Source organism: Pinus tabuliformis, chromosome 4_2, assembly GCF_031772625.1.
Source record: "Pinus tabuliformis cultivar Carrire ecotype Pingquan chromosome 4_2, CPIR1, whole genome shotgun sequence".
Classification (NCBI taxonomy): domain Eukaryota; kingdom Viridiplantae; phylum Streptophyta; class Pinopsida; order Pinales; family Pinaceae; genus Pinus; species Pinus tabuliformis.
Window position 1 is genome coordinate 352,989,825 of NC_142304.1, and position 72,089 is coordinate 353,061,913.

Below are 72,089 nucleotides of genomic sequence, written 5' to 3' on the forward strand. Positions count from 1 at the left end.
CCAAAAAAAAAAACCCCAAACAAGGCCCAAATGGTGGGAAGGTGCACACAATGATCACTATATGGTATTCAATTATGAAGAGCTTCAGGACATGAAAAACCAGAAGACAAGAAGGAAGAAGATTTAGTCAAAGAAATTGCAGCAACGACAACAAAATACAATCAAGAAAAATCCCTTGCCAATATGGATCCTTCGGCAGCCAGTGCCCTAAATGAAACATTAACAGAAAAGAAACATTCCCTCATGGAAAATGGATTCCCTTAGGAAACCACAAGGAATCTCATTGAAAAGGAAACTTCTTGGGTAGATCAAGTGGATGAGGAAGATTTCAAGAATAATATCATGTAGTTGTCGAAGAATGATCCACCAGAATTTGCAGAAAATGCGGGTTGGATTCAAGTTGGGAAGAAAGGAAAATGTTTTTCTCCAAGAAAAACAAGAAGTCAAACTAGATCAAAATAAAATTATAGTGAAAAATGGAATGTAAATGTGTCTGTATTTTGGGGGTTTTTTGGAAAATATTTAGTTGGAAAGGGATTGAAGTTTTTGTGTCATGGGGAACTCGTTTGAGGGTTTGGATTGAGCCTTTGTGCTCAATCTCAAACCTGCAAGGAAGATTGGAATATGTAAAGGTTTTGGCCTTGTAATCCATATTTTTTAATACAAATTTAAACCTATATATATATATATATATATATATATATATATATATATATATATATATATATATATATATATATATATATATATATATATATATATATATAGTAAAAGGGAGTTAAGCGAGGATTGGGGAACCCTAGCCACCACTCTTCTCTAGTTTTGGACTTTGTTAGTCCCTGCTTCCACTATAAATTTCACCTCGTCTTGCTGGTGTTTCTCATCAACCTGTCCTTGGTTGTTTTCACCACTGTCTTCGCTCTTGGTATACTATGGTTTTTCCACCATGGCCTCTCCTTACTTTATTGGTTTTCCCCTATTGTCAGCGGTGCCTCTACTTCCTCTATCAATTTCAATGCCATCATCACCATTTGGTTGGTGTGGATTTCTTCTTATTGGGGTTTGTAGTGGTTCCTCTGTCGACTTTACCTTATTGTTTTTGTCCCAACGTCATTCATGGGTTGTTGTGTGTTATCTATAATTGGGGTTTGTAAATTTGTGCCCTGAAGTTGTTCTTTGATTCATTCATTGTGATTTTTTCATCGTCACCACTTTCTTTTCCTCTCTACTAACTCTTTTGTTGGTTGGGGCTTTGGCCTTCACTCTTTTGTTCTCGGGTTTTTTCCCTATGTTTTTGCTATATGCTCTTATTTTTATCAAATTTGATCATGATGTAGTTGTATGTCTTTTGCTAGGAGACTTAGTTATTTTTGTGGCCATTGGCCTTTTGTATGTGTTTATTCTGCATTGTTAAGGGATCTAGGTAGATCCCATTGAATACACTTTCGTCTATCTATCTGCAAAATCTAATTATGTTTATATTCATAAATATAATTACGGTATTTTTCTTGGGAAAAAAATATGTTAATATTAAAATATAAATAATTAACCCTCACTTCTTAGATATTAATTCCAGTTTTTTTAACAAAAAAATGAGTATATTGTTATTAAGTTTGTGCCTAGTCGTAACAAGTACATGGGGGTTACATCATCATTTTAAGTATTGACTAGAGAATAACAATATTACATACCCTTTACATCTTAAGTCCTAGGAGACTAACTATGGACAGAGAGAAAAGGGAAACCACCTGATAATCCCCACAGTGACTTCAAAGTCGGTTTGAGATAATTGTGAGCTTAAATGTTCCACTTCAGCTTTTCCAAGGTGTGAATTTTCAAAGGTCTCTAATGAGGAAATTAGGGTTGATTGCGTGGCAGGGAACACAAATTTACATTGCCTATATTTTTTCCCTATTTTTTTTTATATATGCTCTTATTTTTATCAGATTTGATCATGATGTAGTTATATGTCTTTTGCTATGAGACCTATTTATTTTTGTGGCCATTGGACATTTGTATTTGTTTCTTCTGTGTTGTTGAGTGATCTAGGAAGATCCCATTGAATACACTCTCGTCTATCTATCTGCAAAATCTAATTATGTTTATCTTCATTAATATAATTACGGTATTTTTCTTGGTAAAAAAATATGTTAATATTATAATATAAATAATTAAGCCTCACTTCTTAGATATTAATTCCAGTTTTTTTAACACAAAAACGAGTATATTGTTATTAAGTTTTTGTCTGGTCATAACAGGTACACGGGGGTTACATCATCATTTTAAGTATTGAATAGAGAATAACAATATTATAGACCCTTTACATCTTAAGGCCTAGGAGACTAACTATAGGCCCGATTACATTCAATTATAAAAACGAACACCAGGAGACTAACTGTAGACATGAATACATTTGATTACAAAAAAGATAAAAAGACCCTTGAAGAAGTATTCATACAGCTTATTCATTCTCCGTCGTTGGTCAATTTAGATCAATGTTCCTCTTTCTAAACCCCTCTTAATTCTGGCCAATGTTTTAGGGGTTTCGTTTCTTATTTTGAGTTCCATAATTATATTTTGGATTGCATCTACTTCATTAGTTAGGAGAGATATATAATTCTGTAGAAATAATAATTTCTTAGTTTGTTCCACTTGAGTGTGATACATTTGGCAAAATTTCACCTACAAATCATAATTTTCCCTATGGATAGCTTCATGTGCATATAGACAGTGAGAGCAGGGTTCACTGCTAAATAGTCCTTTGAGTTATAATTTGAGTTCATGATGGAACACTGACCAACGTTTCGACATAAACAGAGAGCAAAAGGAAACCACCTAATAATCCCCACAGGGACTTCAAAACTAGTTTGAGAGAATTTTGAGCTTAAATGTTCCAATTCATCTTTTTCAGGGTGTGAATTTTCAAAGGTCTCTAGTGAGGAAATTAAGGTCGATTTCATGGTAGGGAACACAAATTTACATTTCCTTCCTTGAAGCAAACATAAAAATAGATCTCTGAAGGACCACTGATTTGTTGGGTTATCATCTAATGAGGCCTTATGTATTCTTAATTGGAATGAGATACTATTTAGAACCCCAAGAGGCCATCCCAGGCTTCTCGATTTTCCATCCAAGTCAAGAAAATTTTAGGAAATTTAAATGCAAACAATAAAAAATGATGTACCTTATTGAATTAGAGCTCAAGCCAAAATGATGTTGACTAGGAGAGGAATACCAGGCTATGGTGAGGTAGTTTCTAAGCCATAGAGCCTCGACCTCTAGAATTCCCACGAACCCATAGACTTGACCCATAGAGAGGGGGTAGCAATAATCAAAAGTGGAGTTCACACAATTGTTGGAAAATTGACCATCTTAACGCCACACTTGAAACCCAATACTGCACCAAAACCGAATTCAGAAACTTTTGAGTGAATGGGGCAAACAGTAAAATGCACACAAGTATGAATGCAACTGGATCAGAGCTCAAACCCAAATTTAACATTAATTCCCCTGTCAAGTTGCATGATTCGCACCAGATTGACATTAAATTTAGCAGTACTTTTATCGAAGAGATCCATCATTATCCTTATAGGAGTGAAATTGAAAGTCTATGGAAGAGTAATGTTGTTAACCCAAGAATGCGAGAAGAATATCATTGTTATTGCATGGCAATGGTTCGTAATATTTTCCATGTCAAGAGTGATGAGAATGATAACACAAGGCCAAACATTATTGTAATTTACATAAGTTTGAAGGAAGTAAGGAACAACGTAGCAAAGGGAAAAGGAATTTTAGGGAAAGGGATATGGATTAGAATTAATTATAAGGAGAACCATATTCATATAGTGAAATGGCCAAGGTGGAAACCAAAAAATATGACCATAAAACACTTAGGGGATTGAAAAGTCTTTTAAAGTCATTTATTTCTAACATGTATTTTTCCAAGCAGGATTTATTAGATTGCTAATTATCTTTCTCATTGTTAGCTCTAAGAATATGATAAAACTTCTTGGAGTGAAAAAAGACACCCAATCTTTTGATCCTTTGGAGCACCAATCCAAGGGAATTATATTTTGAACTATTTTCATTATTAAGATATTGAAGAGTAAGTAGTGAATCTCCTAAAACTTTGATATCTTTGGCACATTTATCTTTAGCTATTCTTAATCCTTGTAGAAGTCCATACATCTCTTTCTAGTCGTTGGATTTCTTTCCCAGAACTCAAGAGAATTTTGCTTCCATTGTTCCCTATGGATTGAGTAAAATCCCTCCCCCTCCTGCCACCCCATAATTCCAGTTTGACCTTCATCTATTTTATTATTTTTAATATATAATTAACCCTTATGTCATTGGTCTTATTATTAATTTGACCAAATTCTATTATTTTATTATTTATTAACTTTATTAATATTATCTATTTTCAAGAAAGGGTAGGGAATGGTTAACTTCAGTTTCCACAATAAACTTTGTGCGGAGAAATGTGATTAAGATGGGTAAGGCATAGAATTCTGGCATACCATGGAACTAAATAAAAAATGTATTATCTCTAATTTGTATTCTATTTCAATTCTTCTATAATCCTTATTAAATTCGATTCTTATTCTCACATAATTTATTTTATTATATCTCATTAATCCATTTAATTCTTTCTTATTCTAATTCCAATTTGAAATTCCTCTTTAATCTAATTTATTTTCTTTATCCATTTTATTTATTCTTCCTTAAACTAATTCTAATTTAAATTAATTTATTTTCTTAATATAATTCTAATTTAAATTATTATACACTTCTTTAACGCTATAATTTAACTTTATTTTATTTTAATACTATTTAATAATTTAATATAAATAACACTTTAGCATTAATTTCATTATAACCAAAATCTATTATTTCGTTATTTTAATATAATAATATAAATAATTAACTCTTAATAGGTTTAATACTAGGCAGTTGTCTATAACGCGACTTTTTGAAAGCTTTTTGGGCCGGTTTTTCCGGTCGGCGGGAATTTATTGGAATCGCAAGTTTGATAGCTAGTTTCTGCACAACGAAAGCGTCCCAGGGGTTTTCCAAGGTGCTGAATCCAAATATGCAGTTAAAAAAACATTTTAACTGCAACAAATCACGATTTAGTCTCAATTTCTTCCGCCGGATTCCGTCACCGGAATCTCCAAAAAGTCGCATTATAAACAACTCCTAATATTAATATCAATTTGACCATAATATATTATTTTAATACTGTATTCTCATTATTTTATTTCATTCCATTCTTCTTTCCGTTTTACTTTTTCAATCTATTTTTTTTCTTAATCTATTTTATATATTTGTATTCTTTCTTATTTTAATTCTAATTTAATTTACTTGTATACGTGTTTAATCTTATTTCTAATATATTTCTTTATTTCATGGGTTGTTGCGGTTTGTCTCCGGTTGGGGTTTGCAAACGTGTGACCTGAAGTTGTTCTTTAACTATGATTTTTTCATCACCTCCACTTTCTTTGATACTCTTTGTTCACTCTTATGTTGGTCGAGGTTTTGGCCTTCAGTATTGCTTTCGGGTGACCTTTAATTTGGGTTTAGGGATGCTTTGTTGTTTGTTCTTGGTTTTTTGCCCTGAATTTTTGTTATATGCTCTTATTTTTATCAAATTTGTTCATGATGTAGTTGTATGTCTTCTGTTAGGAGACCTGGTTATTTTTGTGGCCACTTCTCTTTTGTATTTGTTTTTTAAGTGTCGCTGAGGGATATAGGAAGATTCCATTAAATACACTCTTTGTTTGTATATCTACAAAATGTAATTTTATTTATCTTCATCAATATAATAGTTTTTTTCCAGAAAAAATAAAATATATATATATATATATATATATATATATATATATATATATATAAAATTAACCCTCACTTCTTAGATATTAATTCCTGGCCTTCATCTATTTTATTATTTTTAATATATAATTAAACCTTATCTCATTGGTATTATTATTAATCTCGACAAATTTTATTGTTTTATTATTTATTAACTTTATTAATATAATCTATTTTCATTATTTTTTATTGATTTGAATTATTCTAATTTAGCCTAAGCCTTCCAAATTTAATAAGTATTACTAAAAATGTAAATGTGTACACTTTTTCTTTTCCTTCCCTTTTTTGTCTATGTGGTTCATAAACCTTGAACATTAGTGACCACTATGCCCATAGAATATTTGTAACAACCAAATCCACTTGATGGGATCACTTCATGTCGACTCGACCATGAAGCCTGGACCCAATATTGTCGAGAGAATTGAACTCGTGACCTCTCAAGTGCAAAGTTTCTTTCACAACAAGGAATCAACTAATTGAGGTAACCCTCTAGGCTATAAATGAGTAGACTTACCCGCGGTTACTACCCACCAAAATTTAGGGAAGTCCTTGCTCCTTAGTAGGCAATTAATTCTTTCATTTCATATAACAATTTGTAATTTCTCTCAAAATCATAATTTCCACTTCAATGACAAGGACTAAGTTGCCTTGCAATACCTATTTTTAAATTTAACATTACAGGACAAGTCTCCCTCATATTGGATTATAAAGGGGAAAATGATAAAAATTGATAATGAGGATGATTGTTGTCATTAGAGGATCTAATTTTGATTTATCATAAATTTATAAAAGGATAAATAATTCATTGGTTTTGGTTAAGATTTTATTTTTATGTTAAAAATTCTTTCAAAAATAATTTTTCATAAATCTCTATACTTTTAATAAATATAAATAAATTAGCATGTTCCATCTTAATTCCAAATCTACCAAGCATCGAGAGAGATCAAATCCAACAAGATTATATATATATATATATATATATATATATATATATATATATATATATACAGACACACACAAAGGAGTGGGAAAACCTAACATTGTTAGAATTTGACATAATACAAATCACACACTGCGATTACAACATATATATATATATATATATATATATATTGTATGAAATAAGACATTGACTTTGACACATCTAGATCATGACTCCAACTCATTACATGTGAATCAACAACTTCTAGACTAACACCGAGGGACTCACAATGACAATTACACATGACATGGAAGCATTATTTTCAATACACTCCTTTAATACTTACATGGACAATATAGAAAAACGCACATTACAACAATAGATGAATCTTTGTCTGACTGGGCTTCATCAACATTCACATCCACTCTGAAATCTTGCAAACATTGCTCTTTCTTCACCACCTCATCTTCGATATGTCACTTGACCTCCATTTAAACATAACTTCCTTTGACCATCGTTGATGAACTTTGTACAATTGGCACTTCTTGACTACACCTAATAATAGCCTAGATACTGAATATCTCCATGGACATGCTTCCATCCTAGTAGTATGCATTGAAATACATACTTCTAGTTATATAGGTAAGTTGTCTATGTACTGAGTTTATCAAGCAGTCCATCATACAATTGACTTTTTTGACATATACACTTTCATACATATGAAGAAAAATGTAACTAATGTTCTTGAAGCACCGAAGATCAACATAACCAAGTCGATGATGTGTTCTCTTGGTACCGAAAAACGTTGAGAACCATCACCTTAAAAAATGTTTTTCTGTTTATTAATTTTTCTTTAAATTTAAACTAAAAACAAACTAAGCAACTCCAAACATAAATAAAGCAAACAATCTGTGTCCATCGACTCTAATGGGCCTAGCTTCCCACTAATTCACCCACTAAACTATCAACACATCATACATCACAAATTAAAATATCATGATTGGATTCCAATTGTTGGGAGAATAGAATTCATGTGGCTAACACTGCATCGAATGTCAATTTGGCAATGCCACAGGTCAATGCCTCGTTTATGTTTCCTCAACACAACACAACATGTTTGCACATAAATCCATGTAGGCTTTTCTGTAGTCTAGAATTGTATTTTTCTGCACATTAAATGATAGGGGTATCGTGTAGCAGGGCTTTCCTCCGACGCCTGCCAATTCAATCCATCAGAGCTATCTGTGCTCATGTTTCCACTTTAAAGTGAAACTGACAGCCCTGTAATCAATTGAACATAAGGCCCTTTATAATGACTCCTATTTGATCTATGCAAATTAAAATCAAAGAAACATTGGATGTGAAAATTCCATCTTTGATTGCGGAAGAAACTTGGTGCTCCTACTTGCCATAATCAAATTCCTTCGATCGAGAATGTTGATTCTCATCTTCCGTAATATGGCCTTTGCTTTGAGATTTTGAGTTTTATGTGAGAGCCACACAACCTGTGCATATCCATAATCTGATCTCGTAGCTTGATTCCCAGCTACGCTTTCGACACAGGCCTTTGACGTTGTTCCCAACTCTTGAGAATTACGATTTGTACAACACAAAACCCTCAATTTCACCAAAATGTGACTTGCGGCAATCAAGATTACAGATAGGAGTTAAATATTGGATTTCAACACTTTGAATCAGTACACAGATCTTGAATTTCCCTTGTTCATGTTAAACTTAGCGCCTCTGAATGTCAAGCTGGAAATAAATTTCAATGACGATTATAATATTCAGAGATCAACGTGCTCCACATTGCTGGGCTTTCCAAATTCGGGAGGCAGAGAGAATAACTCTCTTCAAAGTATAACAACACTCCTCAGATTCACCCTTTCGCACTCGCCCACAGTCCCATCACAGATCTGGGTTCCGCCTTTAGCGGAATAAAACCCCAACGATGCCATGTCACTCCCCAAACAGTCAGGCTTAACTGAATTCTCCCCAAAATTCACGACTCATAAATCTGTGGAATCACATTTCGACTGGTCGCTGAAGCAAATTTTGTCATGGGAATTCCCAATAGTTGCCCTGCTCCATGCAATTTCCCCCTTTGACATTAAGACCAGTGACAGATCCGCTGCAATTCAACTTCGAGCGATGAGGTTGTTCAACATTCCAACGACGCATCTAGGCAACCAGCTCTCATATATATATATATATCCATGGGAAATCGTCGACTCTCCATGCCCTTTGTTGCCCATGTCCATTAGGTTGTTCCATATTATGAGCAGCAACCAAAAATCCCTCAACACCACGAAACTATTCAGATTTACACATAATCTCACACAAATAAACCCACACACTAAAAATAAATTCTCACACACTTATATTAATATTTACAGAAACAATAACACTCATGGTCTCTCACATCCTTCTTAGCCTCCCTTAAGGGAGTCAAGCTAGTGCCAACTCTGATACCATGATAGAATTTGAGAAATAAATAGAGAGTCAGATTTTACACAATATAAATCAAACATTGCGATATTATTCATTACAATAGTTACATATATATAAGACATAAGACACTGGCTTGGACACATCTAGATCATCAATCCAACTCATTACATAGGAATCAACAACTTCTAGATTAACACCTAGGGACTCACAACGACAACTACACATGACATGGAAGCATTAGTTCCAATAAACATAACTCAAATGTCAAACCAATAGTGAGGACATCAATCCCTAGTTCTTATTTGTGAATGTGGGCTTACTCAACCATGCCACTTGGAAAGTCCCTTTAATGCGAGCTGACTCATCGCCATTATTCAAGGAAAACCATGCCACTTGGAAGGACCCTTTAATGCGGGCTGAATCATCACCATTATTCAAGGAAAACCATGCCACTTGGAAAGACCCGTTGTGGTCTGTAAGGGGGAAAGCAAGCTTTCACTCTCTCCAAATGCCTTTGGGTATTGGGTTGTTAACCTATTTCCCTACATCTGAGGAAGACAAGTTCTTTGAAAAATCTATTTCCCTACATCTGAGGAAGACAAGTTCTTTGAAAAATCAATTTCAAGGCGCGCACACACACAAACATTGAATTATTTTTGTTATTGATATTTTTTAAAATGTTACATGTCTGCTTATCTATCTTTTACTCAATATACATATTGAAATATTTGATTTATGACCAACATTAATATATAAAAAAATGATGTTATTAATCATTTTTAAATATTATATGTGAACTCCATATTAATATTGGGATAAATTATACATCTCCCTCTCAATGATAATTGAAAATATAAGAATTTTTTTTTAATTTAAATTACTCTAAAAATTGATATGAAATTATGTCTTACATTGAAATATTTTATATATAGTTGATATTAATTTTTTGATTATAAATATATTTTGGTTTAGAATCAATTACAAATAATATAATATCAATAATATTATTTTTACGTATCATTTGTCAACTCCATGTTAAGTAGTGAAGGAATTACATATTTATCTTATACTAAAAAGTGTGTGTGTGTGTGTATATATATATATATATATAGTTGATTTACAATTAAGGTGAAAAATGAAGTATTTTATTTATGACCTACATTTATTTATTAATATCTTTTAATTTGTTAATGTAAGTATTATTTTATTACTTTTAAATGTAACTTTAAAAGGTTTCTCAATACAATAAATAATATCAATAAAAATTAAACAACATAGATTAAAATAATGTGGATGATTGTTATCATTACAGGAACTATTTTTTATTTATTAAATTTTTTGAAAAAAGTAAATAATTCATCGATTTAGGTTAAGATTTTATTTTTATGCTAAAAAGTATTTTAAAACAAATATTTCATAAATCTCTATAATTTTAATAAAATAAATAAACTAGCATAGATCCATCTTAATTCTAGATCTACCAAGCACCTAGGGCAATCAAATCTCTCAAAATGCAATCTTCCGTTTGAATGCAAAACTTGAGGAAACGTTTTCACCTTCAGAGATTAGATTCCTCTCCACTATTGGTAGATTTGAGTTATGGATTTATATTGGTTTTGAGAAAAACACTAATAAAATGTCTTAACTATAAGAAACATCTTATTTTCACTCATTATATATATATATATATATATATATATATATATATATATATATATATATATATATATATATATATAGTTGACAATGAAATATTCTAATCATGATTCTCTCTTTCTATATATATATATATATATATATATATAATACGTGTTTGTCTATCCATATTTTACTCAAAATACATATTGAAATATTTGATTTATGACCCACGTTTAAAAAATAAATAAATAAATAAAATTGGTATTAATTATTTTTAGATATTATATCAACTCCATATTAACATTGAGATAAATTACATATCTCCCTTATAATGAAAAGTAAAAATATAGGAAATATTTTAATTTAAATTGCTTTATTTTTCTATGTATAAAACTAGTATGAAATTATGTTATTTAATATGGACCATGAAAAGATGGTTTGAAATCATGTTATTTAATATGGACACTGAAAAATGATACGAAATTATGTTATTTAATATGGGAATTGAAATATTTTAATTATAGCTTACTCTAATTTTGTGTTATTAATATATTTTTGTTTTAAATATTGCATATCAAAACATAGAATGAAGATATTATTGTTAAATACTATTTATCAATTCCATGTTAAGTAGTCAAGGATTTACATTTCCCCCTCATACTAAAAAGTCCTTTTTTTTTTTAACTTTCAATTATTTTGTCTCTATATAAAGTTGATGTAAATTCAAAGTGGAAATTGATATATTTTATTTGTGGCTAACCTTAATACCATACATCTAATACAATTGGCTTATCACATTATTCCTAACTACTTTTGGTCCCTTACATTATGCAGGTTAACAACTTTATTTATTAACTATGTCTCATCACATTATTACATTATTCCTTTGGGTACCACCCTTTGTACCCCATAATATCCCCCCTATGTATACTACAGAAATTTTGATCTAGGCACTCTGCAACTCAGATTCACGCTGCAGCTATCATGTCGTCACAAAAAATTCTAAAAAAAGAGTCGATAGTAAATCAGCGATATCTCCCTCATCAGGACTCTGATTCAACTGATTTATTTATTTTTTTTTATTTTTTTTTAAATTGGGTAATTTTTCAGGAAGAGCTCATATCTGTGATCTATTTCTAAAATTATGCACAAAAACTACAAAAATTTATCGAAGATCCGCCGTCCACGAATTGTCGTCATAAAAAATTCTACAACACAACTGATTTTAAATCAACAAAACTCCCTCATTCGAACTCCGATTCAGTCGAATTTTTATTTTTAATTAATATATTTATTTTTCTAATTTGGGTATTTTCCGCAAAGAATCCAGATATGTTATTTTTTTTGCAAATTTTACACCAAAAGTTTCAGATCTGATCTGAAAATTCTCTGCCCAAAAAGTCTTGCAAAAAAATGAAAAACAAATGCTTCCCCTTTTCACCCAAGAAGGTGCTCTAATACCACTTGTAGTCGATCTGACCTACAAATATATTAAACTAGAAATATGCCCAATAACTGCAAATAATCCCAAGATAAATAAAGTATAAAGCTTCAGATATTTATTAATCAAAACCCTTGGGGTAGGGTAACACCATACAACTCCTCCTTAAGGAAGGAGAACGCTCCACAAGCGATATGCTTGTCAATAAAATAATCCTTGACATCACATAATGAAGAGTCTCTAGCCTTTATATAAGCTTGATATATACAATACCATGGGTAATTACCATGACTCTCTCAATACCATACATCTAATACAATGGGCTTATCACATTATTCCTAACTACTTGTGGTCCCTAACATTTTGCGAGTTAACCAAATTATTTATTAACTATGGTCCATAAAATTATTACATTATTCCCTTAGGTACCTCCCTCTGCACCCCATAATATCCCCCCTAGGTATACTACAATTTCAATCACATGAGAAGATGCAGAATGTTTGTTCCATTTTCGAAAATGGGCTATAATAAGGATTTTACACCATAGTGACCAAGTTGTGGCCATTTTAGATTTTGCGCATAAAATAGGTAATTTTTTTCAAAACCCTCATTATTTTTCAAGGCTTCTACTAAGAGGAAGTTTACAGGAAAATATGATGGCCCTACCATTGAAGAATTCCTAGAAGTGTAAAAGTCAATATATTTGAAAATTTGGAAAAATATATCATGGCTTAATTTTAGAGATGAGGTTGCCATATGGTGGGACTCACTTGACAAAAAGGAGTTGGTAAGCCTCCCCAATGAAGAATTTGAAAAAGTATTTTTGGACAAATGGTCTCATGCTAGAAAACAGGATAATGAGAAACATAAGGGGTTTTTTCCACTGGTATCTCCTTATTACTAGTTCATGGATCTATTCAGAAAGAGAACATCATTGTGTCTATCAATCCTAGTTGCAAGCATAATTTTATTAATGATCAATTGGCTAAGATTGCAAGTCCCAACAAAACAAATATAGCACACATGGGTTGATAATGAGGAGGTGCAAGTTTATAAAGATTTAAAGATTTCCCTGGATAAGTATGTGTTGCATTCTGATTTTTGTGCTTTAGATATGGATGATGTGGATATTATTTTGGGATACCCTTGGATGGAATCCATTAGTACTATCAATATTAATGTGCAGAAGAAATTCTTGAAGCTTTGGTATAAAAAGAAGAAAATTACATTGCAGGATATTTCCATCAGTAAACAAGTAGAGTCCAAGGAGGCCGAAGCGGAAAACGTTGTAGGTACTGACATATCAGATGAGGAGTCTGTGGTGGAAGTAATACTGGAAAACAAGAAACAACCGCAGGTGCCATAACAAGTACTAGATACAATTCGGGCTCCATCAGGTGGTGAATTAAAGAAATATATTCCATTAGTTAAAGCTTCAACATATCACCACCTGCATCACCCAACAAGCCAACAACGAACAAGGTGGCAACGAATAACAACAAGGACAACAACCCATGGGGAATAGATAGAGAGGTGTGATGATCAACCCACAACACATCAACATAGAGGAACCACCAGAACCAACTTCCATCTCAACCAAGTGAGGCATCGACTAGATCAAGTGTTCAGAAACAAGGTCCATCTCAAGCAAGCGATGCATCAACTAGATCGAGAAATCACCATTATCTTGGATGGCTAGATGCAAATGAATGGTACCAGTAGACTACTCTTTTGAGTATATCTTATTATTTGTGTTCTTCTTATGTTTCAAGGACAAAACATGTTTAAGGGGGGTGGAATGTAGTATACCTAAGGGGGATATTATGGGGTACAAAGGGTGGTACCCAAGGGAATAATATAATAATGTGATGGACCATAGTTAATAAATAAAATGGTTAACCTGCATAACGTAAGGGACCACAAGTAGTTAGGAATAATGTGATAAGCCCATTGTATTAGATGTATGGTATTGAGAGACTCATGGTAATTACCCATGGTATTGTATGTATCAAGCCTATATAGAGGCTAGAGACTCTTCATTGAGGGATGTCAAGGATTATTGTATTGACAAGCATATGGCTTGTGGAGTGTTCTCCTTCCTTAAGGAGTAGTTGTATGGTGTTACCATACCTCAAGGATTTCATTAATAAATATATGAAGATTTTATACTTTGTTTATCTTGGGATTATTTTCAGTTATTGGGTATATTTGCAATTTAATATATTTGTAGGTTAGATCTACTTGCAGGTTAGATTTGTAGTAGACTAAACTCAAAATATATTAAATTGCAAATATACCCAATAATTGCAACTATTCCCAAGAGAAACGATGTATAAAAGCTTCAGACCTTTATTAATCAAACCCTTAAGGTATGGCAACACCATACAACTACTCCTTAAGGAAGGAGAACACTCCACAAGCAATATGATTGTCAATACAATAATCCTTGACATCCCTTAATGAAGAGTCTCTAGCCACTATATACGCTTGATACATATAATACCATGGGTAATTACCATTAGCCTCTCAATACCATACATCTAATACAATGGGCTTATCACATTATTCCTAACTACTTGTTGTCCCTTACATTATGCAGGTTAACCACTTTATTTATTAACTATGGCCCATCACATTATTACATTACTCCCTTGGGTACATCCCTTTATACCCCATAATGTCCACCCTAAGTATACTACACAATGACCTTGCATTTCCTATAGTAAGTGAGCGATGGTCCATGCACTCTAAGCTATATTTTGGTCTCTATTTTGGCAGTACCCCTAATTCCACTTAGCTTTTGCATCATCAATTAGAGTATTTTTGAATTCAATAATATATATATATATATATATATATATATATATATATATATATATATATATATATATATATATATATATATATATATATATATCCAATTATTTATCTTTAGTATTTTTTTAATAAAATCTATAGTATTAAGATGATGATGTCAACCACAAGGGTAAATAGTTTTGGATGTAAAGGAAATAAAAACAGGTGTTAATCATTGTGTTTTTAAATTATCTCTTTACAAGTTTACTTCAATTTCAAGTTTAGACACTCACTTGATGCATAATTTAATTTTACATCCAACAAGTACACATATTGCATACTTTTAATAAACTCACTATGAGATAAACTTGAAATAAATTAAAACACATATTTTCATGTATTTCCATTTTATCTCACAATGGGTCTATTAAAAGTATGCAATGTAGGTACTCATCGGATATGAAATTTAATTCCATAATTAGTGAGTATCTATAGTTGAAATTTGAGTAAACATTCTAAGGAGATAAGTTGAAGATATGATATATAAAAGTAGTTTTCTTTCTTCCCCTTTAAAATTTTGTATCTATTATTTTTATTACGTTATTATTCTCCTTAGGAGGTTTTTTGATGCCTCATATTCTACTACCTTCTCCAATGTTGCATCTACACACATACCCACAAGAGAAGTATTAGTTTCACATGTCTCATATACATGAGTAAGTATACAAATCTAGATACCATCTATGCTGGTATGTAAACACAACAAAATTACCCTTAGGTCCCCACTCTTGTTATTTTGATTGAGGGATCTCTAAATCTTCCTTGCAATCCATTTCCTTATAAGGAAAATCCTCAATATGTAGTAAACTAGTACAAAGATGTGATGCGGGAGCATCCAACCACCCTTAATCAAAATTCAAAGTCAGAGCTATGGAGGAGGAGACGTGGACAATCATGTAAACCGGGAGCAATTTTCTGTTAAAAATGAGCTAATTTGATGGAATTGATAAGTCTCGAGAAGATTTAATTTAATGTAATTATCTGCCATGTATTTGTGTTGAGAGATTTAGGTGATTTGTGAGAGGAAATCGTGGATCTGAGACGATCCATGCTTATGTAATTTCCTATATAAAGAGAGTCTGTATTGTGAGATAGATAGATCATAGACAAAGAGTGAGAATACAATGTAATCAATAGAGAAATTATGACCAAGGCTAAAATGCCTTAGACTGTAATTGATTCTGTATAATATAAATATATTTTTTATGTGGATTTCATGTGTTTGGTTACCAATAGTTAGATGCCTGTGTTGAATAAGTGAAATTCCATGTTGCAGGATTGTTGATCGACCATCGATCACTATAAGGATCGATGGCGATCTAGCGTTAATACGATATATGTGTGTGAGGGCTTAAACAGAGTGTGGAAGAGTTAATTTGGGTGGAAATGTGAATTCCATCATAAGCAAACAAGCGCAGAGGGAGCCGTCGGATCATTTAGATCGACGGTGATTAGCAACTACGGGGGAAAGGAGAGTACGAATTTCCTTGATCGTGACTGAGGTCCTGCACTAAATCCTAGCCGTCGATCTCATTTTCAAACTCTTACGTCACAGTGAACTGTAGGGGTTAAGCTGTTTGGTAATCTGTGTGCTAGTTAAAGACCCGCAGGCCGTAGATTTGATGACCTCGTATATCCAATGGGTATCGGGTCATAAAGTGATCGGACGTTAATCTCAGAATGAACCTAAACATTTATAGATTAAGGATTTATAATCCTTATCGACTTTGTAAGGCCAAGTAAACATTGTGAAAGATTCCCGTGCGATATCGCTGCTGACTGTTGGGTCAAGTGGGATTTGATCAACGGTGGAGATTGAAGCTGATAAGACTTGGGCCTAAACGGACCCGAGAAGTTTATGGACACAGGTTTATTTTATTTGGGGTTCGGTCTTGTGCATTCGGAGTGGGACGGGTGTTTGTTTGTGTATTATGTGTTAGTTGTTGTTTGGTGATTGGTCGAGTTTTTCTTAAAACCACCAATGTAAACGCTTCCGATTTGTATATGTGGGCCATAACCCACAGGTTCACATAAGGATTTATGAAATGAAAGGGAAATTTCCTTTAGGCAGCTTTTCCTGCATCAAGATGTTAACTGTCATTTCCCCTTCCCCCTTAGATCATCAACTCACCTTATCATTGCATCTAGTGATCCCTTAATATTTCCTCTTGAATGGCATGACGTAGGTGGATGGTAAGAATATTATCAAAGAAAAATGCACGTAAGGGAGTCCTAAAGTGAATCTCCTATACCAACAGATCCTCCTGTAATCCCAGTAATTAGTTGAATGACTCCAATGGGAAATGGACCGATAGCACTAGTATGCTAGAAAACTTGTGCTTATGGGCCAAATTATAATAAGTTGATAAATATGTTATTAGTAACAACCAGAGGTGAACAAAATAGTTACATGTAGGCAATAGCAAGAGAACAAAGGTAGAATTTAGACTTATTTGCATGTATGTGTATGTTGATATTTCTTAGCATGTGATCTCTTGTACCAACAAATCCTCTTGTAACCCTAGTAGTTGGTTGAACAATTCCAATGGGAAATGTACCAAAGACACTAACATGCTAGAAAAATTGTGGCTATGGGACAAAAGCAAATAGGTTGATGACTATGCTGTTAGTAAGAATTAGAGATGAATTTTATTACATGTAGGCAATAGTAAGAGCACAAAGGTATAAGTTAGACTTACTTGCATGTATTTGTGTTGATATTTATAGATTCATGATCTCCTATACCAACAAATCATCTTGTAACTCTTATAGTTGGTTGAATAGCACCAATGGGAAATGGATCAAAAGAACTACAACATTAGAATAATTATGACTTTGGGCCAAAAGAAAATAGGTTGATAACTATGCTATTAGTAACAATTAGAGGTGAAAAAATTATTACATGTAGGCAATGGCAAGAGCATAAAGGTAGAAGTTAGACATACATGCATGTATGTATATGCTAATATTCCTTGGCAGATGATCTCCTATACCAAAAAATTATTACATGTACTAGGAAATAGCAAGAGCACAAAGGTGGAAGTTAGACTTAGATGCATGTATGTGTATGTTGATATTTCTTGGCATGTGATCTCTTGTACCAATGAATACTCCTATAACCCCAATAGTTGGTTGAACAACTCCAGTGGAAAATGGACGAAAAACACTAGCATGCTAGAAAAAATGTGGTTATGGGCTAAAAGACAATAGGTTTATCACTATGTTATTACTAACAATCAGAGGTAAAAAATTATTACTTGTAGGTAATAGCAAAAGCACAAAGGTAGAAGTTAGACTTACTTGCATTTATGTGTATATTGATATTTATTTTCACCTGATCTCTTGTACTAATGAATCCTCTTGTAACCCCAGTAGTTGGTTAAACATATCCTATGGGAAATGAACCAAAAGCACTAGCATTCTAGAAAACTTGTGGATATGTGCCACAATGAAATAGGTTGATAATGATGTTATTAGTAAAAAACAAAGCTGAAAAATTATTGTGGTGTATACATAAGCATCAATGGCAGGAATTGTAGTTGAACCATGATGGCATTAGATCTAGAATCTAGATGGAGAGATGTATACTATAGGTGAAATATTTACAATAGATTCAACCTACATAAAAATTTTCAAGGACAGAGTAATTGGTTGAAATTCGCAATGGGTTGAAAAAGTGAAAATTATATCCAAAGAATACCTTTCATACATAGGTTACAAAGAAAATACATGATATTGTCCCATATGCATAAATATTGTACTAAATATGCTCATATAGAATAACAATTCACACCCACAATATTCGAATTGTGGCCCCATTCATCTATTAAATGAAATATGATCTACAAGTATGAGCCAAGTATACTTCTAAAAAAACCATATAAAGCACATATTGGTATCAAGTTTGGACTAGGGTTTTTATACAACAATAAAAACCCTAATTTTATTAATTATCCTTCCTATATTATCAAACTAAACATATAACTAATATAGTACTTTTTTTACCAAAATAACATTTAAGCATGGCTTTCACTAGTTGGCATGCTTGTTCAACTAGTTTAAAAGTAAATATTGGGATTGATTCTTTTCCATATCCATTTAAGATGTGTATCATAACCAAGCATCATGTCACTAAAAGGAATTTCAAATCTATATACATGACAATAGATACTATTTCATGCATGTAATTGTGAACAAATATGTATATCTTACCCTTAACCTACAATTAAACTTCTATTAGTGTTATTTTCTGTCTGTTCTCACAATTTCCAACCTCAAAACATATGAGTGAAGTGGAATTGTATGCCTTGAGAATTGAGAAAGATGACAATAAATTATGCAAAAGAAAAATTGAATACATTGTGGGGTTTATACCTCCTTGGACAAGAAGGTGGGGTCATTCTCTCCTTAGACATGTATATTAGTCTACACACTCTCCTTATAGCTAGGTGGGGTCGATACATTGCAAATTTTAGTGGGTTGCTACTCAATGCACTCTCTTTACTAGAAGGTGGGGTCGATCAATGCATAGATCAAATGGTTTGAGAGTGCATTTATTTGGTCAAGGTTTTGGCATGAGTGCTTTGTATGTTTGATTTTTTTTTTTGGTTTATTTGTTTATTTGTTATATTTTTGTAGTTTATATTTATATATTTATATAATATGTGTTATATATTTTTATATAACTCCCTTAACCCTTAAACTGACCAAAGCCCTTAACCATTAAATCCCTTAACCCCTCAATCCCTAAATTGTAAACCCTCACCCTCTGTCATTTAGCACATGCTTAATATGATTTAGGAGGTTATAGGTTGGTAGGTTATGAGAGAAATTAAGGTCAATGACTTCTAGCCAATTATTTTCACTACGATAAACACCATCCAAAAATTTTCCTACTCAATCTAGATTTATGTAGGAACAAAATGAAATACAGACATAAATAGAAGCATAGAGTTACAGAGAAAACAAAACTTTAATTCATTAATAACAAAATACTGAAAATGGTTGCATGCATAATGGAAATAAACTAGTTTAGGTGATGGTAGCTTATCTCTAAGAAGAGATGTGGTGGCTACATTCCTTCTAAATTGTATTACAATGAAGCTAAAAGGCCTATTTATTATTGAAAAACAATGGAAAATGATAAACATCCAAAACCCTAACCCTAGGAGATGAAGCACCAAAACAATTGTGGGCTCCATTGGGGCAAATTGGTACATCAACTTCTTGGGGTCGTAACTTTGGCATATGATATTTGTTTGACGTGTAGGATACCTCTCAGAAATATTTATATGAGGAATACAACTTTTGATTAAAAACCCCCACCATAGGCCATTAGTTTGCCCATTTTCCAAAAAAATGCCATTTAGGGCCTCAAAATGGCTCTAGAAGTTCAAGACCTAAAAAACTACCAAAAATAGTAAAATGTGCTAAAATTAAGGAAATTGAAAGAAATAGTGGTGAAGATTGAAGTAGAATAGGTGGGTGGCCACCAATATTGTTACCGGGAAAAGTGTCTATTTAGAACTGCTCTATCCCACTAAGGTGTGACAGCTGCCTTAGAAACAAACAGAGAAAACTACTTTTGTATTTCCTTTATGAACTATAGATAGAGAAGAATAGAAAGAACCAACCTGTGTCTTGCGCTAATCCGTTGATCCAATCCCTCTCTTCTTTGACAGCCTCCAGCTACCTGCTCCCTTACTTGCCCAGCTTCACCAAGTACCTGTAAGATCACAGAAGAAGAAAACTATACAAAGACATGGATCTATATTCATAAATAACTTAGGATCAAATTTAAGTTAACCATACAAATGTAACAAGCATCAATGATACAAAAAGCATGGAGGAGAAACTCAAATAGTTTTTATTGATAAACAAGAAGATCCAGGAGGAGTTACAATCGATGATTCCTGACCCAGCATCAACCTTCCAGCAAAGAATCCCCTCTTCACCTCCAACAAAGCATAGATCACCCAATTCTCTGATGTTTGTCTCAAAACCAACAACAATTCCTTACAATGTGCAAAATTCCAGCCCCTGGATCTCTGGGATGAGGGATCCATATATAGATGTGTGTAAGGAGGATGAGTCAGCTTGTGATTTGATTAGTGTCTTCTCTCTGTTAGTTCTTGCTTCCACTTGGAGACTGAAGGCCTCTTACTCATCCTTGGTCGAATTCAGTGAGGCAAGTGTCATAGGAGAAGATTCTGGAAGCTTCCATTGTCTCTCCACCTCGCGGAATGACACTGCCATTTGTCATTTCTCGCCCAACGCACCCTCCTAGTGCATTTAGGTGCATTGCAACCCACCTAGCCAGTGGATTTAGGTGCTATGCAACGCACTTAGCCAGTGGAGCAGCTGAAATGACCCTGTTTTGACTTATTCTGAGCAGTTTCTGGTGGAGAACTTCTGGGAGAAGCTGTAATTTGTTGACCTTGTTCCTTTAGGGGTTAGAATAACACTTTTAGGGACTTAGGAGCCCTTGGTTTATGGACATTTCATGCTTGGAGCTGTAAGGCACAAAAATGTCTATAACAAATATCCACCTCGATCAATCCTCCCCCCTTAGGAAGAAATGGTCCCCATGGCATTGAGTACCTCCATGAGATGAGAAAACTTCTGTTGAAATTGGTCCCTTGTGGGCCACTTGCCTTGGTGTAGGACTTGGCCATCTTTGACAACCCAATATAGTTCGATATTTTGTTGGAGATTGTTCTTGATCTCCGTGTTAGCCAACAATGTCACATTCCCTACAACATCAAGCCCTTCACATATGAGGTACTATGTGATGTTGATCCTCTTGAAGTTTGTGATGTATTATTAGGCCAGCCATACTTGTGGAAGTGTCATGTTGTGTATGAGTCTAGCCCTTACACTATTATTATTACTTTGGGTAATAATTTGTACACGATACCAGAGGTAGCCCTACCTACTTCCATCTCTTTGATCTTTGCTAAGCAATGCAGTAAGATCATCTCCCAGACCAAGAAATTTGTTTTCTTTCTAATTCATCGTGGCCACATCCATGGTCCCTAGGAAAGGTTCCTCCACACAATAGAAGCAGGTGGATAAGGTCGTTGAAGAATAAAGGGACATATTCTTCTCACTCATAGAGGTGCCCTTGCACTGTCAGGTCAAGCATTCGATCGATCTGATCCTCGAAGCGCCTCTACCCAATGGTCGATATATCGCCACTCCATTCTAGAAAATGAAGAGATCAAGCGACATATCCAGGAGTTATTAAAAAAAGGGCACATCCAACCAAGTTCCTCACCCCCGTGGGATCCTGATTGTACTTGTACAGTAGAAGGATGGGATTTATAGCCTTTGCATTGATTACCAGTAACTAAACAAAATCACTGTCAGGAACAGGTATCCAATCCCATGGATTGATGACCTTCTAGACTAGCTCAAGGGGGCGAAATATTTCAGCAAGATTGATGTGAGGTATGGATATCACTAGGTTCCAATAGAACCCACAGATGTATGGAAGACCATATTCAAATTCAAGGAAGACCTTTTTGAACGGTTGGTCATGCCCTTCGGGTTGAAAAATATCCCTGATACTTTTATGAGTTTGATGGACAACATCTTACGACCCTTCACCAACTCATTCATGGTTTTTTATCTGGATGACATCCTCATATTCAACAAGGCTTGGGAGGAGCACTTGCAACATATTCAACAAGTCCTTTAAACCATGAAACAACACAAACTGTCTGCCAACTTGGAGAAACGTACCTTTGGCATGAGCCAGGTCCAGTATCTGGGTTACATCAAAGATGAGGAAGGCATGCACATGGATCCGACTAAGATCCAAGTCATTTGGTATTAGGCAGCTTTGACCACTCTAACAAAGCTTAGTAGTTTTTTGGGCCTTGCAATTTTTTATTAGAGATTCACGTTGGGATTCTCTTATATCAATTGGCCTTTGATTCAGATTAGCAAGGGCAGAGCGAAAGCAAGGTTTTCCTGGTTTGAGTCCCAACAAAAGGTGTTTGTTGAACTATTGCACCACCTTTTCTCTGCACTTGTACTCACATTTCCAAACCTGTAACCATTTGAAATTTATACAGTCACCTCCGAATATGTTATTGGTGCAGTCCTCACCCAACATGGGCATCCAATGGCCTAACATTGTGAGACATTTTTCAATACAATTCGGAAGTACCCCGCCTATGATAAAGAGAGGTATTCTATTGTGCAGGCTTTCCAGCAATGGAAACATTACATTCTAGGGAAGGATATGGTCATCCACACCAATCACCAACCTCTTCAGTTTATACAGAACCAAGTGAATTTGTAGAGAGATCACCGTCAGAAGTGGTCTACATATCTGCAACAATTCCACTTGAACATTAAATATAAAAAGGGTGGCACCAATCATGTTGCAGATTCCTTCAATCGACTCCCAGTTTCAAAAATGACCACTGTTCTCATCTCTTGTGGCCACGAGACCTTTGGATGGCCACAACTATACAAGAATGATCCATAGTTCACCACCACATACCAGATGCTAGTCAATGGCAAGTAAGTTCCCAATTTCCACCTCCAAGACGCATTCTTATGCTACATGGGCCACATTTGTGCTCCTTCAAGCAACCATGCCAAGCTGATTTGGGAGGCACACTATAGTCAAGTTGCTTGACACTTCTGTGTGGAGAAAATGGTGGTCGTACACCAGAAGTACTTTTATTAGCCAAAACTCTGACAAGATGTTGGATAATATATAAGATCCTACATTGCCTTTGTTATCACCAAGCCAACCATCAAGAAGTAAGGCTTGTACACTCCTCTGCCTACTCCCAGCCAACCCTAGGAATCCATCTCTTGGACTATCTATCTGGCCTCCCTTCTACCAAGAATGGTAATCACTGTGTATTTGTGGTCATGAATGAATTTTGTAAGATGGTTATATTGGTGGGTTGCAAGAAGAGTATCACAACAGAGGATACTACCAAACTCCTCTTTGAATGAGTGTGGGTACATTTTGGGATCCTTCTAACCATTATATCATATCAAGATAGTAGGTTCTTGAGCACATTCTGGTCGAGCCTCTAGAGGCTATTAGACACCAAGCTCACCAAGTCAACTGCATTCCATCCCTAGAGGGATGGTTAAACAAAAGTCGTCGATAATATCATAATGCACATACTGTGCATGTAAAATTCCAAGCATCCACGAACCTAGGATGACAACCTTCCCTATGTGTTGCACAGATATAAGAGAGCTCTCCATAGCTCGACTAGTCATAGTCCCTTTCAAGTGGGTATGGGATTTCAACCATTGTGTCTGATTGATGTTGTCATGCCTCCTTCGACTACAAAGACATAATTCACACATGTACAGTCTAAGGCTAATAAAGAAACCAGGTTTATTGAATGCATCCATCACATCCTCTAGCAATTTCATGACATCTTGTAGAATTCTAATGCCAAGTACAAGCAACGACACGATCAACGTGCCATACAAGTTTCGGGTGGGCAAAAAAGTTCAGTTGCATTTGCAGAAAGAATGCCTTATCGGATCCCATCAGAAGCTCAGACCACTACAATATGGGCCTTACACTATCATGAAGGTTGTGGGAGACAATTTTTTTGAGCTTAGCATCCCCCATTCCATGGCTTGCACCAAGTGTTCAATGTGGACATTCTTCAACTAGACTATCCACCATTATTGGACACATAGACATTGCATAATTACTCACGCAAACAGAGCTAAACCGAGACTACATGAAACATGTTAGGTCCCTATACTACTAGTGTAACCCCTTATTGTTATTATTACAACCCCCTTACTATATTTTTGTGCCCATGTAGTCCCCATATTGTTATTATTGTACCCCATAGAAGCCAAATATTGTTATTATTATTCTTTTACATTATTATTTTATGTCGGCTCTGATTATATTATGACCCCGTAGACTCCTATATATAGAAAGGAGGTCTTGTCATTTGTATCATCCAAGAATTGTTCATTTGTGTAATGTAAAGGAGGTTTCCCCCTCGAAGAGGTTGAGTTTTAAGGCGTTGATCTATCTTTTCTATCTTTTGGTGAGCTCGTTTCATATCATTTGGTATCAGAGCTTTGGATTCTAGGGTTTCGTTGCTCCAAACAGTTCATCATGGAATTTTCGCTATAGCGGTTTTGCTACGAAGTTGTAGAAGCTAAAAAAAACCCATTTGAGTTGAGATAGTTTTGAACCTCGGTTCTGAATTTTAAATATTGTCTCGCTATATTTTTGGGAATATGATCTGAGGAAGTAAGGGTTTTTGCAAGCTCCAGAATTTCATCTCAAACAGGTCATCATGGCATTTTCACTACAATTGTTTTTTTTGCAATGTTTCAAAAGCTTAAAAAAACACCCATTTGTGCTGAAAACTTGGTGAAGCGTGGGCCCAAATTTTAGATCTTTGTTCGCTATATTTTTGGGGATATAGTCTAAGACATTTAGGGTTTCTGCAGGCTAAACCTATCACAAGATAGAAAAGATAGATCAACACCTTAAAACTATTACATCCAACTATCACAACTTGACTTACACTTGACGTGAATTTACATTACAATGCACATGTACCCATGTGAAACAAAATGGCTTGAGCAAGCCAAGCTAGACAACACTCTGACTTAGACAACCATGGAAGTCCAACTCCTCAACATCTTCATGCTTATCGATAGTAACATACTGATGTGAAGATCAGAAGTCCTTGATGGTGTCTGTATGTTCTGTGGTGACATCTGCCTAAAACCTGACTCTTGCCTCCATAGCGTCCGGGTACACTGCCCGAGCTGCTCTGTCCAACTCGTCTGAAAGCATGTGCATCATTATCTTCAATGCGGCCGGACTAGAAACATACTTGTGCATGATGTGTTGGGACAGGGTCCCCTAGGGTCAATTTTGGGGCAAAAGCCGAAGTTTTGGGGAAAAAATCCCAAGTTTTGTTGTAAAGAATGTAAAGTCTCCACAAGTTGTGGTCATGGAGCACGTAGGTAGTAAAGTGTCATAAGGGGTTTTACCCTTATTTTATGTAAGTTGTGTTGGCTTTAGTAGATCTACCCATGGTCCGCAGACCATGGGATTGTATAACAAGGAGAGTCTTAGAGAGTCTAAGGCATGATAAAATAATGATGAAGACAAATGTAATAAGTTAGTATAAGAAAGAGCGAAGAATTCGTAGAGTAGAAAAGAGGATCTGCGGCTGTGTGCGCAGAGGCCTAGAGTAGAGTCCACAACTGAGTGCGCGTACCCCTGCAGCTAAGTGCGCAGAGGCCTAGAGTAGAGTTCGCAGCTGAGTGTGCGGACCCCTGCAACTAAGTGCGCAGGGAAGTCTTGAGTCTGTGAGTAGAACTGAAGTATTAATAAAGAGATTATTCCATAAATTCCCGTGTTTATATATTTCCTTCTATTATGAATGAATGCATTATTATGTTATGATGAATAATGGGTTTATGAATTAATACTATATGATGTGCGATTTTACATGATTTATCTTGTTATATGGATGCACGTAATAATAATTGTTTACGTGAAGAATATCTTGTTGCATGTTAAAGTTATTAAACACTTAAGATGATCTGGGTAAATACGGAATTAGGAGTAATCATAGAGGTGCATAAGTGGTTGATTCACCTGTTTAGGGTCCGCGAAAGATAGTCATGAACATTCATGGAGGTATAGAATCTGATTAAGGGAAGTTATATCGATAAGCCCTAAAGGCTTATTGATCTGCGCGAAGGTAGGTGTATGGCATAAAATGACATCATGCTCATCTCTGGGTGTGGAAAATTGGTTCCAGTGTCCCCCCATACTACTTCGGGTGAGACTTCAGCCTGCACCCCGCGAGTTGATGCCAAAAGGGCCAGTAGTGTAGGGATTTGTTTGGAAAACTTAACTCTCAACCTGGGTCAGGACCCACTAAGCCAAAAATGGTTCTGTTTCTAGGACAGGGATCTGCATAAAGAGATGTTTGATGTCGCATCACTAGAATCCAACAAAGAAATAAATTGAGGAGCGGTTGGATAGGAAGATCCACGAATTTGTGGCGCAAGAAAACAAAAATTCGCGCCTCATAAAAGAACAGTGGTTGGATAGGTATTTGTACACAGCGATACACGAGATTTTCTTTTGTTCCTTCTCGATCGAGCTATATGAGTGGGTCACTAAATTAGAAGATGGTCCAATAGTGTGGACCTCGAAGTTAGTGCAGAAACTGGAAGCCTCTAAAGATAAGAATGCATGCATTATTGATCACTGGCTTGATCGTGTCATAGGAGGATTTGTGATAGAATTCATGGTCAATACTTTGGTTAGCTACAGCGAAGTAGAGCGACACTTCTTCAAGGGACCGTGAGGTAAGTATTTACGATCTTTGAATACTTGGATTAAGATTCTCTTGTGTGAAAAGTGGGTTATTCCATTACCTTCATGTTTGGAGCTACACGAAGTGGAAATCTATTCAAGGATAGAGGGAGAACAGGCCTTGAATATAGCCCGCTGATTGAGCCTCCTCTGAGTGACGAAAAAGGAGAGACACATGCTTCACCACAGAGTTATGTCCAGTTAATGAGGCAAGGGTTCCCGCAAATACCCCATCCACCCACACCACCTACATCTTCAATTCCATAGCATAAAACTTCATCCACGCTGCCACCACCTCTGCCGCCATTCAATATGGTGAATACAGTGAAGTTTCCCATTTTCAAGGGCTTGGGAAATGAGGACCCGGACTAGTTTTGGTTTGTTGCGAAGGCCATGTGGATAGCCTAGAATATTACATATGATCTAATGAAGAAAGCAACATTGGTTACTTCTTTATAGGATCACGCGCTAACGTGGTACATTAAGTACTACATCGATAACCCGATGGCTACGTTGGAAAACTTTTAGACTGTGTTGAATAAGGAATTCAGTAGGCCCAAGTCTGAATCGCAATCAGTTGTTGGATTCAAAGAAATCATGATGATGCCTGGTGAGACACCCTCGAAGCTGGATCATAGATTGAAATGCTAGATCTGTGAAGCTAACATGAATCTTACGGATGGACAACACCGAAAATGGTTTGTAGCTTTGCTCTTGCCTCACCTAAGGGTCGCCTTATCACAACAAAATATTGGGACTCAGGTGGAAGCCTTGGAGATTGCAATGAGATTGCATGAGACATTGATTCAAGTTGCTTCTTTGGGAGTTCAACAGATTCACACAGAGTTTAAAAATCTTTTCCTAAAGTTCCAAAGTTTGAAGAAATATAGAGCGGCTTAGCCAGAGGTGCGCAAAGAAGTTTTGTGTTTGAAATGTAAAAGTTAGGGGCATGATAAAAATCACTGCCTTGTCTTTGCGAATTATGTTTTAGGAGGAGGGTCGATGCCTCTGAGGCCAGAAGCTCAAGCAGGGCCAAGTATAGGGCCTACGTTGTGGTGCACTATCTGTCAGGTAATTGGAAAACATGTGACAAACAATTGTCACTTACTACAGAAATTTGTACAAACACCACAATAGATAGATGCAACTTCTGCAAATCGATGGGCCATGACGAATGTAACTGTTGTAGCTATGAGCTAATGATGGAGAGAATGCCCGCGTATTGGATTTATATAGAAAATCGGCCTCTGGATTAAGGTGTTGGGGGAGCGCAAAGATGATATCAGGGGCGCGGAGGAGGCTTAGGAGGAGGAGGACCTGAAAGAGGTCAGGGACAAGTTATTTGTTACAATTGTGGAGTGCCAGGACACAATGCGTGGCAGTGTACGAGCCTGACACACCTATGTTAATGTAATAGAGGACTGCCTTATATTAATAGCTAAAATACAAGAGAAGAGGGCACAACCTCAACATCCTACCCAAAACCTGCAGATGATGAGGGCTAAACCCCACGAAGAAGATCCTAATGTGAATATGATGTTGCAGAGTGGAATGACGACTGGCAAGGATAAAGGAAAGCAACCTAAAGAAGGTGAGTGGGTCTGCAAGGCTCCAGAAAAATCAGTTGGGTTTGATTTGGAGCGTGTGAAAGAAACTTTCATGGAAGCAAATAAAAGCTTCACTGAGGCCTCTACCTTAGGAAGCCATGATAAGCTATCTGAAGAAATGGACCCCTCCATGCCTACTACATTCTTGGAGACCTGTATGAAGCTGCTATGTGACACCAAGGCCGTGCAAGAATTACAGGAATTAATAAACAAGTGTGCCAGAAAAGAAAATTTTCCTGAAGGACCTCGCGTAGTTAGAAAAATTGGTAAGCATAAGGAAAGAATAGGGCATGAGATGAGACTCACTGTGCAAATAGGGGAGTATGAAATGGATCAAATTATTCTAGACTTGGGGTCGGATGTGAATTTTTTTCCTAAACAAACATGGGAGAAAATGGTGAGACTTGCGCTGCAGTGGTATCCAATTCAATTCAGGATGGAAAATCAGTAAAAGATTATCCCCATGGGAAGATTGCAGGGAGTGACAGTAGATATTGAAGGCATGAGCGCGTTGGCTGATTTCGAAGTAATAGAGATTGTTGATGACATTAATCCATACCTCGTGATCTTCGGGATTGACTAGGCTATTGACATGAATGGGGTGATCAATTTGAAGAAACGGACAATGTCATTTGAGAGGAAATTGCTACGCATAGTAGTACCTTTGGACCCTGCAAAAGGACCGTATTATACTGAACCATTCCGCGGTTATGAAAGTGATGATGATCTGGACCAGATCTAAAAAATAATAGCACGAGACCAAGATTGGGTGAATCCGATAGCAGATGGACACATTACATGGTACTGTGAAAGTTCATGTACGTCAGATTCAGATGAGGAGTTGGAACACTGGCAGAATAGGTTGCATGAAATATCTACATTGCTTTGTAACATGATGACTAAATTGTTGTGTTGTTGTTGTGGCCAAAATTACCACCCTATCAAAACCTGCCTTGGTAGCAATTTTGAATGGGTCCCCTAGAAGTTAATCTTGCATCTCTCCGAATGATCTGTTTTACCCGAGGGATTTAGCTCTCTGGGGAGTCAAATCTTCAATTCACAAATGGTTAAAGCCCCCTTAATAAATCCCTCACATATAACCTTATTTAAGCCCTTCATTCATATGCTCATCAGGATCTATTTAACCCACAAAACCTTCCATCACATCATTATTCCTGTCATAGCTCTTTATAGCAGAAATGCTCAAAAACATGCATAAATCCCCTTTTCCGCCTATCGCAATCAACACTAAGACTTAGTGTTCACTGTTATCTTTTGGACCCGATGACGTTATTAACCATGTTTCATATACATTTCGGGTCCAAAACGCATACATAAGACCGATGCGATAATCGGACCCGATGGCTTTATCAAGCATAATACATATGTGGGTTTCAGGTCCGCATCCCCATCGCATATCGAAATCAGCGGGGTCCGGCATTTTTATATAAGACATGCCACTACCACCCGGACCCGTCGATAATTATAGACCAGGGCATATAATATTTCAGGTGGCTGGACATGGGGTTTTCCCATATATTCTTGTGTTTTCGAAAAACATTGAAGTCGGGGCTTTTCAAAGGGAAATCATACATTGCGGACCCACCAGGACTATTAAGTGCCATATACACACACACACACACACACACACACACACACACACACACATATATATATATATATATATTTCGGGTCCGCTTACCCCGATTTCTTATCGCAATCAGCAGAGCCTAGGGGTTATGCAGTTAGCGGAGGGGTGAGAGTCGGACCCGACGATGATTATATGCGTGGATACATAATATTTGAAGTCTGGCCTTACGGTCGACCACGGGTTTTTCCGTGTTTTCCCTTGTATTTGTGATAATATGCTGGAGTTCGGGTTTTACAAAGGGAAGTCTTATGCGGTGGACCTGAAGGAATTATGAACCATGACATATATGTATGTTGGATCCGACCAACCGAAAGGCACAATCGGCATAGCTTTAAGCCCAAACACATGGCACAATGCGATGCGATATGGCAGACTCAATAGGGTATAGATTCCCACCTATAGTATTTCAAGTTCGGGTTTTGGATTCAGCTCTGTGTTTTGCGAGGATTTTCAGTGTAAATCGGATTTTCGCTTGCGAGACCAAATCAATGCATAGATTAAAGACCAGGGGGCAATTATTTCTCGATTTTTTCTCTTGATGTTATAAATGCTTCATGAAGGCAAGATTTGTGCTTTTTAAGCATTTTTATCATATCTGTATAATTGTGACTGATGTTGGCTATCTCCACAGGCGAGGACTGAGAGAAGGCAAGCGAGGTCAAAGAATGGATGCGTAAGCTTCAAGTATGATTCCAAATAAAAGATGCATGAGCGGATCCGAAGAGTTTATCCATGCGGATATGTTTATTTGAAGATTGGGCTTTAGGCGTTGGCGGTCATATTTCCAGGTGTTGCCTATGTATTTCGAAAGCAAAACTGCCTTAGATTTCATCATGAAGAGATGACACACAGTCATCCTATCTATTCACTTCCCTCAAAATAAAGTGCCCCAGTGATAGGAAACACCTTCTACATGTCAGCAGTGACACCGATGGCTCTACATCTATGTATTCTGACCAGTTTGTTGAAAAGGAACAGGGGAAGGCAAAGGGTTAGGGACCTGAGGCATAAATATTACCTCTAGATAGGCCAGAAGGGCTTTTGGTTTGGAAAGAATAGCTTTGATTTATTGTTAATAAAGAAAGACTGTTTGGTTCAATGAGGAGCTTGTGTTTCAGATTGATTTTCCTCTTCTCTTATGTGTTTTGATCATAATGTTGTTGCTGGCATAAATGCAAATGTATATTTCTTTTTGTGCATATTGATAACTTATAGTTTATGGTTATGCCCGGTTATCTGAATATGATTCAACATCATGGTTAAATCATGAAAGGTTGCTAACTATGTTGGACATCAGTTGCAAGCTTTCTTCCATAAAATGGAATGTGTATTCTTGTATGAATGATTGGATTGCAATTAAGAATTAATGCAGCCTTGTTCTTATGTGAACCAGTAATTGATTCATCTAGACTTGGAATTCATATGATGTTTAACCTCTCTTTTTCATGCTCTTGTAGGATAGATTAGGATAGTTAGGACATAGACTAGAGTAGTTAGAAGAAGTGTAGATAGGATTCAATACATAGTGGTTAGCTGTTTTATTTTGTTGATGTAATTGAAGCCTTCTTCCCAGAACCAATCTTTCAACTCATTTAACAGTTTACGGGGCCCCTTAAAACCCGTTGGAACTAGCCATTACAAACGAAAGTAGGCCTAATTGGGGTATGTGATCGGGTTAGTTCCCCTTGTTGGTATAGCGAAAATTCGCCATGTCAAAAAATTGGCGCTAGAAGGAGGGCCTAAATCGTTGTCAACAACTTTTTATGATTTCATTTATAAATGTCTGCATGGACTTGAAAAGAGTAATGCATGGATCGTGAAGGTTGAAAAGACCCTTCCTCTCATTCAGAAAAGCCTCATTTCAAAGAAGAGACACTGTGGGAGTATCCAGTCGCTCAAGAACAACCAATCAGAATACTTACTTGGGCTTACGCTCGTTCCCTCTCTCAACTCCCCATCTTTCACTCTTTACCTCCGACAACCAAAAGAAAGCCAAGGATCCGTTCTATAAATGAAGAGACATCTGCAACCCCATCTCTTGAAGATATTGTGCTTGAATCCTTGCAAAGTATTGACACTCCCTAGGAAGAAATTCCTGAAGATCCACTCTCTGAAGGTAATCCCTGGCCTGATTTGGGAAGTCTTAATAAATAAAGCCTTGAAGAAACCTTCAACCAGAACATCTTATCCTCAATATGGCTAATATTCCTTAACCGGGTGGAAACCCACTCCCACAAACTTTGGGAGCACTTCCTCCCTGGCTCGCTTAGGATGCCGTAGCGGTACCTGCGCAACAGCATCCCTTACCCAAGAATGCAGAAAGAGTACTGCCTAAATTCGACCTTGGGAAGGGAGACACCATTGATAACCATATTCACTCTTTCTTCCTAGTCGTGCGCATGTTGGGGGTAGCCGATGAAGATATAGTATGTCGCCTATTCCCCTTTACCTTGATTGGTGCAGCTTCCACATGGTACTTTAGCTTGAGAACCAGATCGATCACCTCGTGGGCTGCCTTTCAATAGGCCTTTTTAGACAAGTATGGCGATGACAAAACCCTGCAACCTTAGTTTTAGAACTATCCCGTTTGAAAATGGAAACTAAAGAAAAGGTTAAGGATTTTAACATCCGGTTCAACACCTTGTTCAACAAAATCCCAGCCACTGCTAGAACTACTGAGAAAGTGCTCATGGAATTCTACATCACTGATCTCCCCGTCCCTAATGCAATGTGGGTCAAAAGGAGTAACACACAAACCTTATAGGGTGTTATCGATGAAGCAGTAAAAGTCGAGAATGAAATTCTTAGTCTCACAGCATTCCATCATACAACCGGAGAAAAGAAAGCCTCTCAAGCAGCCAAGAAGAATAATGGGAGTGATAACAAAGGGGCTGAAACCAAAGAAAAGGATACCACAGATGTAGAAGGTTTGCATCAGATCATTAAGAAGTTGACAAATATAGTAATCGATATGAAAAGGAATTTTGGAGAGAGTGCAAGCGAGAGTGGAGGAGAGTATAACAACAGAAAACTTTTCAAACCTATGTATCGTAAGAAGACAGAAGGTGGTCATGGTCCACTTGCACTACCTGCTCCACCCAATGAAGGGAATTTGAATACAGAAGAGCTGGCCCTTATCGGATCGCTCCTTAACCACGAAGAACCTATAGTGGAGTTAGAGCTAGAACAAGAAGATGAATAAGAATACCAAGTAGAAGAGCTCCTAGAAGAAGAATCTCAAATCAACGTACTGTGGGATTTATATACAAATGAGAACGGTGATGACCAAGGAGACAGTATGGCAGAAATCCACACTAACAAAATCCACACACGAAGTAAGGGGCCACTTGCGGATGTGATGAAGCCTGTAGATCAGACCAAGAAAGATGTTCGCCCTGTGAAGGCACCCACTCCCAAAGTCCCTATTGAGAAGAGTAGACCTAGTGGTCAGTCCAAGAATACCCTAGTTGCAAACCATCCAGAGAAAGAAAATGCATCTCCCACTACAACAAAGGTGACTCAAAATGGTAAAGTCCCACCTACGAATGGAAAAAATGATATGTTTACTTTGCCCTATCCTATTTATAACATTGATTACAATATTGTGGATGATCTTAAGAAATATAGGGCTAATATCACATACTTTGATTTGCTGAAATTAATGTAGCAAAGAGATTTGTTCTTGAAGTTATGAATGAGCAGAATTGCAAAACCCCCACCATCCCTAGCAGCCAAACCCAAAAGTCAGTCTCCAAACCTGTTAGAACTCCCAGCACAACCCAAAAGCCAGCAGCCATGGAAGCCACCCTATCAAAAATGAATTGTAACCCCCAAATAAAAATCCATGACTCCCCCTTTCTTAATCACATTTGAAATCTTCAACATTAACGTACACAATTTCTTGGTAGACTCAGGTGCCTTGTCCACTGTGATGCCTTACGCTGTTGCTAAAAGACTTCATGCGATACGTGAGAAAACTGGGACTCAAATCATGCAATTAGATAGGACAAATGTGAAAGCAATTGGGGAATTGAAAGATGTGTTGATCCGTATGACTGCTAAACCACAATACACACAAGTCATTGATATAGTGGTAGTCGATATACCCGAGGCTTATTGAATGCTGCTTAGTGGGGATTGGTCAGCAAAACTGAATGGATATTTCTCAACTGATTGGTGCCATCTCTTGCTTCCTCAGAAGGGAAAGGGTGATATGCTGAGAGTTGATCGTGAAAGATACATGAAGTATGTAGTAATGGAGCTAAATGGTCCCAATGAACCTGTAATGTTTACCAACTCTATCCTTTGGAATTATAGTTTCAATGTTTGTGCCACAGAAACTTGTTTTGGAGAATTCCATGCAGAAATAACTGAAGAAACTGCAATAAACACACAGTTGGAAGCTCTCCCCTGTAATCCAACTGATGAACCACCTTGTAATATAGTAGATGATAGAACTAGTTTCGTAGGAAGCAATTCAATTGATGTAACACTAGACTCTATATTTTGGACACTCTATTTTGATGGCTCTAACTGCCTTGAAGGTGTAGGTGCTAGGAGCGTTCTCGTTGATCCACAAGGGAACCAACATCTAATGGCCAGCCGGTTGGAATTCACGTGCACCAACAACATGGCAGAGTATGAAGGCTTGCTACAGGGCCTGAAGAAAGCCATTGATATGAAGGTGAAAAATCTTAAAGTTTTTGGTGACTCACAGATAATCGTGGATCAGGTAAGGAAAAGGATACACTGCAATTCACCACACCTGGTAAGGTACCAGCATGAGGTATGGAGCTTAATTGATAGTTTTGATACTTTTAATATCACATACATACCTCGAGGGCAAAACCAAGATGCCGATATGATGGCTAGTATGGCTGCTAAACTTTTTCCTAATTTTAGATTGAAGAAGAATAAATGTTATGTTGAATTGATTTTCAGACCATCCATAACTAATAACATCTCAAATTGGTTGGTGTTTGAAGATGACGAGCAAATCCTTGAGTTCTTGCACTGCGAGAAGACATTCAAGAATGCAATCATTGATGAAAAGAAGCATGACATTCTTATGAACGAGAGGGAAGATGAGGAAAAGGATTAGTCCAATATGATTCCCAAGTCAGTTGTCAATATGGAGCACGTATATGACCTGCATAGTAAATTCAGGAAGCCAACTAATTGCAAAACACATAGCTCATCCATGAAGTATGAATCGGTCAACCTTGGGACCAAAGAATACCCAAAAACTGTTAATTTGGGCTTGGGGTGCTCCCCACAAGAAAAGACTGCATTCGTCAAGCTATTTAAAGAATACAAGGACATCTTTGCATGGACATATGGAGACCTAAAAACCTTTGATACCAGCATTATTCAACATGTAATTCCTTTGGAAAAGGAGGCCAAGCCCTACCAAAGAAAGCTTCATAAGATGCATCCAAGCCTAGAACCATTGGTGAAGAAAGAATTAAACAAAATTCTGGATGCTAAAATCATCTTTCCTGATAGACACACACGCTGGGTAGCCAATCTCATGCCAGTAAGAAAGAAAAATGGAGACATTAGGTTGTGTATTGATTTTAGAAAATTGAAAAAAGCATCGCAAAAGGATAACTACCCTGTCCCTTCTATGGAACACATTCTTTAGTGCATATTTGGGTCTGAAATGCTGCCCCTATTAGACGGATTTTCGAGATACAATCAAGTGTTAGTATCTAATGGGGATTAGCTTAAGACAACCTTCAACACTAAATAGGGCACCTATGCATATCGTAAAATGCCTTTTGGACTTATTAATGCGGGCGCCACATTCCAGAGAGCTATGGACATAGCTTTCCAAGGGTTGATTAACAGATCAGTAGTGGTTTACATGGATGACATCACTACGTATTCATATCACAGAAGGGATCATATTTATCACCTAAGACAGATTTTCGAAAGATGCTGAAGGTATGGGATATCATTGAATCCCAAGAAGAGCGTCTTCGTAGTCACAAAAGGGAAACTATTGGGTCATATCCTCTCTAAAGAAGGGATTGTTATTGATCCTGAAAGAATAGAGACCATCATGAGAATACAACCCCCTGCGAATAAAAGGGCCATGCAATATTTCTTTGGGAAGATCAATTTCGTTAGAAAATTTGTCTCAAGTTTTACAGAAGTAGTGCACCCCATGCAGCTAATGATGAAGAAAGACGTTGTGTATAAGTGGAGCGATGAAGCTAAGAAATTGTTTCAGAAAATCAAGGAAGCCATCACAGAAGCTCCTGCATTGGTCAGCCCCAATTTCAGCAAGGAATTATTCTTGTACACTTTTTCTTCTGATCTTTCATATGCCGCAATTCTCACTCAAAAAAATGATGATGGAAATGAAGTCCCTATTTATTACATGAGTTCTAATCTCCAAGGAGCAGAACTGAACTACCCAGACATGGAGAAACAAGGCTTTGCAGTTTTTAAGGCCATAAAACATTTCCGCCCTTATTTATTAAAGGCCAGGACTAAAGTAATCGTTCCCCATCCTGCTGTGAGATCCCTCTTCGTGCATAACAAAATGGGTGAATGGCGAGGGATTTGGATCACCACACTTCAAGAATTCGACCTTGAGATTAAGCCAGCAAAGATAGTCCAAGTGTAGGGGTTGTGAAGGCTAGCAGGAAAAGCCTTGGCGGATAAAGAAGGGGCATCCGAAGAACCAGAAGTGCAGAGCATTCAAAATGAACAAGTAGAATGCAGGGAGGAGCCACTATGGATTAATGAAGTGTTGATATATGAATGCGAGGCATCAGAAGCCCTTTTGGATCCTGAGTCGTGGTATTACGACATATGCTTCTATCTCACACAGGGATCATGTCTTGAACACATGGATGCATCACAGAGGAGAGTGCTTAGATTGAAATCTAATCAGTATCACTTGGACAATGACACATGCCGACCATGGTATTGAAAGAAATGCATGACGGCCCAACAGGTGGTCACTACGATGGAGAGACCACTGCTCACAAAATATCAAGAGCTGGATATTATTGGCCCACAGTGTTCAGAGACTCGTATGCCTACACTTGCAAATGCAAAGTGTGTCAATTTGCCGCAGGACGAGAAAGAAAGCTAGTTGTTCCCCTTAGACCCGTTATGATTTATCACCATTCCAGCAATGGGGCCTAGATATCATAGGTGAGATCACTCCAAACTCCTCACAACAGCATAAATATATACTCACAACGACAGATTACTTCACCAGATGGACATAAGCCATCCTGCTTCGGAAGGTAAACAAAAACGAGGTAATATCATTTATCGAGAAATTCATTATCAACAGGTATGGCATCCCTGATGCTCTCATATTTGATAATGCTTCTTACTTTTCATCATTGAAATTGACAGAATTTTCTATTGATAAATCGATTCACATCAGGTATGCCTCAAACTATTACCCCCAAGGCAATGGAATTCCAGAGTCCTCAAATAATAACCTCATACGCATAATACGTAAATCTGTTGCTGACAACCAGAGGAACTGGCACAATGCTCTAACTAATGCCCTTTGGGCTGATAGGGTCTCCCCTAAAGTGGCCTTAGGAAACTCCCCATACTTCCTCGTCTATGGACAGGAAGCCATCTTGCCTCCAAACATTACCCTTCCCTCTTTACAGCTCTCCCAAGCTTCAAGAGGAACCCCTTCAGCCTTCAAGAGAGGATCAACCAACTGGTGAGGTTGGAGGAATTGAGAGATAAAGCCAAAAATAAATTTAGAAATCACCAAATTATTGTGCAAAGGTGGTTTGATCGCCATCTGGTAGGAGATAAAGATTACCAAATAGGAGAGCTAGTCCTGAAATGGGACAAATTGAATGAGCCAAAAGGTAAGCGCACGAAATTCCATCACTTAGGGTTGGGACCATTCCAAGTTGTTGAAAAAATTGGTCAAGGAACTTATAGGTTGAAAACTTTGCAGGGAGAGACTGAAAAACTCACTATTAATGGACAACATCTGAAGAGATACTTCCAGTAGCCACCACATGGTGGTTACCTCCTGAGTATGTTAGAATTCATTTTATTTTGCTGTTACTTTAGTTGTATTTCTGTCTTTTCCCTTTGTTTTCTGCAAAGTTTATTTTCCTGCTGTTTTGAATTACGGTCCTTTTCAGCCAACTGATTTCGGCCCTCCCGTCTTATTCTTACCTTTCTTAGATTTTCCCTCATTCACCACCTTCAACCTTTCCCTTCCTTCTTAACTAGCTGATGATTCCATTGTTTCTAAATCCATCATTACTTTGCAAATCAATCAAATTTTCAATCAGCCCATGAGAACTTGAAAATCAACTATGGAATTCAAACCAAAACCACTCATTGGGATCTATTGATAACTTGGATATTTGGAGCATGTAGGGGCATCTTTATAAAACAAAAATGTGTAACTACAGCTAGACTGGCATGGAGGGACGCTGCAATTTGAATAAATCCCACTCAGACCTAGCATATACTTAGTTGTAAGGTTTGTAGTCATTCTCCATTGGTTCCATCCACCACACTAAATTGTCCAATACTTATTATCTACAAGTAAATATCCTTTCATGGGCTAAACTCAATGTCATATACCATGTGGCAAATCCAATTGTGCTCTAGTCCTTGTGCCTGAAACTGGAAGGACTTATTTAAAAGAAAATGAAATATCAATTCCTTGTGCCAATATAGAAGGAAAAGTTGTTTGGGAAGCCGGTTAGAGTAAGGACTGTTGCTGGGCTAAGAGTACCAGTTGACACAGCAAGCCCAACCTTGCTTAAGTGGTTTAAAAATATGGCATGATCCATGACTGTGCCCCATTTAATCATATGAAAATATAGCATTGAAATTCTCATATAAAGTGCAGATAAACATATCTACATCAAGTTTGATGAGAGCTGAGGCACACACCTGAACAGGTATTGACATGCCAGCAATGGTCCTGAAAGGATTTTTTAAAGTAGAAAACAGGTAAAGGAAGGTCAATAAACCCCATAACATGACCATTGGAGAATGCCTGTCAAAACCCTATCACTAAGTAGAAGCTATTTTTCTTTATCCCACCTGAAGCAATTAATGTTGAAGTGGAACCCATGCCTGTTCATCTGCACAGTTTGCATTTCAAGTTTATATTAACACCCTGATGTTTTATTGATCTGAGGTTTATTTGGAAACAAAGATAACTGGCTCGCCCAGCGGTTTGCCATTTGATGTGGCCACAACTACCACCCTATCAAAACCTGCCTTGGTAGAAATTTTGAATGCGTCCCCTAGAAGTTAATCTTGCATCTCTCTGAATGATCTGTTTTACCTAAGGGATTTAGCTCTCTTGGGAGTCAAATATTCAATTCAGAAATGGTTAAAGTCCCCTTAATAAATCCCTCGCATATAACCTTGTTTAAGCCCTTCATTCATATGCTCATCGGGATTTATTTAACCCACAAAACCTTCCATCTCATCATTATTACCGTCATAACTCTTTATAGCAGAAATGCTTAAAAACATGCATAAATCTCCTTTTCCACCTATCACAATCAACAATAAGACTTAGTGTTCACCGTTATCTTCTAGAACCGATGGCATTATTAACCATGTTTCATATACATTTCGGGTCTGGAACCCACACATAAGGCTGATGTGATAATTGGACCCGACGGCTTTATCAAATATAATACATATGTGGGTTTCGGGTCTGCTTCCCCATCGTATATCGCAATTGGTGGGTTCTGGGGTTTTTATATAAGACATACCGCTACCACCCGGACCTGATGATAATTATAAACCAGGGCATATAATATTTCAGGTCCAGCCATAACGGGGTTTTCCCATATATTCCTGTGTTTTCGAAAAACACTGAAGTCGGGGCTTTTCAAAGGGAAATCATACATTGCAGACCCACCAGGACTATTAAGTGCCATATATATATATTTCAGGTCTGCCTACCTGGATCGCTTATCACAATTGGCGGAGCCCGCGGGTTATGTAGTTAGTGGAGGGGTGATAGCTAGACCCGACGATGATTATATGCCTGGATACATAATATTTGAATTTCGGCCTTACGACCAACCACGAGTTTCTCTATGTTTTCCCTTGTATTTGCGATAATACACTGGAGTCCGGGTTATACAAAGGGAAGTCTTATGTGGCGGACCGAAAGGAATTATGAACCATGACATATATGTATGTTGGGTCTGGCCAACCGAAGGGCACAATTGGCATAGCTTTAAGCCCAAACACATGGCACGATGTGATGCGATATGGTGGACCCAATAGGGTATAGGTTCCCACATAGAGTATTTCAAGTCCGGGTTTTGGATTCGGCTCTGTGTTTTGCGAGGCTTTTCAATGTAAATCAGATTTTCGCATATGAGACCAAATCAATGCATAGATTAAAGACCAGGGGCCGATTCTTTCACGATTGTTTCTCTTGATGTTATAAATGCTTCATGAAGGCAAGATTTGTGTTTTTTAAGCATTTTTATCATATCTGTATAAGTGTGACTGATGTTGGCTATCTCTGCAGGCAAGGATCGAGAGAAGGCAAGCGAGGCTGAAGAATGGATGCGTAAGCTTCAAGTATGACTCCAAATAAAAGATGCACGAGCAGATCCGAAGAGTTTATCCATGCGGATATGTTTATTTGAAGATTGGGCTTTAGGCATTGGCGGTCATATTTCCAGGTGTTGCCTATGTATTCCGAAAGTGAAACTACCCCAGATTTCATCATGAAGAGATGACACACAATCATCCTCTTCTAATCAAAATCTATTCATTTCCCCCGAAATGAAGCGCCCCAGTGATAGGAAACACCTTCTACGTGTCAGCAGTGACACTGATGGCTCTACATTTGTGTATTCCGATCGGTTTGTTGAAAAGGAATAGGGGAAGGTGAAGGGTTAGGGACCTGAGGCATAAATATTACCTCCAGATAGGAGAGAAGGGCTTTTGGATTGGAAAGAATAGCTTTGATTTATTGTGAATAAAGAAAGATTGTTTGGTTCAATGAGGAGCCTGTGTATCAGATTGTTTTTCCTCTTCTCTTATGTGCTTTGATCAGAATGTTGTTCTTGGCATAAATGCAAATGTATATTTGTTTTTGTGCATATTGATAACTTAAAGTTTATGGTTATGCCTGGTTATTTGAATATGATTCAACATCATGGTTAAATCATGAAAGGTTGCTGATTTGAAACTATGTTTGACATCAGTTGCAAGCTTTCTTCCATAAAATGGAATGTGTATTCCTGTATGAATTATTGGATTGCAATTAAGAATTAATGCAGCCTTGTTATTATGTGAACTAGTAATTGATTCATCTAGAATTGGAATTCATATATGATGTTTAACATCTCTTTGTCATGCTCCTACAAGATAGAATAGGATAGTTAGGACATAGACTAGAGTAGTTAGAAGAAGTGTAGATAGGATTCAATACATAGTGGTTAGTTGTTTTATTTTGTTGATGTAATTGAAGCCTTCTTCCCAGAAGCAATATTTCAACTCATTTAACAATTTACGAGGTCCCTTAAAACCTGTTGGAACTAGCCATTTCAAACGAAAGTAGGCCTAATTGGGGTCTGTGATCGGGTTAGTTCCCCTTGTTGGTATAGTGAAAATTCGCCATGTTAACAGTTGTGTATTGTTGGAGGTAAGGAGTTTTCCTTATTATGATGGTCTAACTGACGTAGATTAATTTTTGGATGCATTTGAAATGGAAGTGCCTGGGAAGAATCTCTTCCAAGCACTAGATTTGGCATTGTGTGCTACACCAGCAAGATGGTGGGGTATGCACAAAGACAGTTTTGATGGATGGTGTGAATACAGAAGAATGATGAGATTGCGGTTTGGTCACCCAAAAGTGCGACTAACATAGAAATATTATGGAAGGAGTGATCTGCGTGATCACTTGGCAAAATGGACTGACGCTTATGGAGCAGAGCCACAACCGGAGTGGGTGAATTTGTTCAGTCACACTTAGGATGTAATACTAATGAATTGGTACCTGGAAATAGAGCTCCTCCACGGCACTAACGAGTGGGATATTTTGAGACAAGGATTTTTGATGACATTCAACTTTGAGGATGGATTCAAATGCATTGATGAAGCATTGCAGGAGGTCAAGGTAGAGATCTTCAGAATACCGTAGGATCCCTTGGATTTGATTCAACCAGATTGGACCACCCAGTTGCGCCATGTGTTGGAGTGATACAATGTGACTGCTGAAGAAGAAAAGGAAGATGCAAGGAACATAAATATCCCAGAGGAAGAAAGCCATCATGAACTTGAGGGACCACAGATAGAGAATCTAGATATCACTGTGCCATTGAAAACAAGACAAGTGAACATTGGCACAGAGGTGGAGCTGATTTGTGAAGATAGGGGACTACTGGGATGATGCTAAGTAGATGAGGTCGTTGAGTTACTCTGTGAATATCAAGATTTGTTTCCCACAAAGTTTTCAGACTTAGAAGGCATCATAGGCGATTTGGGAGTGATGAAAATAACTTTGAAACTAGACGCGAAGCCTGTTAAACAAAGGCCATTGTTTAGTCAATTTAGTGTTCCTAAATTGATGTCATTAATTGTCAACCCGGGGCTCATAAGCTGAGGAAGTGAAGGTGTACTATATGTACTTAAGCAACCTCTTAGAGCTTTTTGTCGTTTGGGGTGTTGTTTGTGGTTAATTTATCTTCCTAAGATGGAATGGAGTTTTTATAAACAGATGAGTGAGTGTGTGTGTAAGGTGATTTCTAACTACTTGCTGAAAAGGAAAAGCTTGAAAGAAATAAATAACTTGAAATGAACTGAAAGCAAAGAACCACTTTCTAATGGCACTAGACACCATTCATGCTGCTGCCAATAAAAGGTAAGAAAATCACTTTAAAAACCAATGATAATGTTTATCTCTTCCTAACTCTCTGCTTCTAACACATAGTACTGTGTAAAACACGATTAGAAAGTAGCTAGAGATGAGTTTAAAAAGTGATCAAAAATGAGAAAAATCTACTTTAAAGACTAGTTATAATGTTCAGCTCTTCCTAACTCTCTGCTTCTATCATATGGTACTATGTAAAGCACGATTAGAAAGTAGTTAAAGATTAGTCTAAAAAGTACTCAAAGCCAGCTGTAATTTATTAGTATTCTGATCTCTAAAAGATGAACAATTTGTGATAAAGAGACCATCAATATGTTAGCAGACAACTTTGAGAAACTAAACTAGAAATCAGCTATGAAAATAAAGTAAAGGCAGCAACTTTGAATCTGTCAACTGAAAATACCATCAGATATAAAGCAAATACACAAAGACAAAAACAATCCCGGGTAAAAAACCTGCAGAAAAACAAATCTGATCAGTCAAAATGAATGCTGCAAATGAAATGACAATGAAAGTAAATCAAGCTGTACATGTTTCAAAGAAAAGGAAATGCTGAATGGAAAATAAGGAAATAGCAAGAATATGAACATAAAATACTATACAAAGGCAGTCATGAACAGGGGCCCTCCATTCATACAACCCAAAGAAGACTCAAGGATTTGAAAACGTCAGAACAACACTGCCTTCTATTACTCCATATGCAGAAAATTACAGTCAAGAGTGCTAGAACAGCACTATCAAAACAGAGTCTTGAAATGCACTAAAATTATAACAAGTTCATAAAACACAGCAACTAAAAAGTAACATTAAGCGTACACAGACGCAAGTTTTTATAGGCATCTAAACGATTGCCTAATGCGTAAAGCTAGAAACTGAAAATTAACTAATCTGTCATGCGTAATAAAGGTTCAGCAACACGTCATGAGCCTCGTGGATGAGCTGGAGGTTCTGGTCGTTATGGGAATTGAATCCAGAGTTGGATTATGTTTCCCACAACCTGCGTAACACGGACAAATAACGAGTTGCATTGACGTGACCCAACAGCTTACGTAACACCGTTTAAGCTGCCTTTGTTGACCGTGGCTTGACCCTCGTTGACCGGAGGTGTAGATGATGTGGCTGACCGAACCAATAGCACAGGAACCTTGAGCACCTTTATTCTCACGTGCCCATGTGGCTCGTTTTGCAAAATGACACGTGGAACTTTGAGATTAACAAAAAGGCTGCGGAATCATCAGATGGCTGCGGAATCGCTGAATGGCTGCGGAATTGCCAGACAGCTGCGGAATCTCTGCAAATATGTCAAAATATAAACAAAACAGTCACACATTAGCAAAGTTCACTTAATCATGCTTAAAGACATCAAATGTAATGATCTGGGTAGGAAAATAAGGCAAAAGAGAGGGATGAGTGAGGGAAAACTGTAGGTAATGATGGATAATCAAGTGCAAGTTAGAGGCTCTACATACCCCCACTACGAGGGTGTTGCATGTCCTCATGCAATGAAAACATTGTTCAATCAACCTGCTGAGATGCCTCTGCTAAGACATCTAGCCTTCTCTTCTTCCTCTGTGTGGCCACATTGACTCTTGGTCTTTTCATCAAACATCTGAATTTTAAATTGATCAAAGCTCTGTTTAACTTCCTGCATCTCTTCTTGAGCTTTTTGTTTTCCTTTTGCCAAAGGCCCATATGAAGCATGGTATTATCTTGGACCATCTTGTCCACATTGCTCTGTTCCTTCAGTCTTTCATTTTCTTGTTTGATGTGGCGATTTAGTACCTCTAGCTCAAATACTTCTTGCTTCAGTGATTGAACTTGCTGCTCCAAAGGTTGAACAGTGCTTGGACCAGCAGCTGCTTGTTCTAACGTCTCCTGGTAATTATAAACTTTCTGCTAATCTGGGTCAACCTCTGGTGACTTCTTTGGACTAGGCTCATACTTAAATTCAGATCCATGTTCATATTCAGGTTCATGCTCAAAAGGACTTTCCTCACGTGGAGGACTCGTCTCAACATACTCAGCGTGTGGAAGGCTTTTCCCAAAGTCAGGTCTTGTAGCAACCTTTTCAGGTGTGCTCAAGTCAATGATGAGTGACTTTTTACCCTTTGTGGCCCCCACTTTGTCTTGTATCCTTCTGCTCCTTCTCACGGTGGTGATGTTCTGCTTTTCTTTTTGTGCTTTTTGCTTTTGTTTTTCCACCTTCTTGGAAAGGGCAGTTTCATGGAGTTGGTCCAACCTTTGTGCTAAGGGCTGAGTATCTTCTTCACTGGAATTTTCAGGAGTAAGGTAAGTTTCTTGGGCTGCAGCTTTGCCTTTATCTTTCTTTTGTTTCTTCCTACTCTCTTTTCTCTTTTGAGCAACTTCTTGGGCAAGTTCTGAAAGGGTTTCTGTGATGATTCTTTGGGCTGTTTGATCAATGTCCACAGTAGGCTCAGGGTCAATTTTATGTTCAGAATGATGTACATCAGTTTCTTCTTCAATCTGTTCTTGGACAGTTTCCTCTTGGACAACAGTTTCAGGGGTAGCCTCTTCTCTTTTTCTTCTACTTTTTCTAGGCACAGAGGTTTCTCCTGCTTCTTCAAAATGGTTTCTCACAAGAAATCTCTCCCAGGTATCTCTTTTTGCTTTCAACTGTTCCTCAACTAACATCTTAACAAGACCATGATGATACAGATGTGGTTCAATGTTTCTTGGGTTCCTTTGGACAATTGAACACATTTTTCTAAGACTTGAGAGTAGAAAATATGGAAGGTTAATATCATCTCCTAAGAAATGCATCATGACTTTGGCATGGTAAACATATAAAACTCCAAACCTTCCCTCACAAGTAAAGAATTTTTGCACTAATAAAAGTAAAGTTGTCCATTCTTCCTTGACATAAGTAATAGGAATCCCTTTTGTAAAAATGCTGGTATCCATACCTGGATTCTTTAAGATTTGCTTCCACTGTTGGTCTTGTACTGATCTGTTTTTAAACCATCTTTCTCCAGTTTGTGGGAGTGAAGTGGCCTGTGCTATACTGCTCTCAGTGACTGTAAACTTTAGGTCCCCTATCTCCACTTGATTGTCTTTGTCTCTAAAGGAACGTGCAAAGGCCTTCGTAACTTCTTTGTGGTAACCTTTGAATTTCTGGATGCATTGGAGCCAGTTTGCTTTCTGCAAAGCCTCTTTAACTTGAGGATATCCCTCCAGAAATTTTGAACCCTCTGGTTCTGCTCTTAAGAGTTTACCCATTGGCTCTACGGCTCTGTTCTAAAACTTTTGGAAAAAAGGTTACACGGCTTCAACAGTGGCCTTAACACAGTAAATTTACGGCTCTAATGTAACAGCCGTAACATACTTTCACTGATAATCAGAATTAGCAGAGAGGAAGAAGTAAAACAGAGTATGGCTAAGGTAGCAGCGTAGTGAGCACAGCGGAATAAGGGAACTGTGGAAATGAAACAGCGTGAATGGAATGATATGGTTATGAAATGATGGGTAGAAACGGTTAGGTCCTTAGGCTTCGGTCATAGGTTTACACTTGGCTGCGGGATTATGACGTAGAGAGACGTAGTATAGTAGTCTACATCACTTAGGTACGAAAACCTTAATGGAGGAGCAGCCGCAATTGAGTTTCAAAATCGTGATGAACAAGACCGATAAGTGTGGGGGATACGTGGATTTTTGGTCGCATGATGGGAAAGGCTGGTAATCATTACATTAAATGGAAAGAAACATAACCCGGAAACTTTGCAAAATGAGATAACCGTAAGTTTAAGATTTAGATCATACCTCATATCCGCGCTTGGATTGCCTTTGATCATTTGCCACTAACCCTTCATTGTTTTATTGATGTTGCATGACTCTTTTCCACTTATTGTTGATGACTTCTGAACTGTAAATTTCTTTTCAAACAGACTGTGTTTCTTTTATGCAGGTGCAGAGAGCTGCGGAATTGCTGAATGGCTGCAGAATTGCCAAACAACTGCGGAAACTGCAGTGGTACCCTCCGGCTGCATAAAACAACTTTAGTTATCTAAAAAAAAAAAAAAAATTATTGATGGAATGAAATGTAATGAATGGATGGATGGATGGAAAGAAATGAGGTGGAGTGAGAGTGATTAAATGAATGAGATGGTGAATGAAGTGAATGGAATGGCGAAATGAGATGGAAGAGAGAGAGATTTTTTTTGGAAAACATGAGGTGTCAGGTGACCCTAATTTTCACCTCAGGTTTTCTGCATAGGACTGCCAATCAGAGATTGGTTTTCAGGCTTATACATTTATTTATTTATTTTTCTTTTTATATATATATATATATATATATATATATATATTTTTTTTCTTTTTTTTTTTTTCAAAAACCAAAGATTAGGCTGATGGAGGAGAAGAATCCTTCTCCACCAACTTGATTGCAGAATCTTCTTTAAACAAATTGACAAACTCTTCTTTTGAGAATGGCTTTTTGTAGATTTTCAAGCGATGGCCATTCACAATAAGAGGAGTATGAAATTCATCAATAGTTTTCACTCGAACTGCTCCATTGCTAAAGACTTCATCAATCTCATATGGCCCAAGCCAATGAGTTTGAAACTTTCCTTTGAAGTCTTTGAACTTTGAATCAAACAATAGAGCCCAATCTCCTTTCTGAAACTTTCTTTCTTTGATATGACGATCATGCCATTTAGATCTTTGGTGCTGAACTAGATCGGTCCTTAGAATTGCATCTTGCCTTATTTCATCTAGCTCATTTCGCTGGTCCATTCTGTGTCTTTGGGCTTCTGTGAGGCTCATTCCCAATTGGACTGCCATCTTGAAGGTCTTGATTTGGAACTCAATGGGGAGCAGGACTTCCTTCCCATAAACAAGTTCATAGGGAGAATGTCCTGTTGTGTTCTTCCATGTAGTTCTATAGGCCCATAAGGCTTCAGGGAGCCTTTCCGCCCAATCTCTTCTATGAAGATGAATAGTCTTGGTGATAATGCCTTCAAGAACTTTATTGGTAGATTCCACTTGGCCATTGGATTGCGGATGGTAGGGAGTAGATGTTCTGTGCTTGATCTTGTATTCCTCCATCAGCTTCTCCATCAATTTAGATGTAAACTGGCTGCCCTGATCTGTCACAATTTCCCTTGGGACACCAAAACGAGTGAAAATATCCTCAAAAAGAAATTGAACAACTGAATTTTCAGTGGTAGAAGGCAATGCCTTGGCTTCTACCCACTTAGTAACATAATCAGTACAAACCAGTATATACTTCTTTTGCTTTGATGGAGGATTAATTGGTCCAACGAAATCTAGAGCCCATTTCTCAAAGGGTTCGATGCATACCTGAGGCTGTAGAGGCATTTCATTTGAAGGAGTTGGTTTCCCAACTCTTTGGCAGCTGTCACATCTTCTAACATACTGCTTTGCATCTTTAAAGAGAGAAGGCCAATAATATCCTAGAGAAAGGATTTTATAGGCTGTCCTCTTGTCAGCAAAGTGCCCGCCGCATGGTTCATCATGACATGCCTTAAGGATGTCAGGCATTTCATCTTCCCGAACACACCTTCTGATTATACAATCTGGCCCTGTTTTAAACAATTCATTAGAAATCCAAGAATAATGTGAACTCTCCTGAATGATTTTCCTTTTCTCATTAGGAAATAAGTGTAGAGGAAGCTTCCCTGTAACTAGATAATTAGCCATATCTGCATACCAAGGAGTCTTGGTAGTCACTGCAAACAAGTATTCATCTGGAAACTTATCTTCTACTGGAGAATCTTCATTAGTGTTTTGGATTCTAGACAAGAAATCAGCTACTGTGTTTTGTTTTCCAGGTCTATCTAACACAGTAATGTTGAATTCTTGTAAGAGTAAAAGCCATCTTGTAACTCTACCATTGGTAACAGGTTTGTTCATTAAATATCTTATGGCAGAGTGATCAGTATGGACAAAGGTTTCATAGCCGGTTATGTAGTGTCTAAACTTATTGATCGCATGTACCACAGCTAAGAACTCTTTTTCTGTAACAGTATAATTTAACTCAGTGGGAGTCAAATTCTTACTTGTGTAATAAATGGCATAAGGGATCAAATCCTTTTGTCCCAAAACAGCTCCTAGAGCTGTATCTGAAGCATCAGTGGAAATATGGAAAGGGAGTTTCCAATTTGGCCCCCTTAAGATGGGTGCTTCAGATATTCTAGTCTTTAAAGCTTCAAAAGCAGATTGACACTCGGGATCCCATTTGAACTCACAGTCCTTGGTAAGCAATTTGAAAAGAGGGGATGCTATCTTAGTGAAGTTTTCAATAAATCTTCTGTAATACCCAGTAAACCCAAGAAAACTTCTAACATCTTTCTGGCAATTTGGAACAGGTAACTTAGAGATGACTTCAACTTTGGATCTATCAACCTTAATCCCATCTCCTGAAATATGATGTCCTAAAACAATCCCTTCAGTAAACATCATAAAACACTTTTCATGACTTAAAGAAAGATTTGATTCCTTACATCTTACCAGTACTTTTTCCAAATTTTCCAAAGCTTCTTCAAATGTATTACCATAAACTGTGAAATCGTCCATGTATACCTCTACACAATCATGAATCAGATCTGAAAAGATTCCTAGTACAGCCCTTTGAAATGTAGCGGGTGCATTGCACAATCCAAAAGGGAGTACTCGGTAGGCAAAAGTTCCCTAAGGACAAGTAAATGTGGTTTTTTCTTGATCTTCAGGTGCTACCTGAATTTGATTATACCCACTAAAACCATCCAAGAATGAGAAATACTTTTTACCTGCTAAAGTATCTAGTACCTGATCAATAAAAGGTAGAGGGAAATGATCCTTTAAGGTTGCCTTGTTCAATTCTCGATAATCAATGCAAACTCTCCATTTACCATTCTTTTTGGGCACTATAACCAAGGGAGAAACCCATTGGCTATCTGAAATGGGGTAAATGAAGTTTACCTTGAGCAATTTCTGGAGTTCTTCTTTCACGATTTCCCTAAGGTTTGGATTCATCCTTCTTTGTGGTTGCCTAATAGGTCTGTTGTTTTCTTCAATATAAATGTGATGAATACAAGTCTTAGGATCGATTCCTTTCATGTCAGTGTATTCCCATGCAAAGGCAGTGGAATGTTTTTGCAACAGTTTGGTTAATTCTTCTTGTTGTGGTCTTCCCAAGTTTTTGTTAATGTTCAATGTTTTTCCTGGAAGGATTTCAACTGTATAACTACCAAATTCTTCCATTGAGAAGAGAGACATCTGTCTAGAGGAGAGATATTCAATGTCTGCATCTAACTGAAACTGTGTAGAGTCATATTCTAAAGGTATTTCAAAATTTTCTAATGTATTTAGAATTTGACTATCCTCACTGATTTCAGAGATGGTTAGAACAGGTTGAATAGTATCCTCATCATCAACCCACTCATCTTCTCCTATTTCTGTTATTGCCTTTGCTGGAGGATACAAGTTGAATTTCTTGGTGGAATTACCATCTGATATATACATGTCCCCAGACCTACAACTTATGAAAGCATCAGCTGTGGCCAGCCAAGGTCTTCCTAAAATAAGAGGATGTCCTCCTAGATTATTCTTGGGAGTTAAAATCATAAAATCAACTGGATATTCCCAAGAATCTAGGGAGACTGGAATATCTTCCAATACACCATCGGGTTTAATGATTGATCTATTTGCAAGTTGCAGCAAAGTAGGTGTAAAGAGAAGGTTAGGAAGCTTTAACTGATCCATGGTCTGTCTACTCATGATGTTGATCGCGGCTCCTAAGTCAATCAAAGTATTTGGGATTTCAACCCCATTAATATGAGTTTTGACAATAGGGCTACCGAGATCCACATATTTTTGCATGGTAATCTTACCCATCATTATGTCTGCAATTTTTCCAACTAGATGTATCCTTTTGGTATCTTTGGTTCTCTTTCCTGTTTTCTTCAAACTCAACTCCTTTATTGTCTTCGCTAGAATGGGAATTTCTTTAATGGCTTGTAACAAGGGGATCTTGATACAGACATTCTTCAATTCATCTAGAAAACTATAGTCAGGCACCCATATTTGCTTTTCCACTCCTTTGTCAATTTGTAATCTTTCAGGAAAAGGAGGTGTAGCTAAAGGTGTAGGTTGCTCAACTATGGGAGTTGTGGAGGTTGATTCTTTTTCTTTTTCTTTTTGTATATTTTGGTTTTGAAGTGATACTTCAGAACCTTTATTGACTTTGAGAGATTCTTCCTCAGAAATGCTTGGTTGTTGAACACTTGTGGAAGGTTGATCTAAGATTCTACCTGATCTGAGTTGTACTTCATTGAGAGGAACAACCATATAGGTAGGGAATGGTTGACCTTCCATCATGTAAGCATTTTGAGGGTTCCTATTATTTGGATTTGGTAATGGCTGAGAGGGAAGTTGATTTGATTTCTGCTGGGATTGAAGCGATAGTTGAGAATTTTGATTTTGTGGAGGAGGTTGTTGTTGTTGAGGATATGGCAATGATAGTTGTTGACCCTGATTTGGAAGTTGTGGAGCCTACTGATTCTGAAATGATTTTGGATATTGATAGAATTGAGCAAATCTCCCATAAGGATTTTGCATGCTTTGCATCCATGCTTGAAAAGCATTTTGAGGTTGAGGCCAAGGTTGTTGCCAAGGATTCCAATTTGGTTGGGATTGAGAATTCATAGAGTTGTTAAACCCTTGATTCTGTTGTCCTTGCCAAGGTCTCCTTGCAATAAAACAGAGAGATTCAAGTGTATCTGGATCCTCTTGAAAGACTGCTTTGAGGCCAGCAATTGAAGGACAATCCTTGGTCTCATGAGTTTCTGAGCAAATTACACATGTTTCTACAACGTGTGCATCTAAGGGACATTCCCTTAAAGCATGTTTCTTTCTACATTTCGGGCAAAAGATAGCCAAAGCCTCAGCTTCTGCTTTTTGTTTATTATGAATCTTAAGGGTATCTAGTTGTTCACTAAGACTTCCTAAGATGTCAGTTTTAAATTCATCAAGCATATTGCCGATTTCAGCCCTACTTACTGATCCTGTTGCAGATTTATTTGCCCTAAGGAGAGAAGGATCTCTAGGCCCTTTTTGAGTTTTTGATTTGCCTCTTGAGAGATGGATACAAAGTTCTGCTATATCATTGAGTGAAAGTTGAGAAATATCCCCTTTCCCCATCATGTTTAAGATATCTATCCATTCATCCCTAATGGCTTTTAATAAGAGGGCTTTTAAGGTCTCTTCATCCAAGGTACTCATTTTTGCTCTTTTCAAGTTATATTGAAATCTTTCAAGTAAATCTTCTAAGCTCTCATCTTCTCTTTGTATCATTTTAAAAACCTCGTCCTTGTGATTAGTAGGAATACAATAGTCCAAATACCTATCCAAAAATTTCTGTTTCATTTCATCCCAAGTCCTAATGGATTGAGTGAGTAACCCCATGAACCATTTCAAGGCTTGATCCTTCAGTGTTGAAGGGAACAATTTGAGTTTCTGAGAGTCATCCAGGTAGTCATAAGTTCGACACACCACTTCAAACTCAAATAAGAATGTTTCAGGGTCCTCAGTCCTTAACCCATGGAAATTTGGGAGGACAGATGGTGATATGTTTTTCATAGTGGCTCGGGAATCCTCATTAACAATGGGAAACCCAAATGAATTATCCCCATCTCTATTTCCTCCTCCAAGAGGACCTCTACCTCCATTATTGTTATTGTTGTTTCCTCCTCCTCCTCTACCTCTACCTCTACCCCTACCACCTCCTTCTTCTTCTGCCATGATGATTCTCCTAGGGATTTCAAAATCTTCTGGTTCCTCTACAAAAGGTGAATGAGAAGAGATTTCTCCTTCTTCTTCAGATGATTCCACTTCCTTAATTACAATTGGTCTTTCTGTAGGAGAAAGAGAAGAGTCTCTTCCTGGTTCAAATTCAATAGAAGGTGTAGGAGAGTCAACTCTTGGCTCTTGAATTCCAGGAATTCTAGGACTAGGAGTGTCGGTTGGAGATAAGGGAGGTGTCTCTTGTCTATCCCTTGAAGCAGATGGACTTGTAAAAATTGAACTTCGAGCTGTAGCTAAAAACCTTCCTCTAGAATCTCTAGCTCTATGCATGTCATTTTTTATTATTTTCTTCAAGTCAAGTTAATAGTTCTTTTTTTGATCTTCCAGTTCACTCTAGGTGCAAGAAGAGAGCATACTCAAGAAGCTACCAAATCAATAACTTTCTCTTTTCTGATCCTCCAGATCACCTTGAAGTGCAAGAGGAGAGCATACTTTGATAGGTTATCAACTTCTTTCCTTGAAATTTTTATGTTTTTTTTTCTAAGAATATGGCTACTTAATTTCACTTCCCCGGCAACGGCGCCAAAATGTTTAGTCAATTTAATGTTCCTAAATTGATGTCATTAATTGTCAACCCGGGGCTCGTAAGCTGATGAAGTGAAGGTGTACTATATGTACTTAAGCAACCTCTTAGAGCTTTTTGTCGTTTGGGGTGTTGTTTGTGGTTAATTTATCTTCCTAAGATGGAATGGAGTTTTTATAAACAGATGAGTGAGTGTGTGTGTAAGGTGATTTCTAACTACTTGCTGAAAAGGAAAAGCTTGAAAGAAATAAATAACTTGAAATGAACTGAAAGCAAAGAACCACTTTCTAATGGCACTAGACACCATTCATGCTGCTGCAAATAAAAGGTAAGAAAATCACTTTAAAAACCAATGATAATGTTTATCTCTTTCTAACTCTCTGCTTCTAACACATAGTACTGTGTAAAACACGATTAGAGAGTAGCTAGAGATGAGTTTAAAAAGTGATCAAAAATGAGAAAAATCTACTTTAAAGACTAGTTATAATGTTCAGCTCTTCCTAACTCTCTGCTTCTATCATATGGTACTATGTAAAGCACGATTAGAAAGTAGTTAAAGATTAGTCTAAAAAGTACTCAAAGCCAGCTGTAATTTATTAGTATTCTGATCTCTAAAAGATGAACAATTTGTGATAAAGAGACCATCAATATGTTAGCAGACAACTTTGAGAAACTAAACTAGAAATCAGCTATGAAAATAAAGTAAAGGCAGCAACTTTGAATCTGTCAACTGAAAATACCATCAGATATAAAGCAAATACACAAAGACAAAAACAATCCCGGGTAAAAAACCTGCAGAAAAACAAATCTGATCAGTCAAAATGAATGCTGCAAATGAAATGACAATGAAAGTAAATCAAGCTGTACATGTTTCAAAGAAAAGGAAATGCTGAATGGAAAATAAGGAAATAGCAAGAATATGAACATAAAATACTATACAAGGGCAGTCATGAACAGGGGCCTTCCATTCATACAACCCAAAGAAGACTCAAGGATTTGAAAACGTCAGAACAACACTGCCTTCTATTACTCCATATGCAGAAAATTACAGTCAAGAGTGCTAGAACAACACTATCAAAACAGAGTCTTGAAATGCACTAAAATTATAACAAGTTCATAAAACACAGCAACTAAAAAGTAACATTAAGCGTACACAGACGCAAGTTTTTATAGGCATCTAAACGGTTGCCTAATGCGTAAAGCTAGAAACTGAAAATTAACTAATCTGTCATGCGTAATAAAGGTTCAGCAACACGTCATGAGCCTCGTGGATGAGCTGGAGGTTCTGGTCGTTATGGGAATTGAATCCAGAGTTGGATTATGTTTCCCACAACCTGCGTAACACGGACAAATCACCAGTTGCATTGACGTGACCCAACAGCTTACGTAACACCGTTTAAGCTGCCTTTGTTGACTGTGGCTTGACCCTCGTTGACCGGAGGTGTAGATGATGTGGCTGACCGAACCAATAGCACAGGAACCTTGAGCACCTTTATTCTCACGTGCCCATGTGGCTCGTTTTGCAAAATGACACGTGGAACTTTGAGATTAACAAAAAGGCTGTGGAATCATCAGATGGCTGCGGAATCGCTGAATGGCTGCAGAATTTCCAGACAGCTGCGGAATCTCTGCAAATATGTCAAAATCTAAACAAAACAGTCACACATTAGCAAAGTTCACTTAATCATGCTTAAAGACATCAAATGTAATGATCTGGGTAGGAAAATAAGGCAAAAGAGAGGGATGAGTGAGGGAAAACTGTAGGTAATGATGGATAATCAAGTGCAAGTTAGAGGCTCTACATACCCCCACTACGAGGGTGTTGCATGTCCTCATGCAATGAAAACATTGTTCAATCCACCTGCTGAGATGCCTCTGCTAAGACATCTAGCCTTCTCTTCTTCCTCTGTGTGGCCACATTGACTCTTGGTCTTTTCATCAAACATCTGAATTTTAAATTGATCAAAGCTCTGTTTAACTTCCTGCATCTCTTCTTGAGCTTTTTGTTTTCATTTTGCCAAAGGCCCATATGAAGCATGGTATTATCTTGGACCATCTTGTCCACATTTCTCTGTTCCTTCAGTCTTTCATTTTCTTATTTGATGTGGCGATTTAGTACCTCTAGCTCAAATACTTCTTGCTTCAGTGATTGAACTTGCTGCTCCAAAGGTTGAACAGTGCTTGGACCAGCAGCTGCTTGTTCTAACGTCTCCAGGTAATTATAAACTTTCTGCTGATCTGGGTCAACCTCTGGTGACTTCTTTGGACTAGGCTCATACTTAAATTCGGATCCATGTTCATATTCAGGTTCATGCTCAAAAGGAATTTCCTCACGTGGAGGACTGGTCTCAACATACTCAGCGCGTGGAAGGCTTTTCTCAAAGTCAGGTCTTGTAGCAACCTTTTCAGGTGTGCTCAAGTCAATGATGAGTGACTTTTTACCCTTTGTGGCCCCCACTTTGTCTTGTATCCTTCTGCTCCTTCTCACGGTGGTGATGTTCTGCTTTTCTTTTTGTGCTTTTTGCTTTTGTTTTTCCACCTTCTTGGAAAGGGCAGTTTCATGGAGTTGGGCCAACCTTTGTGCTAAGGGCTGAGTATCTTCTTCACTGGAATTTTCAGGAGTAAGGTAAGTTTCTTGGGCTGCAGCTTTGCCTTTGTATTTCTTTTGTTTCTTCCTACTCTCTTTTCTCTTTTGAGCAACTTCTTGGGCAAGTTCTGAAAGGGTTTCTGTGATGATTCTTTGGGTTGTTTGATCAATGTCCACAGCAGGCTCAGGGTCAATTTCATGTTCAGAATGATGTACATCAGTTTCTTCTTCAATCTGTTCTTGGACAGTTTCCTCTTGGACAACAGTTTCAGGGGTAGCCTCTTCTCTTTTTCTTCTACTTTTTCTAGGCACAGAGGTTTCTCCTGCTTCTTCAAAATGGTTTCTCACAAGAAATCTCTCCCAGGTATCTCTTTTTGCTTTCAACTGTTCCTCAACTAACATCTTAACAAGACCATGATGATACAGATGTGGTTCAATGTTTCTTGGGTTCCTTTGGACAATTGAACACATTTTTCTAAGACTTGAGAGTAGAAAATATAGAAGGTTAATATCATCTCCTAAGAAATGCATCATGACTTTAGCATGGTAAACATATAAAACTCCAAACCTTCCCTCACAAGTAAAGAATTTTTGCACTAATAAACGTAAAGTTGTCCATTCTTCCTTGACATAAGTAATAGGAATCCCTTTTGTAAAAATGCTGGTATCCATACCTGGATTCTTTAAGATTTGCTTCCACTGTTGGTCTTGTACTGATCTGTTTTTAAACCATCTTTCTCCAGTTTGTGGGAGTGAAGTGGCCTGTGCTATACTGCTCTCAGTGACTGTAAACTTTAGGTCCCCTATCTCCACTTGATTGTCTTTGTCTCTAAAGGAACGTGCAAAGGCCTTCGTAACCTCTTTGTGGTAACCTTTGAATTTCTGGATGCATTGGAGCCAGTTTGCTTTCTGCAAAACCTCTTTAACTTGAGGATATCCTTCCAGAAATTTTGAACCCTCTGGTTCTGCTCTTAAGAGTTTACCCATTGGCTCTACGGCTCTGTTCTAAAACTTTTGGAAAAAAGGTTACACGGCTTCAACAGTGGCCTTAACACAGTAAATTTACGGCTCTAATGTAATAGCCGTAACATACTTTCACTGATAATCAGAATTAGCAGAGAGGAAGAAGTAAAACAGAGTATGGCTAAGGTAGCAGCGTAGTGAGCACAGCGGAATAAGGGAACTGTGGAAATGAAACAGCGTGAATGGAATGATATGGTTATGAAATGATGGGTAGAAACGGTTAGGTCCTTAGGCTTCGGTCATAGGTTTACACTTGGCTGCGGGATTATGACGTAGAGAGACGTAGTACAGTAGTCTACGTCACTTAGGTACGAAAACCTTAATGGAGGAGTAGCCGCAATTGAGTTTCAAAATCGTGATGAACAGGACTGATAAGTGTGGGGGATACGTGGATTTTTGGTCGCATGATGGGAAAGGTTGGTAATCTTTACATTAAATGGCAAGAAACATAACCCAGAAACTTTGCAAAATGAGATAACCGTAAGTTTAAGATTTAGATCATACCTCATATCCGCGCTTGGATTGCCTTTGATCATTTGCCACTAACCCTTCATTGTTTTATTGCTGTTGCATGACTCTTTTCCACTTATTGTTGATGACTTCTGAACTGTAAATTTCTTTTCAAACAGACTGTGTTTCTTTTATGCAGGTGCAGAGAGCTGCGGAATTGCTGAATGGCTGCAGAATTGCCAAACAGCTGCGGAAACTGCAGTGGTACCCTCCGGCTGCATAAAACAACTTTAGTTATCTAAAAAAAAAAAAAAAAAAAACTTTATTGATGGAATGAAATGTAATGAATGGATGGATGGATGGAAAGAAATGAGGTGGAGTGAGAGTGATTAAATGAATGAGATGGTGAATGAAGTGAATGGAATGGCGAAATGAGATGGAAGAGAGAGAGATTTTTTTTGGAAAACATGAGGTGTCAGGTGACCCTGATTTTCACCTCAGGTTTTCTGCATAGGACTGCCAATCAGAGATTGGTTTTCAGGCTTATACATTTATTTATTTATTTTTTTTATTTTTTTTTCAAAAACCAAAGATTAGGCTGATGGAGGAGAAGAATCCTTCTCCACCAACCTGATTGCAGAATCTTCTTTAAACAACTTGACAAACTCTTCTTTTGAGAATGGCTTTTGCTAGATTTTCAAGCGATGGCCATTCACAATAAGAGGAATATGAAATTCATCAATAGTTTTCACTCGAACTGCTCCATTGCTAAAGACTTCATCAATCTCATATGGCCCAAGCCAATGAGTTTGAAACTTTCCTTTGAAGTCTTTGAACTTTGAATCAAACAATAGAGCCCAATCTCCTTTCTGAAACTTTCTTTCTTTGATATGACGATCATGCCATTTAGATCTTTGGTGCTGAACTAGATCGGTCCTTAGAATTGCATCTTGCCTTATTTCATCTAGCTTATTTAGCTGGTCCATTCTGTGTCTTTGGGCTTCTGTGAGGCTCATTCCCAATTGGACTGCCATCTTGAAGGTCTTGATTTGGAACTCAATGGGGAGCAGGACTTCCTTCCCATAAACAAGTTCATAGGGAGAATGTCCTGTTGTGTTCTTCCATGTAGTTCTATAGGCCCATAGGGCTTCAGGGAGCCTTTCCGCCCAATCTCTTCTATGAAGATGAATAGTCTTGGTGATAATGCCTTCAAGAACTTTATTGGTAGATTCCACTTGGCCATTGGATTGCGGATGGTAGGGAGTAGATGTTCTGTGCTTGATCTTGTATTCCTCCATCAGCTTCTCCATCAATTTAGATGTAAACTGGCTGCCCTGATCTGTCACAATTTCCCTTGGGACACCAAAACGAGTGAAAATATCCTCAAAAAGAAATTGAACAACTGAATTTTCAGTGGCAGAAGGCAATGCCTTGGCTTCTACTCACTTAGTAACATAATCAGTACAAACCAGTATATACTTCTTTTGCTTTGATGGAGGATTAACTGGTCCAACGAAATCTAGAACCCATTTCTCAAAGGGTTCGATGCATACCTAAGGCTGTAGAGGCATTTCATTTGAAGGAGTTGGTTTCCCAACTCTTTGGCAGCTGTCACATCTTCTAACATACTGCTTTGCATCTTTAAAGAGAGAAGGCCAATAATATCCTAGAGAAAGGATTTTATAGGCTGTCCTCTTGTCAGCAAAGTGCCCACCGCATGGTTCATCATGACATGCCTTAAGGATGTTAGGCATTTCATCTTCCCGAACACACCTTCTGATTATACAATCTGGCCCTGTTTTAAACAATTCATTAGAAATCCAAGAATAATGTGAACTCTCCTGAATGATTTTCCTTTTCTCATTAGGAAATAAGTGTAGAGGAAGCTTCCCTGTAACTAGATAATTAGCCATATCTGCATACCAAGGAGTCTTGGTAGTCACTGCAAACAAGTATTCATCTGGAAACTTATCTTCTACTGGAGAATCTTCATTAGTGTTTTGGATTCTAGACAAGAAATCAACTACTGTGTTTTGTTTTCCAGGTCTATCTAACACAGTAATGTTGAATTCTTGTAAGAGTAAAAGCCATCTTGTAACTCTACCATTGGTAACAGGTTTGTTCATTAAATATCTTATGGCAGAGTGATCAGTATGGACAAAGGTTTCATAGTCGGTTATGTAGTTTCTAAACTTATTGATCGCATGTACCACAGCTAAGAACTCTTTTTCTGTAACAGTATAATTTAACTCAGTGGGAGTCAAATTCTTACTTGTGTAATAAATGGCATAAGGGATCAAATCCTTTTGTCCCAAAACAACTCCTAGAGCTGTATCTGAAGCATCAGTGGAAATATGGAAAGGGAGTTTCCAATTTGGCCCCCTTAAGATGGGTGCTTCAGATATTCTAGTCTTTAAAGCTTCAAAAGCAGATTGACACTCGGGATCCCATTTGAACTCACAGTCCTTGGTAAGCAATTTGAAAAGAGGGGATGCTATCTTAGTGAAGTTTTCAATAAATCTTCTGTAATACCCAGTAAACCCAAGAAAACTTCTAACATCTTTCTGGCAATTTGGAACAGGTAACTTAGAGATGACTTCAACTTTGGATCTATCAACCTTAATCCCATCTCCTGAAATATGATGTCCTAAAACAATCCCTTAAGTAAACATCATAAAACACTTTTCATGACTTAAAGAAAGATTTGTTTCCTTACATCTTACCAGTACTTTTTCCAAATTTTCCAAAGCTTCTTCAAATGTATTACCATAAACTGTGAAATCGTCCATGTATACCTCTACACAATCATGAATCAGATCTGAAAAGATTCCTAGTACAGCCCTTTGAAATGTAGCGGGTGCATTACACAATCCAAAAGGGAGTACTCGGTAGGCAAAAGTTCCCCAAGGACAAGTAAATGTGGTTTTGTCTTGATCTTCAGGTGCTACCTGAATTTGATTATACCCACTAAAACCATCCAAGAATGAGAAATACTTTTTACCTGCTAAAGTGTCTAGTACCTGATCAATAAAAGGTAGAGGGAAATGATCCTTTAAGGTTGCCTTGTTCAATTCTCGATAATCAATGCAAACTCTCCATTTACCATTCTTTTTGGGCACTATAACCAAGGGAGAAACCCATTGGCTATCTGAAATGGGGTAAATGAAGTTTACCTTGAGCAATTTCTGGAGTTCTTCTTTCACAATTTCCCTAAGGTTTGGATTCATCCTTCTTTGTGGTTGCCTAATAGGTCTGTTGTTTTCTTCAATATAAATGTGATGAATACAAGTCTTAGGATCGATTCCTTTCATGTCAGTGTATTCCCATGCAAAGGCAGTGGAATGTTTTTGCAACAGTTTGGTTAATTCTTCTTGTTGTGGTCTTCCCAAGTTTTTGTTAATGTTCAATGTTTTTCCTGGAAGGATTTCAACTGTATAACTACCAAATTCTTCCATTGAGAAGAGAGACATCTGTCTAGAGGAGAGATATTCAATGTCTGCATCTAACTGAAACTGTGTAGAGTCATATTCTAAAGGTATTTCAAAATTTTCTAATGTATTTAGAATTTGACTATCCTCACTGATTTCAGAGATGGTTAGAACAGGTTGAATAGTATCCTCATCATCAACCCACTCATCTTCTCCTATTTCTGTTATTGCCTTTGCTGGAGGATACAAGTTGAATTTCTTGGTGGAATTACCATCTGATATATACATGTCCCCAGACCTACAACTTATGAAAGCATCCGCTGTGGCCAGCCAAGGTCTTCCTAAAATAAGAGGATGTCCTCCTAGATTATTCTTGGGAGTTAAAATCATAAAATCAACTGGATATTCCCAAGAATCTAGGGAGACTGGAATATCTTCCAATACACCATCAGGTTTAATGATTGATCTATCTGCAAGTTGCAGCAAAGTAGGTGTAAAGAGAAGGTTAGGAAGCTTTAACTGATCCATGGTCTGTCTACTCATGATGTTGATCGCGGCTCCTAAGTCAATCAAAGTATTTGGGATTTCAACCCCATTAATATGAGTTTTGACAATAGGGCTACCGAGATCCACATATTTTTGCATGGTAATCTTACCCATCATTATGTCTGCAATTTTTCCAACTAGATGTATCCTTTTGGTATCTCTGGTTCTCTTTCCTGTTTTCTTCAAACTCAACTCCTTTATTGTCTTCGCTAGAATGGGAATTTCTTTAATGGATTGTAACAAGGGGATCTTGATACAGACATTCTTCAATTCATCTAGAAAACTATAGTCAGGCACCCATATTTGCTTTTCCACTCCTTTGTCAATTTGTAATCTTTCAGGAAAAGGAGGTGTAGCTAAAGGTGTAGGTTGCTCAACTATGGGAGTTGTGGAGGTTGATTCTTTTTCTTTTTCTTTTTGGATATTTTGGTTTTGAAGTGATACTTCAGAACCTTTATTGACTTTGAGAGATTCTTCCTCAGAAATGCTTGGTTGTTGAACACTTGTGGAAGGTTGATCTAAGATTCTACCTGATCTGAGTTGTACTTCGTTGAGAGGAACAACCATATAGGTAGGGAATGGTTGTCCTTCCATCATGTAAGCATTTTGAGGGTTCCTATTATTTGGATTTGGTAATGGCTGAGAGGGAAGTTGATTTGATTTCTGCTGGGATTGAAGCGATAGTTGAGAATTTTGATTTTGTGGAGGAGGTTGTTGTTGTTGAGGATATGGCAATGATAGTTGTTGACCCTGATTTGGAAGTTGTGGAGCCTGCTGATTCTGAAATGATGGAGGATATTGATAGAATTGAGCAAATCTCCCATAAGGATTTTACATGCTTTGCATCCATGCTTGAAAAGCATTTTGAGGTTGAGGCCAAGGTTGTTGCCAAGGATTCCAATTTGGTTGGGATTGAGAATTCATAGAGTTGTTAAACCCTTGATTCTGTTGTCCTTGCCAAGGTCTCCTTGCAATAAAACAGAGAGATTCAAGTGTATCTGGATCCTCTTGAAAGACTGCTTTGAGGCCAGGAATTGAAGGACAATCCTTGGTCTCATGAGTTTCTGAGCAAATTACACATGTTTCTACAACGTGTGCATCTAAGGGACATTCCCTTAAAGCATGTTTCTTTCTACATTTCGGGCAAAAGATAGCCAAAGCCTCAGCTTCTGCTTTTTGTTTATTATGAATCTTAAGGGTATCTAGTTGTTCACTAAGACATCCTAAGATGTCAGTTTTAAATTCATCAAATGTAATGATCTGGGTAGGAAAATAAGGCAAAAGAGAGGGATGAGTGAGGGAAAACTGTAGGTAATGATGGATAATCAAGTGCAAGTTAGAGGCTCTACAGCCATATCACCTTAATCCCAAGTACAAGGAAATGTCTGCTTAGAGTTGGACAAGATACTGATATCCGATATTATTGAACCAGTGGAAGAATCTAATTGGGTGATGTTGTTGGGAAAAGTATCCAATACGGAATGACCCTATCCCACTCTAAGGGTGATAGTACCTCAGCAACAACTGAATGCAAAGCTATTCAAGATTACTTCTTTATGAGATGTAAGAGAGGGGAGGAAGAGATCCACTAACCGTTATCTTCCGCTAATGATTGATCCAGTCTTCCCTCTTTGCTGCTTGCTCCCAGCTCCTTGCTCTTTCACTGGCCCAGCTACAAAAAGATCCTGCAAAAGCACAAGAAAGGGAAACTACAAGAAGCATACATCCATAATTGATTCAAGGATTAGAATAAATCAAATATACAAGCATCAATACACCATTAAGACACATGCATATAGAAGAACCTCAAATGCTTTATTAATGGAAGAAGTAAAGTTCTGAGAGTGTTACAACCATAAGAGGCTCAATCCAGCAACACCTCCCAGCAGAAAGAAATCTCCTCTTCACCTCCTTCAAAGCAATCACCCAATAGTTCTATACTCAAACCAACAACACTTCCTTACATTCACAAGATTCCAACCTCCATAGATCTCATGAGAGAGCTCTATATATAGGAGATTTGGAGAAAGGATGAGTCAGCTTGAGCTTGGCATGAAGCTGACTAGTGTCCTCTCCCACTTCAGTTATACTTCAGTTCTTGAGTCCACTTGGAGATCTAGATCCTCTTACTCATCACAAGGCGAATTCCTTGATCCAAGTGTCATTTTGGAAGCTTCCTGGGCATTTGACACCTTGCAGAATGACTGTGCCACTTGGACAATCTCGCCCAGCGCAGGTAGCCTTCATTGCTTTTGACATTCAGTGCAGGTACAGAGTGGAGCAGTTGACATTCAGCGCAGATGCTCAGTGGAGCAGCTGACATGATCCAGAATTAGCTTGTTTTTGAGTGTTTTCAGGTGGAGAACTGATTTTCAGTGCTGTGGTTTGCTGACCTTGTTCCTCTAGGGGTAGGAACAACATGTTTAGGGACTTTGGATCCCTTAGATTATTGACATTTCATGCTTCATGCTGTTAGGCACAAAAATGTCTATAACAGTTGCCCCCTAAAGTATGAGGTCATTTATCGGGTGAAATGCTTTATCAGGAGGATCCGAAGTTCATTCAATCGCTGAGAGGTGTCCTGTAATAAAATACAATACAATACATTATTTTTCATTCTGCTTTCATGATCTAGCTGAGGCGGGCATTCCCATGCTCAGCTTTGTAAATTCATTTTGGTACATATAACAGACGATCGTCTGATGATAGACTGATAATTCTCTGCTGAAATTATCATCCTTTGAGTAGGATGATCATCTGCTGCAATGATGTACATAACAAATGTCTTTATATCCTGAATATATATCGCAGCTCGGATGGATGAAACTAGATCCGGGGTCTTCAAACTCGTTCGATCTTCACTCTAAGTACAAGTCGATCCATGTGAGAATTGTGCTGAAGTCGAACATGGAAAGACATCGCTTGATTACCGGTCAATAATGTAAACCGTTAACAAGCGCGAGAGGAATCACCAATAATGACAATGACCCTCAAGGTACTGCAGTACAATTCACGTGGTGTGAATAAAGGACTTGGCGTCGAACACCACGCAAAATCTTCTGGTCGAAGGTCATTAATGTATACCTGTCTCCGGAAGTGAGAAACTTGGCATTGAGGCATGCAAGCTTCAAAGTACTGGGGGGTTTGTTCCTAGATCAACTTCTTGGATAATGAGCTGAAGTCGACAAGAAACGATCCGTCAAAGGAGGGCCTTAATGAATCCCACATCAGTGACACGGAACGGAGCTAATGATTTTAGTGGAGGTGAAAACAATCTGTGAAATATGATTCAGGGTGGCAATCATGGGTGGATGAAGGATAATGTATGGCAGTGGATGGGACACGGTTGACTCTTTCTGAACAACACCTCTTGAACATATAACGACACTGATGTGATGGATCGGTAGCATTACCCCAAATGTGGATGGTTTGGCGAGGACCATGGTGATGAGACCGGTGAATGAAACAACCCAACCCGATGTGATACGGAGGACAAAGTGTCATGTTCAAGAGCGACTTGCTACCATTAAAGCTTTGAGGTTCTCCCAATTTTTCCCCAGTCATTTCTGACCAGTACCTCTTTATTTTTGTCAAGCTTGAGGAGGATAACATATGCTTGTTCTATAACCTGCCCTTCGGGCAAGCCCATCGCTATTTTTTAAGGAGCCTAGCGATAGGGAAACTCGTTCTCGTCTAAAGACAAGTTTGTCGCTATTTAATCATTTTAACGAGTCTAACGACAAGGAAAACTCGGTCCTTTTCAATTTTAGAGATTCTGAAAAGGTACAGAAAGTTAACTCCAAAATTCCTTTTTCGTCATCTAATCCCTTAAGTCCGAAAAAGTATAAAACAATACAGAAGGGATGAATTTTCGATAACTTTAACGAACCGAATAAAACAAGCGCTCGACCTTTTTGTGTAATAATCCCTCAGGTCCAAAAAGATTAAAATCTAGAGGAGGGATAGCTCTTCCGGTCACTTTAACGAGCTGGAAGGCCAAAACTCGGCAAACTTTTCATATTTTACGAGTCAGATGAAAAGAGCTCAAAGAAGACTCGTCTTTTGAGGAACGAGTGATAAACAGGGATAGCAGCAGATTCCAGGTACAGGTTGGAATTTTCCAATCACGACAGTGTCACAAGGATGGCTAAGTGAAATCACTCTTCGCAGCTGTTCCTCAAAATAGGTAAACAATCATATGGAGGTGAACGATTGGCCAAATGGAATGGAGGTGGTAGGTGCAAAACACGACCAAGGCTTTTTATGGCTAATAAATTTACGATCACAATGGTTATTTACCGGGAAGTTCATTTTTTAATGAGCTTGACTGCTCAAAAGCTTATGTTTATTTTTTAACGAGCATGAACTATGACGCTAAAACTGCTCGGATCTCGCTTTTCTATTTTTTAATGAGCATAAATTCCGCGGTAAAACTGCTCGATATACCAGTCATTAGATAAGAAATGTCTCCTGCAAGATTCCAATTTTTATAGAGCTTGCACCTCACATAAGCTATGCTCCCTCTCTTCCTTTCTTTATGTAAGTTCAGAAACGGCTAATCCAAAAAACAGATAAATAACCGCTCTTAGCTTACACTCCAAAAGGTTTGCATGCCCCCAGGTATAAAGTACAATTTCAAGGCTGCCCCTACTTATCCGATAAAACATTTGTTTTAAAGGGTGAGGCTTGCCTCTTTCTGGTTACCCAAAGATTGTTTTGTTAACACCATCAAACGAAAACACTTCTTCGGCATTGTCTACCGAAGTAGACAATGGTGAATGACCTTTGTCAAACAAGTAACCTTATCAAAAGAATCTTGTTCTAGAACAACCCCTCTTCCTTCCACGGATGGGGTATGGACTAGTCATATTCCTTCGCGGAAATTCTACTTTATACCCAAGGTTTCCTCTGCCCGAAGCAGACCAAGATGCATGCCCCCTGGGTTCCAGTCCCATCTTTCCGAATCACTCGCACTCATCGGGAAGGAGGACTGGGGGTGGAGACATTTCTTGGGTGAATAGACCATTGAGGGTTGGTATTTGACTATTTGCGATGCGTGATCCTGGAAATGAAAGTTGGTCTACGAGCTTGACCATTCTTCCTTCGTGTGGAAAACACATTACTCTAAAGAGTGAGGAGACTATAGCTCCCATGAAATATATATAGTCTCGTCCAAGGAGTAGGTTATAATCCAAGGGTCCTTGAACAACCATCACGTTCATCTGAACGGTCTTCCCTTTCAATGTAACAGGTATATTGGGGAGGATCCCTAATGGTCGACTGGTTCCTTTATCAAAACCCGAGAGATTTCTTATCTCAGGCAAAAGCTCCGGGGAACCCAGTGCTTTCCAAGCAATAGAGGAAAGGATACTCGCAGATGCCCCTTCATCAATGATAGTTCCAGCCATTACCATTCTGTAGATTTGGACTATGATTCTGAATGGTATATTGGCCAGTAGCCGAGGTCTGCCTAATTGGTTCCAATCAAAGGACACAACCAGGTTGCTTGGTTGTGGGACCGAATACACGGCCGGATACGACCCTGACGATGTTCCTTCCTGCGATAAAGGAATGGGCGCATTGCCCTGATGCTCATCAGAATCTGTGTTGATGAAAAGAATCTGGATGGTGTCATCCTTTTTCTCTTCAGTGAGGGTGTCATTTGAAGATGAATCTTCAGTGACGGTGTCATTTGAGGATGAAACCTCTGAAGGAAGAACCGGGTCAATTGCCGTATCGACCTTTAGACTTTCGTTTGGTCTGGATTCAGTAGGTTCATTTTCAATGACTGACGCTTCAGCTGACCACTTGAGCGGGGCAGCTGTATTTTCAACCAACGAAGGACTTGGAACGATTTTTTTGTATCCAGGAGGAAGTATTACCGGTGAAACTGGACGATCTTCCAAAACTCTCTTCGCTTCGTCTAAGAAGGGACAACGGTGGATGGCGTGATCGCCTTCACACAGTCTGCAGGGGGATCTTGATCCCCCTCTTTGTCTTGAACCTTCACTTTCGCTGGTTGAGGGTAAGCATTCAACATGGATATCAGAGGTTGATGCTCCCGAATTGTGCAAACGAGGGGACCAGTCCCTTAGTATCCGGGGAATACAGGGACACTCTCTATGGAAGTGGTCTCCTTTACATATGACACATGGCGATTTAGGCCCGGTCTGTGCTGTGTGTGGATTTTTGTCAGATGTCTTTTGCTTGGTATCGTATACGTTTTTGTTCGGAGCGAGAGATGTTAGGCCTGAACTTTTGGGTTTGGAGATAAACTATGATATCTCCATACCACTCATCGCTTACAGATATCAGAAACAAACTTTCGTCCACGATTGACTCTTCCGATGTTTCATCGTTGGATGACGATGGTAGATCGCACAATAATTCTGCAAAAACTAGAGCTTTCTTTGATTTGGATTTTACAAATTCCAGATCAAACTCTTGAAGGATTGCTATCCATTTTGAATATTTGCCCCCCAGCAACTGTCGCGACAGTATATAAGTCATGGGGTTGCAATATGACAAGATGGTAGTTTTCCGAAAGAGGACATAATGTCGAAACCTTTGAATCGCTTGAACAGCTGCAAGCGCTAGCTTTTCAACATAAGAATATTTACTTTCTGTATCGTTTAAGTTTTTACTTAAATAATAGATAGGATGCTCTATTCCATCGACTTCTTGAACTAAAACCATCGCAATGGTCGTATCCGCTGCAGCCAGATACAGGTTAAAATCTCTTTGATAGTCCGGGGCGTACATTAATGATGCTTTTACTAGACAATCTTTCAGAGCATCAAAGGAAGCTTGCGCCACCTGGTCCCAGACAAAAGGTACATCCTTTTTCAAAAGACGAGTCGCCAACGAGTCGCCAATTTGTTGTTGGGAAAAGTATCCAATACGGAATGACCCTATCCCACTCTAAGGGTGATAGTACCTCAGCAACAACTGAATGCAAAGCTATTCAAGATTACTTCTTTATGAGATGTAAGAGAGGGGAGGAAGAGATCCACTAACCGTTATCTTCCGCTAATGATTGATCCAATCTTCCCTCTTTGCTGCTTGCTCCCAGCTCCTTGCTCTTTCACTAGCCCAGCTACACAAAGATCCTGCAAAAGCACAAGAAAGGGAAACTACAAGAAGCATACATCCATAATTGATTCAAGGATTAGAATAAATCAAATATACAAGCATCAATACACCATTAAGACACATGCATATAGAATAACCTCAAATGCTTTATTAATGGAAGAAGTAAAGTTCTGAGAGTGTTACAACCATAAGAGGCCCAATCCAGCAACACCTCCCAGCAGAAAGAAATCTCCTCTTCACCTCCTTCAAAGCAATCACCCAATAGTTCTATACTCAAACCAACAGCACTTCCTTACATTCACAAGATTCCAGCCTCCATAGATCTCATGAGAGAACTCTATATATAGGAGATTTGGAGAAAGGATGAGTCAGCTTGAGCTTGGCATGAAGCTGACTAGTGTCCTCTCCCACTTCAGTTATACTTTAGTTCTTGAGTCCACTTGGAGACCTAGATCCTCTTACTCATCACAAGGCGAATTCCTTGATCCAAGTGTCATTTTGGAAGCTTCCTGGGCATTTGACACCTTGCAGAATGACTGTGCCACTTGGCCAATCTCGCCCAGCACAGGTAGCCTTCATTTCTTTTGACATTCAGTGCAGGTACAGAGTGGAGCAGTTGACATTCAGCGCATATGCTCAGTGGAGCAGCTGACATGATCCAGAATTAGCTTGTTTTTGAGTGTTTTCAGGTGGAGAACTGATTTTCAGTGCTGTGGTTTGCTGACCTTGTTCCTCTAGGGGTAGGAACAACATGTTTAGGGACTTTGGATCCCTTAGATTATTGACATTTCATGCTTCATGCTGTTAGGCACAAAAATGTCTATAACAGGTGATTCCAATGGTAGTTCAAGAAAAGAAGCAAAGGATGAGATCATAATTTGCGTAGATCTTAGGAAGCTCAATGATGCATGCGTTCATGATCCTTTCCCAACTCTATTCACATATGAGGTATTGGATACTGTTGGAAGACAAGAAGAAAATTCGTTCACTGATGAGTTCTCTGGATACCATCAAATAAAGAACGTGCCAAATGAAAGGAGTAAGACTACCTTCGTGACTGAGTGGGGATGCTTTCAGTATACAGTAATGCCTTTTGGACTTAAGAATGTGCTAGAAATCTTCTCGTGCGTAGTCATTGCAGTGTTCAAGGAGTTCATTCACAAGTTCTTAGAGGTATATTTCGATGATTGGAGAGTGTTTGGAATGGTAAAATGCCATGTAGCTAGTTTGCGCTTGATGCTAAATACATGCCGGAGGTATCAAATCGTGCTTAACTTGAAGAAGTGCTTATTTTGCATCCCTTTCGGAATCTTGTTGGGTCATGTGGTATGCAGGCAAGGCTTAATGGTCGACCCTTCTAAGATTTTAGTCATAATTAATTTAGAGGCACCAAGGAGTATTAAACAGTTGCACGCAACGCTGGGTCATACTAGATACTATCAAAAGTTCATAAAGAGTTATGCCCAGATTACCGTGCCAATGGAAAAGCTACTAAAGAAGGATGCTACATTCTGTTGGGATGAAGAATGTCAGCAGAGTCTAGATGTATTAAAGGAAAAAATGGTCACCACGCTGATCCTAGTCTTCCCAGATTGGAAGAAGGAGTTTCATGTGCATGTGGATGCTTCATACATTGTGCTGGGAGTAGTACTGACGTAGGCTAGTGAAGGAGAATTGGATCACCATATAGCATTTGCGAGAAAGAAGTTGTCTAAGGCTAAAAAAAATTACTTGATGACAGAGTGCGAAGGGTTGGCTATGGTGTACACGCTCCAAAAATTCAGACATTACCTACTAGGCAAACACTTTAAGATGTATATAGACCATTCTGCATTAAAGTACCTAGTCAACAAGCCTTTGTTGGGGGGTAAAAATATGCAGATGGTTGATGTTGTTTCAGGAGTATGATTTCGAAGTAATTATGAAGCCAGGGTGATTGAATGCAGGACCAGATCATTTGTCGCACATTGAGACAGGGGAGGATCCTACCAATTTAGAGGAGGGGTTGCCTGACGTGCAGCTCTTTGCAGTGCGTGTAGCAGATAATCACTTTGCAGACATTATCCACTTCCTAACTACAGGAACAGCTCTAGAGGGATACACTAGTCAACAGAAGAAGGAGTTAGTGGTGTGCGCAACAGAATTTTCTGTTATTACAAGCCATTTGTATAAGATGGGATCAGACGAGATATTTTGACACTATGTGCTTGATTTAGAAAGAAACAGTATCCTTGCTGAAGCTCATGGAGGGCCTACGGGAGGCCATTATGCAGGAAAATCAACAACAAAAAACATTTTACGCGCTGGGTTGTGGTGGCCAACATTGCATAAGGATTCTAAAGCACATTGTAGGGCGTGTGATGCACGTCAGAGAACCAGAAGGCCATCGCAAAGGGATGAACTACCTTTGAATCCACAGGTATCATTGCAGCCAATTGAGAAATGCACAATTGATTTTGTAGGACCAATTCAGCCTCTAGGAAAGAGGACGGGTGTGCGATATATCATCATTGGGTGAAGGCACAACCTGTGAAGGACTGTATAGGGGAAACAATAGTGAAGTTCTTATTTGAGTATGTGTTGACCAGGTTTGGTTGCGTTAATATTTTAATGAGTGATTGCAGTACGCATTTTCTTAACGAAACAATCAACGCGCTGACAAAAGAATTCCAAGTTTATCACTAGAAGAGTATGCCATATCATCCTCAAGCCAATGGGACGGTTGAGGCGTTTAATAAGATATTGGAGAATGCACTGATAAAGGTTTTCAATGCGTTGAGGAATGATTGGGACATGTGTGTACCAAAACATTATGGGCTTACAAAACTACTTGTAAGAAGCTTACTGGTCAGACGCCTTTTAGGTTGTTCTATGGCATAGAGGCTGTGATGCCTATGGAGTACATTGTGCCTAGTCTACGCATAGTGGCGTTCACAGGAATGGTGGACCGCT